At 40.3% G+C, this 72089-nt stretch overlaps 4 protein-coding genes across 4 annotated transcripts in view; all 4 read left to right on the top strand.

Annotated features, from left to right (window-relative positions):
* The first annotated feature begins 15062 nt into the window (after positions 1-15062).
* Positions 15063-17523, top strand: LOC131968305 (homeobox protein MSH-C-like). The gene is made up of 2 exons (XM_059329128.1): positions 15063-15682; positions 16224-17523. The coding sequence occupies exons 1-2, from the start codon at positions 15286-15288 to the stop codon at positions 16634-16636; spliced, it is 810 nt and encodes a 269-aa protein (XP_059185111.1). The 5' UTR covers positions 15063-15285; the 3' UTR covers positions 16637-17523.
* Positions 17524-18765: 1242 nt separating this feature from the next.
* atp5pd (ATP synthase peripheral stalk subunit d) lies at positions 18766-23782 on the top strand. Its single transcript, XM_059340062.1, has 6 exons — positions 18766-18867; positions 20286-20416; positions 22451-22547; positions 23027-23098; positions 23417-23479; positions 23600-23782. The coding sequence occupies exons 2-6, from the start codon at positions 20295-20297 to the stop codon at positions 23729-23731; spliced, it is 486 nt and encodes a 161-aa protein (XP_059196045.1). The 5' UTR covers positions 18766-18867; positions 20286-20294; the 3' UTR covers positions 23732-23782.
* Positions 23783-24924: 1142 nt separating this feature from the next.
* pnpla6 (patatin-like phospholipase domain containing 6) lies at positions 24925-67721 on the top strand. Its single transcript, XM_059336516.1, has 36 exons — positions 24925-24971; positions 31260-31348; positions 34421-34474; positions 34759-34846; positions 34954-35036; positions 35189-35280; positions 35387-35527; positions 35882-36041; positions 36889-36969; positions 37247-37375; positions 37547-37627; positions 37890-38025; positions 38178-38252; positions 39402-39502; positions 39713-39892; positions 41400-41477; positions 42177-42382; positions 42662-42793; positions 43302-43425; positions 44028-44141; positions 44221-44296; positions 44392-44541; positions 45217-45280; positions 45556-45724; positions 45810-45992; positions 46171-46289; positions 47079-47235; positions 48105-48221; positions 48391-48460; positions 57797-57913; positions 60243-60391; positions 60576-60728; positions 63972-64088; positions 64213-64300; positions 64615-64760; positions 65859-67721. Exons 2-36 carry the CDS (start codon positions 31301-31303, stop codon positions 65931-65933), a joined length of 4053 nt encoding a protein of 1350 aa, XP_059192499.1. The 5' UTR covers positions 24925-24971; positions 31260-31300; the 3' UTR covers positions 65934-67721.
* A 948-nt stretch (positions 67722-68669) lies between these two features.
* LOC131970383 (ependymin-like) overlaps positions 68670-72089 on the top strand; it is a 10380-nt gene continuing 6960 nt past the window's right edge. Inside the window, exons 1-2 of the mRNA XM_059331769.1 lie at positions 68670-68734; positions 68811-68869. Of these exons, the coding sequence (XP_059187752.1) occupies positions 68723-68734; positions 68811-68869 (71 nt within the window). The 5' untranslated portion in view covers positions 68670-68722. The remainder of the gene's footprint in view (positions 68735-68810; positions 68870-72089) is intronic.

Genomic DNA, 72089 nt, shown 5'->3' with positions numbered 1-72089 from the left:
TAGCAGAGCGATAAACCACAATGGCCGGCTCATCTGGTGAAAGTCTTTTGTGTGCATGCTGTCTGGGTCCAATAGATGCGGAAGAGCAGCGGAAGATACGGTTATTAATTTAAAGATCTGGATATTTTTATGCGCATAAGTCGAACGTTTTGGGCATCATGCCACTGAGCAGCTTTCATAGGGGATAAGCAGAGCCCGGCCTCCAACACTGGTTCCAGTTCTCTTTATACAACCGTGGTTTTGTCACACATTAGAGGCTACCTCCTTAAAAGCCAGTGGTGATGCTCTGATTGACATATCATTTTACTTTCCAATCACAGAGCCGGGGGAGCCAGCCTTCTTTGCTGTGAGTGCACTTAAAACTGCACAGAAAAAGATACAGCGTACGTGTGGAGGAAGTCTGTGGATGTAACCAAACATTGACTGAGACCATCATCATCATCTCTCAGTAAGTAATGTTAATGACTCCAAAGTTTTCTATCTGGAGATTAAAAACATGTTGCGAATGTAAAATACCAGCTTTCTAAGCTAACGTTTCCACTAGCTAGCTAACGTAGCTAACATAAGGAGTTTATATAGAAGCAACATTAATTATGCTCCAATAGATGGCAAATTAGGTTATGTGAGTGGACAAACAAGATACTAGCTTAATGTTTCTGTTACATTGCACTAGCCATGATTCTTCTTATATCCGACATTGTAAAATATATTTTGGTGTGAGACGGACTATAAAAATTGACCACTGAGCTCTTGTTCTCTGGCGTTCATCATCATCCATTTAAAATCCTACAAATAAAGACAGAACACCCCCTCCGAACAGACATGCATACACACACACACACACACACACACAAACACACACCTGTGCACATTTTATTTCCTTGTCAACATTTTGTTCAAAATATGCACATCTCCATCACAATCATCCATTTTGCCGGCAGTGTAAAACTTCAAAGATGAACCGTATCATTTAATCAGATTCCCTTAAGAGTGGCCTATCTGTGTGTCTGTCTGTGTGCCAGGGGCCTCAAATAAAACAGAGTTGGTTCTTCGGATCGCTATCATCCTCGCGGCTACGACTACATGCACAACCACTTATGATCACTTATAACAATTCTATAGACACGGTGGGCGTCAGCTGATCCACGCCGACAGGCACAAGCAGCGGCACCCCGGGAGGATGCCCCTTTAAAGCCCAATTATCCCATGGAGCCGGTGTCGTTTCAAAAGGCCAACAGTAGAAGATGTTGGCCCCTGATAAGGGACACATGTGTTCCATCACCCTTAATTGAAGCAGGGTTTCCTGAAAAAGAAACAAGCCCGGAGCAAAATGACAAAACAAACAGATTTAAGGACATAACAACTGTATTTGTAATAGGAACGTTTTTCATGGTGCATGGAAATTGCTTTTTGTGGGGCATATTTCTTTTAGAGAAAGTCATAGTTCAGCACAGCGTGGTGAATGTGTTCCTGCGTATTTCTTTTTTTTTTTACTGGACATCATTCTGTCTTGGAGAGCGCACCATGACGATAGGTTTCCAAACCTTCCCAAATTTGATTACAGGTCTTCAAAAACCTCAAACAATGCCGTGGCAAGCATGTCACTTACAGTCACAAGCCAAAGTCCTTCTCTGTTTTTTTCCCCTTCTCTTCTCTTCTCTTTCTTTTCATCTTTATGATCTGAAGTTAAGAATAAAGACATAAGTCATGTGTTTTAACAGGAAACACGCAGAACAAATTTACAGTAAAAAAAAAAAGGAGCTGAGCTGCATGGAGGAAAAAGATAAATCTTGATTTGTGTAATGTAAACAAAAAAAGCAGCATATAGTGGCTTTAATTTGGGGAAGAGTTAGTCAAATCCCTGTTCAGCAATTACATCATCTTTTTTGTTTGTATGTGCCTATAAAAGTTTGTTTTTAAAATGATTTTAAAGGAAGAAAATAAGAAAAAGAAGGCTGAGAAATTTGGGGTCAATGCTGATGCAGCAGAGCGTTGCTCCCAGGATCTGTAGGATGTATTTAGCATTTACAATTTCTCATTTACGGGGATATTATTACCTCTCTGGCACTGAGCCCCGTTTTTGGAATCCCTCCCTTTAATGTTAAATCATGTGGACATTAAAGTCTTTCCTTGACTTACAAGACATGACATCTCTGGAAACATACAACCCAGGTCAAAGATGGAGCTCGTTAAAGGATTGCACACGACCACAAATTCACAGAGAGAAAAGGGGATAAAGAGAAAAAAAATGTTTAGTTAACTCAGACTTCAGTCGTTGGGGGGAAGCTCGGCTTTGTAAGCGGCCGCTGGAGATGAGAGACAAAGACAGTTTTGTGCCGACTGCTCAATAAGGCTCCCCTGTCGTATTCAGTTTATCAAGAGAAAATTGTGTTTGTTATCGACAATGTCTTCTAACAAGCACCACAAGCGGGGAGGGGATATGACTGTAAGGAGATAAAACCTCAGAATAACGCACACTGTACTTTTCTCCCTCTGATGTTAAATCAAAAGCATGTTTTTTTAAAAAGGTCAGATATGATTAAAAGCTGGTGTGTGCAGCTTTTTGATCAAAAACTGTTTTCCCCTGTTTCCAGTGGCACCCAAGTGATGCAATATTGGAGCTTTTCTCATATTTTTATCGAACAAATCATCTTTTCTGTCTCAAGACTTCGGTATTCATACTCCAGCTTTAATCATCGCTAAACAAACTAATAGAAAACACGCTTAATGTGCATCATTCAGCCGATGATTCTCACCTACAGACTACAAAGAAATCTCAAATTGACTTGTTCAGTCTTCACAGCATCCACAGCCAACAGTCAGCCAGGCATAACTACAGCTAACTATTTGTCTCATTAACTGCAGTTTGTATCCCATTAAACCAAGCCAGGGGGACACTTAATGACCCCACAGACGAGCAAATTACAGAGTTTATATTGTGATCTTTAATTAGACTTTACTAGCAGTTTCAGATTTGGAAAAAAAAGTTATTTTAAAGTCTTATTTTTCCATAGAAATCAAATAGACGAGGCTACAGCTCCACGAGACGAGTTTAAACGCCCCATAACTGGTCAATAATCGCTTCATTTTGAGCACTTCTTTTTTTTCTCTTCCTTTCTCTCTGCTAAATTGCCCAACATCATGATGCAATTTGGGTTTTTTAATCACCGTTTTAGCAGTTACAGCGCGGCTGTCCGATTTCCTGCAACAAAAGTGTGTAGCGCCATTAGCGCGAGTAATTCCACACAGCAGGCCTCCAGTTGTGCATGTGATCGGGCGAGGAGTAAACAACAAGGTTCACGATGGAAAACCTGAGCTAATGTCTTCGATCGTCTCACCTTGTTGTGGTTGTTCTCTGGGGCAGTTACATTCTCTACACATTATCATCGGGGGGAGAGAAACCCGCAGATGGGGTATAGTCCCCTAGGCTGTGTCGTTCTGTGGAGTGTGTGTTTGTGCGAACTCACACTGGATTTCAGGTGTGTTTAAAGTCATATTGTCTCGTGTGTAACACTGAAATGAGCGACAGTCCCAAAAGATTTTCCTAAATGGGTCTGGAGGAGTGCTGGAAAGTTATTGCAAGGTCAGCGGTGAGTCATAGAGCGGATGGCAGACCACTGGGGAGTGTGGTGCAGCGCCGGGATACTTTGCTACTGTGTCATCGTTACATTAAGAGATGTCAAGGTCGGGGCTTTTTAAGTGTTTCCACAAAGGATCCCCTCTTCCCTCTGCGCTGGCCTGCACAAGCCATTTTGTGGACAACCACGCACCTATAGTAAAGTGTATTTTTACATATATGTACCCAGGGTCATATGCCTGACAACATGCAGGCTAACCTCACCGTTTTGGGCTCACGCCACCTTTCAGTCCAATGCAGAAGTCAAACAAGCAAAGCCACGCAGCAGGTCAGATATTGAAAATTGTGCACTTATAGAGTGAAAAGCAAAACAGAGAGAAATCTTGTCCTGTTTTAAACTTTGTCTTATATAAACGTAGCCAGGGCTGGGGTGATATCTGATAAAATAGATCAAAATTACATTATTGGCTTTTATAGCCCACTGAAAACATAGCCCAAAGGTATGCTATTTGGCAGAGAGCAGCTCGTAATATGTCTAAGAATTGTTACCATCTGGCTTGACTGCAGGGAATGCTTCTCTCTTAAAAACCTCAAAGTCAAAATGATACAAGTAAAACGCAGCATTCATAACCAGGTTGGCTTTTTATGGACGCCTGTCCACTTCGATTTGGCTCCACAGTGTCTTGAAGATAACTTGTGCTATTTAGAAGTAATCTTTTTTTCCTTCTAAAAGTGGGTTTCACCATTTCTCTCTGCAGCATCTGAATACAGTATTTTATTTGAATCCCAATGTTTCCAGTGTTAAAGGGAAGTTTTCCTTTGTGAAATATGTTATTTTTGTCCTATAAAGCAACCCAGAGGAAAAGGACAGTATCAGTTTGCCTGGTTGGTTTCATCAGCATCCCAAAAACACATACACTATGCAGTCCCCTCTGTCTGGACGAGAAAATGTTATCCCCTGACATTTTAACCCCTTTTTTCTGGGCTACACCCTTCTAATCGCACTCCTGTACACATTTTCAGCCCCCATTACCTTATTATGAGATTACAATGTCAATGTGCTCAGAATTGTGACAATTACAGTAAGTGGTGGAGTAATTTTCAGCATTAAATGGGCTCTTTGTGCGCTACGTTGCTGTATATTTCCGCGGCCTGTCATAGGTTGAAAGAGTGCATTCTGGCATTGAGTCAAATATACTCTCATATGTTCAATAAGCAGGTATACACATGAATGTGTGTATATAGGAGCATTATAGCCATGACATAAAAGCAGAGTTACATATTCATATTAGCAAACACGCTCAGAGTCACACTGACAAGCTGCCATGGAGCAGGAATCCCTGTGTGTGTGTGTGTGTGTGTCTGTGTGTGTGTGTGTGTGTGTGTGTGTGTGAGCACTGAGGCCTGTGGCATATGAAACATGAGTCCCTGTTTAGCAGTGTGAACCATGGGGGAGAGGGAAGGAGGGGGGGGGGGGGCTGTTTTCTCAATGCCTCCTTGACCTGTCACTATTGATGATGTGTGTGTGTGCGTGGATCCGTGTGTGTGTGTGCATGTGCATGTGAGTGTGTGAGAATCCGGCAGACATCTACAGGGGGACAGCCACCCCCTCGCCCTCCTCCCCCGCTGCCGATATCCTCTCATGCCACCACCCCCCCTCCCCCCCCTCCCTCCCCACCTCTCTGCCTCCTCTCCTCCCCTCTCCTGGCGCCCCGGTATGAGAGAGAAAGCTGTTGTTAATAAAAAGTTTTCAAAGAATGGGATGAAAAGGGAGGTGAAATTGAGCGGCCCTGGCCGTATTATTTCTTCTCCGTATGGGAGCTGGCCTCTCGCGGTCTCTCCGACGCTCTCGGACCGGGAGGGGGTCGCTGGCTCGGTGACCATTACTGCCCCGGGGCCAAAGCAAATGATTTGCCTCTCTGAGGCTTCAAAGGGGAGCAATTACACTTAAGTAACCAAATGAAAAGATAGCCCAGCTTGGCAGCAGTTTGGGGGAAACAGTGGAGGCCTTTGAGGGAAGAGGCACCACACCTCTGAAGTAATATGTAACAGCTCGCATCACAGAGAGAGAAAAAAAAGAGAAGAAGAAAATAAACAACAGAATATTCTGCCACTGAATTCAGAAGAAAAAAGGTGCTGAAGCCTGCCCAAACCAAAACAACAACATCATTTAGAGCGGTATACCAATCCAGCCGATAGCTTTTAAAGTAATTGTGGCCGTATAGAAACCACTGGCCACTTTGGCTAGCGTGTCACATAAACACACATTGTATGCAAGATTATATCGTGGCAAATTTGAGAGAAATTAGATATGAAAATGTTTTTTTGTTTTTTTTTATTGTTCTTCACATGTGCTCCACTATGTTTTTACTGCTTTGTTTTTGTTAGTTGATTTCTTGAGATAAGCCTCAGACAGAAACACTGATTGTTTATATGATGTTTGTGTTTGTTTCTTTGTGGATATTGTAATTACTGTGTATACACAAACTTTAAAAAGATATGTGAACGTCTTTTATCCCATCAAGGGCACACAAGTGTCACCATCAATGACTGATAGCTGATTCATTATCTTACACTTTCATGTATTGTATAGTTTTATGTACAGGATTATGTATTTAAAAATAGAAAACATGAGTCACTGTATTCTGTTAGAGTTTGTTTTGTTTTGTTTATTTGTCTGATTGTCAGCAGGATAACAGAAAAACTGATGGCCTGATTTTCATGGAACTTGGTGGAGGTTGTAGCACGCGCCAAGGAAGAATCCATTGGAGCAGATCCAAATAACACAGTGAATACATGAATTGTTTTCACTTTCATTGACCTCAAACGACTTTGAAGTATTCCAAAAGTAATCCAAAGTATTAAGAATATGTAAGTTAACTGTAGTAATCTAATAAAAAGCGTTTAAAATGACTTTTTAGGGCATTCAGTAATCTGAATAAAAATACTGAAATATGTTTTAAAAGTAACCCTCCAAATGCTGTTTATGTAGTGTAGAGCTGCAACAATTAGTCGACTAATTAAATTATTTGACTGACAAATTTTCAAATAATCAATTATTTGTCAAAATATTTTTTCATGCAAAAATGGCTAAAATATGAAGATTTCCAACCTTTTCTGAATAATATAATATTAAACTTAATATATTTTGGGACAGGGAACATTGAAAGACTTTTTCATGATATTGACATTTTATAAACCACACGATTAATCAATTATCCAAGCAAATAATCTGCAGAATAATCAATAATGAAAATAATCATTAGTTGCAGCCCTAATGTTGTATATTTCTTGTTCTTTGGTTGTGTTTTGTCTACCTGCCCAGGGACAACAGATGTAAATGAGCTACTAGCTAGAATTACTTATACAGGCTGTCCCTGCAAAAAAAACCCATACTAAATGTAGAAGATGATGCTAAAACAAGATATAAATCATCCCGGTGCTGATTTAAGCTGCATGTGTGACACAATGAATAACATTAATTGCAATCTTGAGAACCATGAATTGCTGTTCTGTGAGTGGCACACATAAAGTCAGCCTCTCCCCGCTGATAAAAGACTTGAAAAAGGCCCTATTGAGTGAAGTGGAGACTGGGAGTTTGGTAGGGGAGCTCACCTGTGGAGAGGAGTCTATAGCTGCATAGAAGGCCCAACAGCTGCCAGGGTTGTAAGTCTAGGCACCTAGCGGAGCCGCAGAATGGGAAATGCAAGGCACTCTTTCAATGCACTGCCACTTAGTAACAGAAGGCATGTGCCAAACTTGCAGAATGAGAATGAAAACTCCCCCTATTTAGTTCACTAAATATCAGCAGCGACTCTTTTTATCCCCTCCCCTCCTCTGCCCCCCTCCCCTCTCTTCTTTTCTCCCTCTCCTTTAGTCTATTATAATTCCTCCATAAAAGAACAATGGTTGACTGAAAGACCCCCAAACCACAGAGATATACCAACAATCGGCAGGGAGAAGGAAAAAGGGGGGACTCAGCTGAAGTGTGGAAGCCATCAATTACTGAGGGCCTAAAGTTAACATCCCAGCAGGATATGTGCATTAGAATGCAGATATGGGCAGGCTATGGGCAGCAGATGCCTAGCGGAGCGGTCAAAAGAGCACCCCGAGCTCATGAGAGGACATATGCAATGTGGGAGACTCTCGCCTCTCGACTCTGAATCTGCAGAAGAATAGAAAATTAAATTGAATGATGATTGTAGCAGCGGCTCAAAAGAGCCATTGTGTGGAACTAACTGGAATTATAGGTTTGAAATGTGACAAACAACTGACATCTCACATAATGGATGCCGATACACATGGCTGTGGTGCAGCCTCAATAAATCTCACACATGAGCAGCGAGATCGCAACAAGTGGCGCTGTATCGTCTCCGGTCGGGTCCACCGTGATTCCTCCACATGCACTGCCCTAACAGGATTTACCCCTCTCACCACATCTCTCTATTCTGGCCGCTCAGCAAGACTCAGCCCTCTGGGCTTCCTCGCGCTGCTAATTTACACTACAGCCTGCAGGCTACCTTCACAGTCAGAACAGTGCAATTGTATTTTCAGGCTCATTAAGCAATAGCACAAAAGAAGGGGAGCTCTTACCCCCCATCTACTTTCCCGTCCACGCTCTGTTCAGCAGCAAGAGAAAGGGGAGATAAAAAAGCGGGGTAAAGAAATTCTTCTGAATTATAGTTGTGAGGCTCTATCAGGTTGTTTGTGTTTACTATATGAGTTGGTTTGGGAGCTTGGGATGAGGAGGAGAAGGAGGAGGAGGAGGAGGAGAGGGCGCACAGTCGCTGCTCTCGGTCTTCTGAGAACCAATCCGGCTGCTCGGTAGCAGCCCTATTCAGGATCAACCCATGCTTGTTTATTTGAAAGAGACCCCGCTTTTTAAACTTCCCACCCTCTCCATTGTTCCACTTCTCATGGGGAGGACTTTGAAATTGTAATCTCAGGATATTCAAACACACACATTTGTTCTGACCTTTGGTGACTGCAATAACATTATCACTATCAGACAGGCATTGCCAATTTGGATCTACACTGCATTCAGCCACTTTGACTTAAAACGCTTTTGTCAACCTATAAAAGATTTATATGGCGAGTTAGATTAAGAAATAAGGGCTGAAACATGTGACAAACCTTTTTTTGTCATTAAAACTAAATTAAAGGAAGTAATGGTTATAATTTATATATGTGTTCTTGAAATGTAGCAGTGCAAAGCAACAAATACAGAGACATATCAATTTAATCTAAAAATATCAGAAACTACCAGTTAACATTTCCTCTAACCAATTTATTTAGAGAGTTTTTCACTATTATATAAAATTTAGCACAAGAAGAAGAAGAAGAAGATTTTTACATGTTTATTCACACACATTTTTACCTTGTTGAAAGACACATTTTCAATTATATAAAACAATGTGCTTTTATCAGTTTCTGTCATAATTGGGTGATCATTATTGCTTTCATTTCCTCTGCAGAGTTATAAAATGACACATCTGCAAATTATCAGTATAATATATCTGCCTTTTAGCTGCTTGACAACTCTTAATTCAGCTACAAATAGAAAATTATCATCCAGAGTTATTAAATTTAATGATCAAATGAAACAAAAAGAAAACAAATGGTTGCAGCAAATTACATATTTTCTCCTCACCCAGTTTAAATCCCAGCTAATACATTTTTATGACGTGGAAAAGAAGATATTTCATATAATATATGCTAAATTGCTGTAATTTATACAATAGTTGCTGGTTTTGGCCTCGCTGGGATTTGAAGCCAGCAGTAAAAGAGAAAATTGATGCTGCTGCCTTGGGTTTTTTTTTCCTCAAATCTACTGCATCACAGCTCTGGCTGCTAAGAGCGTATGAGATTGTGGTGACATTCTTCGGTTTGTGAATGAGACCACAGAGTAGCCACACAAAGTTCCTCGTCCCCAGTCCTCAACCTAACTCGCCCACTCGCATTGTCTCTAGACTTTCCTCAAGAATGTGGATTTCTATGGCCGACGGCAAGCCAGACAAAATTGCCAATTGCATTGTCACCTCTTGTGGTTTTTCTCCTTAACAGTCTCTATTGGCAGGAGAGTTCAGGAGAAACCCTCTCAGGGAAAACATCTGTTTTTGAAGATGCTACAGTGGGACAGAAGAAGTGTTCAAGATGTTGTTTAAAAGTGTAGCCATCAGTATGTGAGCAAAATTAATTTCAGCTTGAATTTAAAATGTAAATTCCACCGCCACAGTCGAAAGAAATAAACCCTGTTGTGTTTAGGTTTGAGTTAAAAACAGCAGCTATAACACCGCGGGACACTCCATCCCCTGATTGCTTTTTTACAGTCCAAACAACGAAGCCATGATGAAGGCAGTTTGCTTCCTTTGCTTCAGCACGGCAAGACTATTTCCCTCATTACCCTGCATTCAAACACAGGGCGCTCTGATGCCACAAGAGGAAGTGGCTTTGGCAGAAAATGTCAAACCAGTGTTTAAGTGCAGTTTTGAAGTGGGTCTGATGTGGATTGGATCAACTTGTTAAGTCAAATGAAAGGTCAAGATATTTTTCCACAGCGTTGAGCAACCCTAAGTACAGCTATTTAAACTGCTGTTAAATGGAGAGCGCCACGCTGGTCACCTCATGTGAGGAAGGCACACGAGTCGAGGTGTTGACCGAGGCAGGAAATTAAAACAATACATGGAAAGATAAATAGTTACCTCTTGCTTTCATGCAGAAATGAAGACTAAGCTTCCCCACAGACACGTTGCTTTCTTACAGAAAAGTGAGAGCCATGTGAGAGTGACGTGTGGAGAGGAGCGCTCTCACTTGTCCCCATCTACTCTGCACTGTCATGTCAGCAAAGTGTCCATCTCGTTGAGGCCTGTAGCTACAGGTCTTTGTGCCACTGTCGACACATCTCACAGGGATTGGGTTCCACAGCTCGCTCACTCCTCTAAATGATGTGTTTGTTTGTCGGAGGGCCTCGCCACAGCAGGGAATTCACACATTGTTGATGGAGGACAGACACCATCTCACCTAAACTCCCACGAAGTCTTAGTTCATCAGGTGGTGCACCTGAAGAGTAGTCTGGACAAAAGACAACAAATGTCTGATAGGAGAATAACTGGATTTATTAAAGTGGGGTTGTATGAGGTACTTATCCCTAGTCAATGTTTAAACTATAGTAGATGGTGGTCGGCACATCCCCAGTTTGAAGAAGCAGACAGGAGTGCAACACAAAAGCTACGCAATATCACTATTGTATACTATAGTTAGAATATTTTCATCACTTTACCTTACCGCCAACATGTATACGTTTTCGTGGACAGAACTAAAACCATTCTTTGCCACCAGACTTCCTTGACAAAAAGTGTAATTTTACCTCAAAGAACACAGAAGTTGCTGGTCTACTGCTGCCACGATCTGTACGTTTCTTTGTTTTATTGTGTGACTTTGGAGTTTTAAAGGGTTAGTTCGGATTGATCAAAGTCACACAAACTTATTAGATTGAGGCAGCGGTAGACCAGCAACTCTCAAATTATGCAAAATAAAAGTACTGTTTTTGTCAGTGGAGTCTGGTGGCTTTGACAAGAACACAGAACAGCGTCTGCGGGAACTTAAACAGGGCTGTCTGATAGTGAGGTAAAGTGGCAATGCATTGATTATGGACAAATACCTCATACAATGCCACTTTAATAAATCCAAACTACCTCTCTGAAAGCAGGTCAAATTGTTTTTCTCACATAGCATGTCGTGCCGCCACTTGGCCCTTGCACTTTATGAACTGGTTAAGTGGTTTCATCGAAGCGTTGAGTACTGAAAAAGTTTTCATTTCTGCTGGGGCTGACGGGAAAGTGTTTCCCATCGAGCTTGCACAGACCTTGAAGGACAGATCTGCTTTCAAACTCGCTAACACCTTTTGACACAGTTCACTCGCCTGCATGCTGTTACAGAAATGTCTTTTGGGGTAGGGGAGAGGGGGCCCAGAGCTAAATACACTGGACCAAACACCAGGGGAGGAGAGGTAACTTTACTTCTTGTGTAGATTTATCTCTGGGTGTACCTGTATCAGATGAATCTCTGTATGAGTCTGTGTGCATTGCGGGCTGACTCTCTCATCCCTTTCTTGCACGACACTACCGAGATGGGATAGAGGGAAGGGTACATGGTCGCTGGGATTTAAACCCAAACCAGCTGGGTGACGAGAGGCCCCGGACGGTGTGTGAGGAGACAGAGGGTCGGCTTTGTCAGATAGAAAATGAAGGAGAGGACTCAACATGAGGATTTATTTAAGTTGAATCATCAACCAAAATTGGATTGGATAAAGGATAAACTTGCACCTGAAGGCATTCACAAAATCGATCATCAGTGAAATCAGTGAAGAATTATGTCAATTAAACAATCTTTTTAAAACATTATTTAAAAGCAGCTCATTACCAGCCTGGTCACCAAATAGCGTAAGAATAACACATCAATTTACATAAGAAACTTTGCATGTTAGCACTGTGCATTTTTTTCAGTATAAAGAGCAACAAAGTCTGCATAGGGAGGAGGACGGGGTGGATGGACTGATGTTTGTGAAACCAAAAGTCAATGACTTATTAAAAACTTAACTTATGTAACTTGTCTTGTGTCGTAAATGTATTATTTTTTTACCGAAATCATGATCTTTTTCATAAACTTAACAAAGTAGTTTGGTTTGAATTTACAACAATAACCACATGTTTTAAAACTATGACTTTTCATTCCTATGTGATGAGTTGGGAACGAGAACGGGGCGTTAAATGACATGCAGGATGCGTAAATATGACACACAAAACTTCCATTACAGTAACATGCTATTTATTTGCCTCCCCATTAGATCATGTTGGGAAAAGACAACCAACTGCTTGTTGTTTCTGAATACATCTAATAGGTTATTTAGTATTAATTTTATCCACTTAAGCAGTTAAGCGTGAGGATGACTAATTAACTAATTTGGTGGAGTGGCAGAGGATAGAAGAGTGAAGTTATCAGCAGATCAATCCATCTTCTCATTTAATCACTTGTTACATTAGATAGTGTTGCTGAGTGTGGACACTTTTAATGTGGTATCAGTTTAGACTTGCTGATGGAGAATAATTTAATGATAGAAATTGTGAAGTTTCTGAGTTTATTTCTCTTACAAGATAATAATCTTTTTGAAGGGAAAAAAATATTATGTAAGTAAATTAACTATAATAACTTTATACAACTTCTTCTCTAGACCTTGCAGACAAATATTGTGCTTCTTAGTCAACAACATGCATGTTAGTCACTATTGGCTTTCAGAAGTGGAAAGTAACATTAAGGAAAGTAAAAATATGAGGAGCATGTACCTTACTTGAGTCTTTTCTTTCAGATCATCTTCTACTTCTACTCCTTCTGAGACATGTTGTACTTTTTACTCCACTACATTCGTCCTACAGCTTTAGTTACTGTGCAGATTAATATTTTTGCACACAATTATAACAGCTTATAAAATCTGATGTTTTATTATAAATTAAAATACCAATTGACAGACAAACTATTTTATTATTGTTTAATTGTTTTTCATGCAAAAAAATGCCATGGTTCCAGATTAATGATAATTAAAAATAATCTAATGATATGATAATAGTTTTATAAAAAACAGGGGGACATGTTTGAGCACTGAGTACTTTCTCCTGATTATACTCACATATTTTTACGCATCGTAAGTAACGGTAAAGTCCGTGCATAACTTTTACTTGTCACATAATATTTTTAGAGTGTGGTATTATTACTTTTATACTGCTGCTAGCCTTCCAGATTAATAAAATAAGCCTCTAAAATATTATCTGTAATAGCTTTAATTGTCCAATAGTATGTAAAAAAAACCCTGGAATTTACTCCACATCAAACAACTAGTTAAAGTTAAAATTCTGTAAACATGTTCATGCAACTGTAATAATGTTTGATAATAGTAATGTTTTGCTTCAGTGCTTTTCAAGTGACATTTTGAATGCAGGACTTTTTCTTGTCATAGATTTTACCCAGTGGTGTTGACACTCTATACAAAGTGAAGTCAGCTTTCAGGCACATTTACTCAAGTTAATCGCCAGCAACTGTCAGTAAAGTGACCTGTAACCATCACAGCAGATGTTTCTCTGAAAATACTTCTGAAAAGTGTTTCATCAGTTACTTTAAAGAAATACACATGCAATTAACTTGGTTTAGTGTCTCTTTAGTCTAAACAAAACACATTTTCCACCTAAAGCAAAGTCCAAGATACTGTTATGATCGGTGGTGGAAAGTAACTAAGTAAATTTACTTAAGTACAGTTGTTAAGTACAATTTTGATATTTGATATATCTTTAGGTATTTATTTGAAAGCTTTAATTACTCTGCAGATTCAGATTATTTATACAAAATATAAATCAGATAATAAATTATTATAGGTTATATTATTGTAGGTTAACCTACCCAGCTCAATATAAAGTAAATACAATTATTTCTATGTTTAGCAGCTGCACCATTAATGCATTAATAATGTTAATTCAATAATATAATTGGTATGCATAATGATTTTTTTTTTATCTTTGGTACTCCAGTACACTTTGATGCACTTTTACTAATTTTTGAATGCATGACTTACTTGTAACAGAGTATTTCTGCTTTTCCCACAAGCAGATCAGAACCCCTAGTGATGATCATGACGCAGATGCTGCTGTAAACACCATCACTTTAACAAAACATGTCAGAATGAATGAACTCCTCCTCATCAGCTTGAGACTAGACGTGAAACAGTTAACTGTCAGCGCTGCTTCCTGCAGCTCCATGCAGTGGACTATGAAATATTTGGAGGACAATTGGTTAAGTGGAGTTAACCGTTTGCCTTTTTCTCCCCGAGGTATCTTCCTTTTTGATCCTGCCGAGCCTGGCGCCTCGCACAACACAACTTGTCTGGCTTATTAAATAGTATGACCTGGAGAAAGAAAACGCCTGTTGCTTCTCAACCGAGGCCATTGTGAAGCGAGAAGAGCTCGTGACAGGCCTTAAATTGCTGTAATGCTGTGTGACCAACAGTCATACCTAATCAATTTCTATCCTGGCTGCGCACCTTTTATTTCATTGTTTTATTATAATTCTTTTTTCCCCGGTCTTTTAATAACTTTACGTTTGTTTATTTGCAAATGCATTTGATGTGCTATTTTAATCAGCTGATTTAAGATTTTTCTTTTTACATTTATTTTATTTTATTTTTTTTTCTTCTTTGATGAAAGTCTCACTTTGATATTAACATGTGACTCTTTAGCTGCTGCTCTGCACTACAGTAGGAGAATAATTCAGCCAATGGAGTGGCCGGCTAATGGATGTAAATGGTCAGAGAGTCCTCCCCACTGGTTAATTGCGTTAAAATTGGTCTTAGCTACTTTGTGAGGGCCATCAATAGCCGGGCACCGCATGGGGTCTGTATGATTAACTTCTCCTTCCTTTCAAAGGCCTCTTGATGTTCCCTGTGAAGGCAGCGGGCCAATCAAACCCGCACTCGCGGACGTCACGGGGCCAACGTGACGCGCTGATTGGTGGGAGCGGGGAGGGGGGACAGCCCTTGTCCTTTTATAGACGACCCCGTACAGCGCGTAAAAGCTACTGGGCACCGCTGACAGCGCGGAGGTAGACGCATATTGGACACTGTACACTTCTGGCGACTCCATTCCTCTGACCGGGCCACACGGAGGTGCATGGCCCCATTCCCTCGCGTCATGATGAATCCTGTGCAGGGGTCTCCGTCCCAGGACGCCAAACAGCTTCATCAGAAAGAGGAGACGGATACTGAGAGCGAGGAGCCTAAAGACATGACCACGGAGAAAGGATACAAAACACAGCGGAGCAGCCTCCCGTTTAGCGTCGAGTCGTTGATTTCTAAGAAGACCACCTGTCGGACTTCTTACTCCCCCACAGATTTAGCTGTGGCCGGACAGGGCGTGCAGTTCTCTCCCAGGACTCTTTACGCGGAGAGCAAGGTTTCCGCGGAGAGCTCGCAGGGTGTTTCCAGTAGTTCCAGCGAGGACAGCCCGCAGTTTAGTGACAAAGATCAGAGCACTTGGTTCCAGACGTCCTCCTTTTCTACTCCGCCTCGTAAGTCCGTCCCTCTGCTCTTCTCACATACTTTTTCCACGTGTAGTCTTCTTCTGCTGATGATAATCAACACTGGAGAGAATAATATTTGTCAACAGATGCACAAAATGATAATTCCTGCATGTCAGAGTCATATTAATATCAGTCATAGCTCTACAAGCTGTGCGTAAATGTCTTTCTTGCATGTCGCCTTTTGTTTTGTCTTTCAAACTGCAGATAAATTATGGAAAAGTTTTGTTCCAACAAGCATATGAAGCCATATTTGGTCAGATTTTAACTTTTTTTTTTTTGTCAAAAATATTCTTGATATATTAGATGATTGTGCAAGCTCGCATCAAAGTGTAATTAAACTTTACTGTTTATTATTTTGCACGATGATGCATATTGACACAGAGGCTTAACTTTGACATATTAAAACGTATTTATTGATGTGTTTATTTGCTTTATCATGTGATGGATTTTATCTTGAAGACTCACAAGTCCACCTGTTGTGATAATCCATGTATTCTAACCTCAGCTATTGTAATTTTTTCTCCATCAGGGAGCTCCAGTCCAACTCAGTGTACTTTAAGGAAACACAAAAACAACAGGAAACCTCGCACGCCCTTCACTACCTCCCAGCTGCTGGCGCTGGAGCGCAAGTTCCGCCAGAAGCAGTACCTCTCCATCGCCGAGAGAGCCGAGTTCTCCAACTCTCTCAACCTGACGGAGACTCAGGTCAAAATCTGGTTTCAGAACAGGAGGGCCAAGGCCAAGAGACTGCAGGAGGCCGAGCTGGAAAAGTTTAAACTGGCCTCCAAGCCCATCCTGCCCGCCTTCGCGCTGCCGCTGCCTCTCGGTGCGCACATGGGCTCTCCAACGTGGGGCCCGTCAAACGCCTTCCCGAGGCCCAGTCTGCCGGTCCCGGGACTCTTCAGCGGACCCGTCACTTATGGGATGTACTATTTGTCTTAGTAGTACTCTGTCTGTATGTGTGGTTTTAAAATAGAGAGAAAAAAAATCTTCTATCATGGTTGCAATACACTTATGAACGAGGATGGTGCGTTTTCTACATCTCGGACATTTTTATTTGGAGTTTAGAGACATTTTCTAACCTCCAGAATAAAAAAACAATTAATTTGGGGACACATTTTGGTTTATAAATGTATGCGTAATTGGACTGAGTGAGTCCACTTGCTTTCCTCATTTTAAGAATGTTCTGTGGATTGTGGATTTACAGGCCTAAATTACTGCGAGGCAACACTCCAAAAGTTAAATGTCAGCTTTATAAACGACATGCCTTAAATATCTCGTTCCAGCCCATCCACCGTGCTCCGCAGTAGTTTGTGACAGTGGACATTTAAAATACACGATGATCTACCAAACGAGGTTTAAAAGCAACAGAAAAGTACTTAAACGGTGTCAGTGCCTTAAGACCAGTGTATCACTTGAAGTATTTCTCCTCATTCAACTGTTTCTGGGGGAAAAAATTGCCCTTTTTTCCAGATTTGCTGTTTGAATGTTTGTGTTTTCTTACAGCAGACACGATTTCTACATTTTATAAACATGGAGCGAAATTATATTTTAGAAAAACACGTGTATTAGATATTTTTTTACTCTCACAACGTGGCCTTTATGGGAGTGATGATAGATTTTCTCTGAGGGATTTTTTTTTTGCTGTAAATGTAAATAAAATGTGTAGTGTTCATAAAGCCCTGCAGCCTCGACTGAAGAGCAGCAGGAAAATGTGGTATTTATTGAATATCTTTGTATCTGTACTGTGTACATACATCACTCTATCTAAATGCTCAGTTACTTGTAAAAACTGATTTTAGTAAATAAACATTATTCAAGACCTGAAAGTGGCTGACTCGTTTTACAACCTTTGCCCCTGTGTTATTTTATTTTATTTTATTTTATTTATAACTTGGAGCAGAGTTTGATGAATCAGTGTTTATATGTAGCCTAGTTTTACGCCAGTAAATTTTGATTTGATTAAAGGTAGCACATGAGATAATTGTTTTGTATATTAATGTAATTTTGAATGGAAGCAATGGAAGCATGCCAAACCCCACACAGTGTTGCCAAAAACCTCATCCCCCCACATAATTGTTATTATTATCTCATTTGAAAATGGCCCAATAATTGTGTGATTTTTTCCATTTTCGTGCCGTTTAGGCTACTTTGCACAACTTTAGTTTAAAACACCGTAAAGCACAATAATCCGTCTGTCAGGGAGATTTCAATGTGAGCATATAGAGGAATCAGTAAAAGCCCTGTTCTGTTAAAGCAAATTATTTGTAATGTTTTAACACAACACCGTGTCTTCTTTATTACATCAAAAAATAATTTTAGTTTTCAACAAAGAATTTGCAAACGTAAATACATAATCTTATTTCCTCGCCAGTTCCTAAAATAATGCACAGATGCGTTTAACCTTTCTAATAAAAATAAAATAAAATAAGGTAGCTTCATGGAAATGAAGAGAGAAAGGAGAAAACCAGTGCAGTACATGCCGTTGTTGCGCACCTCAAAAAGATGATATTTAGGCTACATATGTTGTTACCATGACCATAATAATTTTAGAAATATTTCGAAATAGCAAAAAACACCAGCCCGATACAACTGGTTTTTTTTAATGTATTTATTACCCAGTTGATGTTAAACGTGTTGGATTTTATTAATGTAGCCTATTATTTGACTGTTCACTTTTAACATAGACCTATTGATTCCTATAGATGTAGCCTACCGCACTATCTCTTTACCAGTAGGCTAACTGTTAGGGTCGTTCTCGCAAGCTTCTATAAACCAACAGAGGTTGTTTTTCAAAGAAGAAAAAAAAAATTCTAATGTTGATGCTCTTTTGCTCTCGTCATCCTACTTCTCCAACAAAAAGTGATCGGGTGTGACCATTTTAGACTAAATTTGGTAATTTCAACGCCAACTTACAATTAAATTGTGGAGCATATTTAAAATTTCGCCGTTAAAGCGCTTCTGTGTAAATAAACAGCTGATCATAAAGCCTAGTTGCAGATCAAGTTTCGTGTTTGAGCTTTCCACGAACACATGACGGCAGTAGAGCTGTCTGCAGACACGCTGCCGTCCAGCAGAGGGCGGTGGCGCCTCCCTGCTGCTCTCCGAGCTCATGAAGAAGAAGCACTTCCACTGTTCTGATTCACTGTCACTACACTTTGTACAGCAGCGAGGTGAGTACATTAGCGAAGCGGTTTGCAGAGTTTAAACGAAAATCTTTGTAATTAAATGTTTCTGCAGCACACACATGTTTCGTTGTGCACGATATTCAACCGCATATATAACGTTAACTCCGCGATTTGTGAAAGACGTGGCGGTACAGAGAGGCTTGTCTGACCTTGGCTAGCAAGCTAACAGAGCTAGCTGTGGCTAGCTAGCCTGGCCCGGTCTAATTGGAACAAAATGCCAAGGGCCTGGTGTCATTGATGGTGTCTGGTCAAGAAAAATGTTTTTGCTACCATAACCTTTTCATTAAAGCATTGATATGCTTTACGATTTAGCATCTGTACTGGGACTATCGTTGTTGCCACCGTTACTTTCGAGGACATTAATGTCTTCATGGGTTCTTGTCTGCTCGGTTTAGTGTTTTGTGGTGAGACGCATGTCCCGGGGTCATTCGTGAACTTGCCACACTGATGTAGCAACGTTTATTGCATTGCAACAAAACAGCGTAATGTACAATGGATTTGAGGAGAACAAGCTGTTCTGTTAAGGTGGCTGCATGTTTTTGTTCCAACCAGTCAAGAGCACACCTGATTTAACCAATCACCTGGCAAAGACGGAGATCAGTTCATTCAATTTGTGGATCATACTTAGTTAAAAGGAAAACCTGAAGACACTTGGACCTTTTTATGGAATAATTTGGACATGCCTGGCCTGCAACTAGGCTGTCCTCATCAAGGACATTTATCATGTTGTGTGTGTGTATATTATAAGATTTGTGTCAGGAGCATGTAAACATCCACCCATGAATATCACCACATAGTATAAATAGCACTTAATTAATACAAAGGCACTTCTGCCATTATTGCACCTGCCACACATGCATTACATTTCTTTGTAACAAAAAAAAAACTGGAGTCACATGCACACAATTAACAGCTAATTCGGTCCATTTAGCTTGAACTGGTTTAGCCAAATCCACATCCCTGCAATAAATCCTGCCTTCATTAAGGTTAAAATTCAGCTTTTGTTGAAACTGATTTAAAGAGGCATTGCTTTAACATGTGTGTCTTTTTGGAAACAATATTTGTGCTTTTTGGTGTTGCATTAAACTTTAAATTTTCTAATATTTAGTCCACTTTCACTGACCTCACAAGTGAGGTAAAATATTGGTATAAAATGTATCAGCAACTGCAGCATCCAAAATCATTATTTCTTAACGCATCTAAAACAAAAAACAACCTTTAACATAAACCTTAATGGATGTAAGATTTATTGCAAACTAGCAAGTGAGTGTGTATATATAACTGAGAAAACATTTGTATGCCCATACACCTTCCCCCTCACCAGACATGTATTGCCTCCATTGTTTTTATGTCTTTTGTTGAGGTTTGTTTGTACTAAAAAAAGATTTACTTCTACGTTTCAGACAGGCAATATGGCAGGCCGACGTGTAGCCCTGAAAGCCATTGACTGGCTGGCGTTTGCTGAGAGGGTTCCTCCCAACCAGAAGGCCATGTTCAACTCACTGAAGACTCGCAGTGATGCCATCGCTGCCAAGTGAGTTTACACAGCAGACAGCAGTCTTGCTATGTCACCTTCAGTTTACAGCATTGTGTACTTTATATAAATCAGCAATGCTTGGTGGTGTGTTTTCTTTTGAAAAGTAAAAAAAAAACTCTAACTGAGGAAAGTTTCAATCAAATATGATCACAGCTGACTCCAGCTGTGATGATATTTCATGCTGATGATTGATGAAGGTCATCAATCATGCTGAAGATGATTACATGTAAATACATAAAATTTAAAGTCTACAAAAAATACATTAACTAAGAAAATACTGCTACCCAGTATGAGATGTTTGAGGAGAATAAATCTTTCACAAGGAATTCACAAACTGTTTTCCTTTTTGCCATATAGTATATCATGAGTTCAATAAATCCTGAAGTGGCCCAAAAGATGCATATGCGACCAAAATACATTTTCTAGGTCGCACTGGTGCACCTGACGCTGCCTGGGTAAAAACGTACATTTATTTCGCAAGCGCATCTTTTCTCTGTGTTCTTCTGTAACCAAGCTTACACACTCATGGGGTGTCTCTCAAAGCTTATTTGCATCCCCGCTTCCTTCACTTATGTCGTTGACTTGCGTCTTAGTCCCCCCCACCGGGGATGCATGGAGAGGCGCAGGGCAGCGAGGAGAGAGGAAATGTTTTAAGAGACATGAGTTGCCCTCCCTCCAAAGTGTCACGTGAAGTGACGTCCATTTCTGGATCAGCTGTCGGTCGGCTTTAACAGCTGTAGACATGCACTAATTGTTTTCTCTGTTTAACAAACAGCTGCACATGAATATCGAGCTGCATTCTGTATTAATACTGTGAACTGTGTCCTGCTCAGGGGCACGGGAATGCCTTTATATTATATATATATATATATATTTTTTTTTTTTAATTTGCGTCTGTATATAGACGATCCTGGTGATAAATTCATTATTTAATATCTCAGAACATGATTGTGACTGCTGAACACTAGCCTATTAGCTAAGATGGTTAAGGTAAAATGTAAATGATGTCGTCATAATAAACATACACTCAGCAATGATCAGCCTCACGTGGAACTGATGAAAATGACAAACGATGTAAATGTTTGTTGCTCACAGACACTCTCATACTCTACTGTTTTTTTTTTTTTACTTGAATTATATCCATAATAAATCTGAATGGTGAAAATAATTGATCATGAAAGGAAAACAAGCTTCTACAACTATTTCTCTTAATTTATTTTAAATGTAGAAAGATGGTTGACCTTTTGTTTTTATTGTGCTTTGTGTTTTAGTTTGAAAGGTTCAATTTGAGCTCAGTGAAGCACTTTAATCACTATATATATATATATATATATATATATATATATATATATATATATATTAGTGAGAGCAGCAATAAAAAGGTGACCTTAAAGACAATGCAATGAAAAATTTGGGTGCATCTAAATTTTGTGCTGGTGCACCTCAAAAAAAAAAGTTAGCCGCACCAGTGCAACCAATGCAAAAACTCTGGAGCCCTGTTTAAGCATATTTTGTTAAAGGTTGAATAATAATCAAGTCTTTATCAACTCTGCATGATTTTTCTGGGAGGATGGACAACCATGATTTGTATGTCCCCAAATTCACTCTTGACTATGGGCAAGTCCCACAGGAAAGTGCAGATTGATAGAAAGGTCAAATCAAGGGGTCTAAAAACCAGCATCAGAGCTCTTATACACGAATTGATAGTTGGACAGCCCTGAACTGTCCCACACATTTACCTCAAAGTCTGGAGCAAAAACAATTAAATAGACAGGTCATTTTATTTTCTTTCATGTACCTTATCCAATCCTTGTTATCAGTAAATGCCTCCTGAATGAACTGTCATCTTTTTTACAATATTTTTTTGCTCTATCTTGCTATCAAGTTGCTCCATTTGTATAAACTGACATTTGTTCATTCTAGTTAACTTTTTGTACGGATTAGATTCTGTTATGTCCTTTGGGTTTGCTCACTGTACCTACATTTACATCTTTTAAACTTGACAAAAAACTTAAACTCTCTTCATACCAGGTTTGTTTCCCTGCCCGAGGCTCCTGCAGCCATAGACTGGAGTTACTACAGGAGCACAGTGGCCAGAGCCGGGATGGTCGATGAGTTTGAGAAGAAGGTGAACTTCAATCTACTGGTTTATTCAGTGGTTCATAAGCATTATCCATTGTCTTTGTGAAATGTGGATTAAACTACCACATCTCATGGCAACTTTCACTTCAGTTGCAGTTGCCTTGTTTTTATGGCTGTGTCCAGCTGTGCTGAGACCTTTTCTAGATAACATAAAAACTCATTCCAGTGTCCAAATTATTGGTAAATTAAAAGGAGCAAAAATTCCTTGCGCTCATCTATCAATGCCACAGATTCTCAGTCAAATTTAGCTTTTGGGATGTCTTGAAATGATACCATCTTTGAGCGTAACAGTTGTAGTAAATAGTTGTTGCAGGCAAACTGCAAATTAAATTCCCTTTTAGTCTCTCTGTAAACATGATCAGTTTAGCTGATGGTTGTGCAGCCAAGTCACAATTTCATTAGTTTGTTTAGCATTTGTTGTTTTGCGTTACTGTGGTAGATGATAAGTGTTTCTCCTACACACAGTTCAAAGCCGTGCAGATCCCTGAGCCTGTGGACACACAGACAGCTGCCATCAATGCACTGGAGGCTGAATCTGTAAGTGATTACACTTAAAAAACATGAATTGCTTGAATATCGGCTTCACTGCACATTGGTAAAATTGGTTGAATTTGAAAAGTGATCTAGTTAAGTGAAAATAGGCAATTATTTGTCATTTAACTACAGAAATACTTTTAATATGAATGAGTTCTTCAACAATCATGTAATTTACCCAACACTTATACAGACATTGAAAATACAGCAGACACAGAAACCACAAATGGAATTTGTTTAAATGAATAGAAACGGCAATATGTTTTACAGCTTGTTTTTTGCATTGTCAGATGTAATAGTATTTTTTTTTTTCTGTAACAGAATAAAAATGCAACAGCCTACGTTGAAGAATCTAAGGCCCGCATCGCTCAGTATGAGAAGGAGGTGAGACAGTAGTTGCATTTGTTGTTTAAACACCTCATGGACTTTCTCAAAAAACCTTTATCTCTTCCCGGGTTTTTTCTACATCTCTCTCACTTACCCTTCTTTCTTGTTCTGTCTCAGCTGGACAAGTTTAAAAACATGATCCCCTTCGACCAGATGACCATCGAGGACCTCAACGACACCTTCCCCGAGACCAAGTTGGACACGGTCAAATACCCCCTCTGGCCCTACAAGCCCATTGCAGACTTGTAAACCTATTACTGGACAGTCACCTCACAATAAAGTTTATGTATTTTAAAGGAACCTTTTGATGATTTCATGACTTCATTATTTGATGCATACATTATTTCCAGATGGTCCCATGTGTTGTTTTGAACTATAAACAACATATAGTAGAGTTTGTGAAATTGTAGACCACAAGGGGGCGATGTTGCATTAGTTTTACTTTGAAAGGTGAGCTTCCCTGGATGAAAAGCTATTTACTAACAACATTTGACATACAATCTAATGTAATCATGTATTTGCTGTTCTCTTGGATTGATATGAGTAACCACTGCATGATAAAAGATATGTGTTAGCAAAGCAACTGCTTCTGTGGACATTAAATCATTGATGTCAGATTTTTTCTCGATTTCATTAGCAACAGTTTTGATATACAGAGGTCTGGCAAATAATATAATTGATGTAATCACTTATTCATTGTAATCATTGATTAAGCTTTAGTTTTATATTAGCATACAGTGTATTTGTACGGCCAAATACTTAATGTAAGAGGCCTATTAAAACGCTGGAAAATCCGTCTGTATGTATAGATTAGGGATGGGCAGCTTAAATGCTGGAGGGGGCCACAGTTTTTCATCGACACTTCCACATGGCCACATAGGACGGTGCACTTAACCAGATATGATGAAACTTCAATTTTAAATATGTTTACAATGCAGTAACTTAACATATTTCATGCTCAAATGCATGTATGTATAAATGGGAATACAAAAGGTTTGAAGCAAATAAAAATAACCACTTACTGTGATTTATTTATTTTTTCAGTGCAAGAACAGCAGACCAACATTAATTGCAAGAAGTAATTTTGTGCATTTTTACACATCGTTTTTAAGATTTCATGCTCAAATGCATGTAGTTTTACTGAGGGCCACTTCAAGTGAGGGTGCGGGCCGTATGCGGCCCACGGGCCTCCAGTTGCCCATCCCTGGTATAGGTCAATATAATATGTCACTCATCCTTATATTATCCAATCCTGATTCGACTGGTTGTGTTCCTCAATAATCATTGGTCACTGGCTATTTATTTACATTTGTGGGTGGGATATAGAGCATTTCCCCCAGCTTTGCGTTCTGATTGGTCCGTCTTTACAGCGTCTCAATTGCTGATTGGCCAACGTTCCGGTGGAAGTAAACAGGAGGGGCTTTGATCGGAGATTTCCGTTGTATGTTATTGACAGTCAGTGACGATTGACGGGAGTCCATCAGCTCAGGTAAATGCTTCTTTTCTAACCTGTCTGTAATTTACAGACATGGTTTCAGTATGATGAGGTTTTAGGCGCACTGTCGTGTGATTTACTGAGACCTTTCCTTTAGCGTGTGTGAGTATAGTCCATAGTGAAAGCAATCCATAGTGTGTCTAACGGTGGAGCTCGGTGTGATTTATCCTGCGGAGGTCAAAAACCAAAACGCATCCCATACCATTCGCCTCTCAACAATAATGAGAGTTTGGAGTTATTTTACTTTGCTGGAATGATGACCAGAGTAAACTGCCATCAGTAGCACTGAAAGCTAGCTAACGTTACCGTTATCCGGTGACAACGTTAGCCACAGGGATAACGTTATGGACGGGATCGTCTGCCAGGTGCCCTCTGCCCTGAATGGTGGAAACATGTTTCATTTTACTATTTTCAACGTCACGAAAATAATAACCGAGGCTTAAAAATTATACCGCCTGAAACGACGAGTGTTTCACCAAGTGGAAATGCTACACATGTCCCTATACAAACAATAAGGCCTGTCTATATCTTTTAGCCACAATCCTCAATAGCAGGGATGGACAACTGGAGGCCCGGGGGCCGCAGATGGCCCGCCGCCTCACTTGAAGTGGCCCTCGGTACAACTACATGCATTTGAGCATGAAATCTTAAAAGTGCAGGGTAAAAATGCACAAAATTACTTATTGCAATAAATGTTAGTCTGCTGTTCTTGCACTGATAAAAAAGAAATCGCAGTAAGTGGTTATTTTTTATTAGCTTTTTTATTCCTATTTATACTGTTATACATGCATTTAAGGATGAAATATAGTTTCATTATAGAAACTTCTGAGACCTGAGACTGTTAGCTAGCTCAGCTAACGTTACACCACTGCGTCAAAACACCGGCTACTGCTGTGCATCTGCTACTTGTTCTACTAGCTGGAGGTTTATTGAGAGAAAACAGCACTTTTTAGTATTTTGTTAAGTGTTCCCCGCCTTCTCGACGTGTTTACAACACAACTGAATAATCCTGCCAGAGGGATTTACGGGAGGTCAGTAAGGCAACACCTCAGTGGGTTCAAATTATGCAAAACTATTTTGGCTGGAGGGAAATATGAGCTGATGTCGACCCCTGGGTTCACCTTGGTCAGTGCTTATGTTGTATTTATTTCTTTATAATCCCCCATGTGCTCAAACTTTGTTTTCCGGCTTGTCTTCTGGTGTCAAAGGTGACAGACCTTTAAGTGTCTGAACAAGTTGGTGTAGCTTTAGTTGACACTAGCACATTGAATCAAAGACGTGTTTCTCTGTGGTTCTATTCTTCCACTGATAAATCATTAAAATATGGATGCATTGAAGTCACTTTTAATGTTTTTACCTTGTGTCTAACGTTTTACAGCGCCTACTGGGCAATATATCGATATTATATTGATATCATGATTCATGATCTGAGACTAGATATTGTCTTGGTTGTTAAGGCTGCATTATAGCAATGAGATATCATTTTCTGAATTTACCAGACTCTTCTAGCTGCTCACAAAGTAATTATATTTTAGATTACTGGTGATTTTATATTAAAATTCACATTGTGTAAATATTTTGTGAAACCTCCAATAGTCAACCTTACATTATCATGGCAATATCATTATCCGTGTATTTGGTCAAAAGTATTGTGATATTTCCAGCCATACATTTTCTAAATGTGGGTTCAATCACATCGTCCTACAGGCGTGTTGTTGTTATTGTGAATCTCATGGCCCAGAGGGTGTATTGTGTGAGGTGAAAACAGACATGGTTGTGTTAGTGGTCGGCCCAGGTCTGCCCCTGGACAGTGGAGTCAACACTAGCTTCATTGTTAGTAGAGAACAATGAGAATAGGCCTGCATGGAGGGAGGCACTGCTAGGAGGCTTAATGTCTCATCTCTAGAGGATAGACGGCCTGTGCTTCTCTACCAGTGTTATTACCACACAAGATGCTGTGTAGAGGCAAAGAGAGACAAAGTGTAATGTGTAGCAACAAGTTTTGGCCAACTTTTCTTTCCGCAATGATGAAATTGTTACGGGGCTGCTGCACAAGAGACAAGTAGGAACATGTTAGTTTTACAATACCAGAGAAAACAGTTACATCTCCAAATCAACAAGCTATTTTCAATTGTGAAGTGTTGCTTTTTTTCAGAATTGAAGATTTTCAAATTATGGCTTGGCAACTGCCCAAGTACAATGAATGAGAAATCCAACTGTAGCCAACTGACATTTGGTGCTGTTTTCCCACTCTGAAGGATTGACAGATATGTAGCGAGTCTGATGAATGTATCAGACACACATTTCCATTAATTTACCTCATTTTTTATTTGCATGCAGAATCACTTATACGGAAAAATCATTCACAATTTCTATTAAAAATCAAAACCTTATCTATGAATACATACAAATATCAGATGATTATGTTTCATTATAGAACTTTACTATACAAATATTTTTATGTCATAGATAGGTGCTGACCACAGAATAGTCAACATTAATGCTGGCGATTGTCATTTGAGAGATTATGGTCTGTCTGTGTCCCTGCAGTGTGTTTTTTTTGTTACTCACAGGATTACTTCATGTAACGTGACACCACATCCTCGCCCCTTCACTGATTGAATTTCATCAATGCAGCAGTTCAGCCACCCTCTCCCTGCCACTAATGTTATAGATTAGGCAGGAAATACATCAGACAAAAGACGCAGCTGATGCCAGTCTGTGTTGTTGAATTGTATGTAGGCTGGTTCATCTTGGGACATTGCTGCTATTTGCAGAAATGTTCTTAAAACTTAAGCATTCATTATGAAAATAAAACAGTCGTCATTATTAACCAAACCTCAGATTAGAGATTTGAGATAAGTCAATTTACAGAAAATGTTTTTGATAACTATGGTAAATGGTAAATGGACTGCGCTTTAGACTGCAGAATGTGCTCATTCACCCATTCTTGCACACATTCATACTGTTGGCCGTGGATAACTCTTTTGATAATTAATGTTCAGCCATTTTTATGCAAAAATACAGAAATAAAACAACAAGTATAGTACAGGATGAGAAGATTTCCTGCTCTCTTTGGCTTGTCTTTGGATTTTTGACTTTAATCAACAAAAATATACATTTGAAAAAATATTTCATTGTGATTAATTTGACTGATATTCCAATGGCAATGTGGTTTATTATTGAAGGCATTGATGAACTTGTGAAGTTTTGCATCATTATTCTCATTCAATTGAAAATTATATTAAAATGATCAGGGTGTGATTTTTCGCTGCTGTAAGGATCTCTACCAAACAATGTTTTCTTAAGTCTGTGGAACATCTCTGCAGCACAACAATATAATTAATTCAGTATGGTATATCTTGACACATATTTTACCTTAAACAAATCTTGTGCCTCCTGTGATATTCATCTTGCACTACTGCATATGATCAGATGCATCACAATGCCTTGTCAGACTAAATGGAGATCATTCTTGTTTTTTCTTTTTTATCTTCATCAACGAATATTAGCACACATTTAAACACAAGAACCTACTCTGACCGTACACTAAGATTCAAACATTACATTAACACTCAGGACTCAGAACAAGAGGCCTGTTCTTCTTCTATGGCTATGCTAATGTCTTTTCTCTAATAGTCTTGAAGTTTTGGCTATTAGCCATGAGACACTTGCCTGTTCATGCTAGTGATGTAGCCTACTTTGTATGCCCTCAGCAAACCTGAAATGTGTTGATAGCCAGCCTGTTTTCCCTCCAGCCTCACTTTTCTGCTGGAGTCGACAGAGCAGCAGTGGGAAATCGGTGGACCTCGACAAGCTAAGCTAGCATAGCTGTTTATTTGTCCACAGACAGTGAATGAAGCTTGTTGTCCCAGCTACTGCACATACGCCTGTGTCAGCTGAATCAGTCTGTATTGGCTGATATGGGCAGAGAGGTGGTATGTAGTTGGCCTGGATGAACTTTGGGAATTATTGGTTCACCGCAGCAGCTCACGGATCAGAGGATCTATTTTTTAAATTATTTTGTAAATGTATATGTATTAATATACATGTATTATATATTATGTATTAGATGTATAATGAAAATTAATTATTTTATTTTCTAGAGAATCCACTGTTTAAAGTCCAAGTTTCTTTTAAAAGTTGAATAAATATCCAGCAAAATCCAAAATCAATGAGTCATTATGTTGAATAATCTTGATTTCAAAATTGACCCAAATAATAATTAAGCAGTCCTCTCTAAATCCCCACAAGCAGTGGTACCAATTTATTGGGACAGTAAGAAGATCATGCTGTCAGGAGGTGAATTGAGAAGGATAGATGGATAAAAAGGGGGTAGGGGCTACCATCTGGATGGGTTTTTATCTGTTATCTCCATTTTGTGTGTGTGTGAGTGTGTGTGTGTGTGAGAGAGAGAGAGAGCCTAGTCCAGTGCAATCATTTGATTATTCTCTGCTTCTTGTACCAAGTTAAAGCAAGATTAAGGTTGATTGTTATAACCAGACAGTTAAGAGTACAAACAGTGACGTTCAAACCCTCTGCTCCTAAGCAAGGATATATCAGCTTCATATTCCTTTACTTGTTAAACCACAATTTTCTGGTGTCTCTTGGAATAGCTCTGGGCAATTTAGTGTTTGTTTATGTGCATGCTTGTCCATAGTTACAATAACACTTTCTCTTAATAGGAGTACAAACTGTGCTGAGGTAATTATGTAGACAGGAACTTAAATAGTCTGCAGCCTTAACAAAACACTGCTGAGTCCTGAAGTTTGAATGGAGGATTTTACTCATTTTTAACCTGAAGCGAATTATTGATCACTTGAAACCCTCGGGTTCCCCTACTGATGTTTTCCCTCCCAGCTTTTTTAAAGACTTCTCGGACACCATTGGACTGCATATTCAAAAGACGCAACAGCAGTCTTGGTTCAGGTGTTGTAGCTCTTTTTAAGCAGGCAGTGGTGCAGCTTTTGATCAAACAAATAAATCTAGATACCTCTGTTTTATCCAATTTTATTTCAAAATATTTGAGAAAGCTGTACTAGATGTGCATGGCCTTCTTGAGGTTTTTCAGTCCGGATTTAAAGCACTAAAAACTACTTGTAAGAGATTTTAATGATCTTCTTTTAGCTACTGACTCTGAAGATTCTGCCATCCGCATGCTTTTAGACCTGACAGCTGCCTTTGGCGCAATAGACCATGATATCCTCATCGTTTGCCTGGAGCATTCTGTGGGCATCAGTGGTAGTGCTCTCTTGTGGTTTAGATCCTACCTGTCTGATAGAAGTTTGGTGACTCCTTCCTCCCATGCACCTCTCACATGTGGAGTCCCTCAAGGTTCCATTCTTGGGCCTATTGTTTTTTTCTCTCTATCTGGTCCCATTAGGTGCTATTACTCTCTAGACCCACTGTTGAAGTGTCTGGATGACATCAAAGCTTGGATGGCTTTGAACTTTTTTTTTAATTTTAAAGAGAGTAAAGCCAAAGTCATCATTTTTCGCACCAGTGGTGCCTCTCATTCTCCACTAGACCATGGCTCCTTTGATCCTTATGTCAAACCAACAGTAACCCATCTGGAAGTACAAAATAGACAGTGATTTTAAAATGGATAAACAGATAAACGCTTCTTCCAGCTGAAGCAACTGTCTTTCTGTTAATGTCTTTGAGATAGTTTCACATGCTTTTCTCACAACTTGCCTAGACTACCTCAATGTACTTAATGTTGGTGTTAGCCAGGCCTCATTGTCTTGTCTGAAGCTGGTCCAAAATGCTGCTGCTCGCCTCCCAACACGAACTCGTAAGCGAGAGCACATTACTCCTGTCCTGGCCTCCCTGTCAATTTTAGGATTAATTTTAAGATTTCATTGTTTGCTTATAAAGCATTGAATGGGTTGTCTCCATCCTACCTCTCCGACCTTTTATACCCATATGTCCCATCACTGTCACTGAGGCCTGCAGATCAGTTACTTCTGGTTACACCTAACGCTAGGCTGAAGCACAGGGGAGACCGGGTCTTTGCCATTGTAGCCCTAAACTCTGGAACCAGCTTTGTTTCTCTTTCTATGTCACTAATGTAAAGCACTTTGGTCAACTCTGTTGTTTTAAAATGTGCTCTATAAATAAAGTTGGATTGGATGATTGTGGATGTCGAGTTTCTACTGGTAAGGTAGCATCTGTCCATCTGGCATCTACAATTCACTTGTACTTTTGCGATTGTGGCATGTCAAAATGTCTTCCATGAAAAAAAGGCCTGTTTACTTTATTGATGTCTGTCTTTGTTTCCAGTGGCCATTGATGGACCATCCCTATGAAGAAACAGGGTTACAATGGGACAAAGTACCTCGGAACAAGAGGTCCAAGAAAACAACCCCGAGGTTGGTGTGCTCATTGGATTTATTTGCATAATGATTTTTACACATGGAGTAAAACAATAAAACCTTGGAAAGAACAAATAAATGCACTGTGTGTCATCGGAAATTGACAAGGGGGCAAACAGATATGGGTGAATCTGTATTGCCAAATTTCATTCTTTAAAGTGGAGGAGACAGGCCTGCTGCAGACACACAGAAAGACTGTCACTAATAATAAACAGATGCTCTGTGAACGTCCATAGTTGTTTCATACAAAATAGGGTATGTCATCCCACATCTCAGCACAAAACGCAAGTACCTTGTATTGACTAATGAGAAAATGCACTTAATTTACATGTTTTGTGGCAATTACACTAATTTTACTAATTGCAGCCAACTAGCAGCACAGGACACAATAAAGGCTCATAACAACAAACTGCCTTTCTTGGCATCCAACTCAACATGACCTTTCCCAACACTGGTCTGATGAATGTGGCTACTAAACTCAGCAGTTTTTCCCCAGCTAAACTTGAGAGTTCAAACAGCCACAATCACAGGTCATAATATTCCCACAATGAAGCAGCCCTCACCAAGTCATTTGGGATTTTGAGCTTCCCTTTAAAATAAAGTTTTTGATGTTGCTGACTGTTATCTTACTAATCTAATACAATACACAAGCTATGCCCCATGCCTTTATCTTTTTGTCCCATCATATATTTACTTGTTGATCCTTCTATTTTTGGAAAATAATTGAATCAAACCCAGAACTTAGCCCAAAGCTGTACATGACAAAACCCTTTTGATCTCGACCAAGTACATTGTCCAGACCCGTTAGGCTCGTTCTGAACTTTATATTGGAAAGTTATTCCCTGAATAAGAATAGGGAAGAACCTGAATAAATATAATGAATTAAGGGTAGAAATGCACAAATTTAAGATCAAAACATACAGCGCCACAGCAAATCACATCACGTGCGTCAAGTGCTGCTCCTTTTGCTACAGGTTGTAGAAGACCACACAGATTAATACTTTTACAAATATATTAAGTAAAAGATGACATACGACAATGTCCTCTAGGGGTGTGCCATATTGTATCGTTCAAGATTATACCAGTATATTTTTTTTATGAGTAAAACAATGATATTGGCAACAATCCTACTTCTTGACATAGTGGCGTAAGGGTTTCCCATTAATTACCTAGACTGTGGCGGCCCGCTATAGTCTCATGTGCTGCGCTAACGTCACATTTCAAGCTACTGAAATTATATCTACACTATTCATAATATAAAGTTATTTTGTATTGTGTTGCTCAGCAGAGTGTCTGTCACAAGCCCGATTTCTAACCTCTAGGCCACGGACTGCCCACTTTACAGTACATTTTAGATTTATGATTGATTTTTATTATGTTGAACTAAAAAAAACATATTTTCTATATATTTTTCAGTATTTTGTAATATTGTTAGCGCAAAAATACCCTGAAATATTGTGATAATCTTTAAGGGGCATATGGCCCACCCCTAATGTCCTCATATGTAAAACACCATGTAAGAGAACACTGCTAATCTTTTAGTTACAGACTTGCAGTTTGTCAGTTTATTGGAGCAATCTATCACCTTTAGACTCTAAATTTGAACACATGTGTACACTTTCCACACTTTGAAACTCTATTTCGCCTCCAGCTAAAGTATATTTCTGTGCGCACTTCCTGCCTATGCACTCACCCATCTGTCAGCCCTACCGTCAATATCCCCTGTGTCCAGCTTAGGCCTTTTACTGCCAAATAACCCTTAGCTTCTCACACACTGATCAATAACCACTGATAACAGACATGCGGTTTCATTGGCTGTCAGCCAGAACACTAAAAACATATTACTCTTGCTCTTACAAAACTGTAACTGATGGCTTACTTGCCAAACACACGCACACGCACACACAAACACACACACACACACACACACACACACACACACACACAGGAAAGCAAACAATCTTATCTAGGCCACACAGGATCTCCACCCCCTGCATCGACAGTTTTGTTTTGATGCGTAAAGACATTCAATGATCGATGGACTTTAGTGATAGCAGTCTCCTTAATCAAAAGGAAAAACTTCTCTGCTTACTATGAGCACTGTTTGTTTAGCTGGTTGTTTTCAGAAGGCAATGCACATGATAAGAAATAAGCTATTTCTTAGTTGTTTTGCTTTTCTGTCTTGGTTTCTTTTTTAATGCTTTGTTGCTGTCTGTCTCTCTGCCTCGCCCATGTCCAGTTCCATCAGTTTTCATTATGTTCACACCACCTGTTTTTTTTAAGCCTATTCAAGGCAGACTGGACTGCCCAAACCACTGAAGTAAGATAGGAGTTAGGGGAAATCTGGGCCTGATATCTGCCACGGATTATCTTGTGGAGTAATCTGCTGACTGTGGCTTTTCCAGTGGACTCCAGACCACTCGGAGCCTGATAGGATTTCTTTTCCTGGAGTCTTTATTTAGTTTGTATCGATATTAGAACGCTAGTTGGATTTATTGTAGCAAAACAAACAAGCTCATCATGGCTACAGAACATGCACACTCCCTCCAGTAACAGATTTGTTTAGATTAATCATTCTCTCATCTGGGCTGCACTCTACCACCCGGCCATGGTATGCTCTTTACAGTGTACCAGTTTGCGGCCTGTAAACCCAGCAGACTCACATCTGGTATCCTCAGTCTATACATATAGCATAGAAACTGTGAGTGGTGCTCACTGTTTTAAACAGATTGAAAAGTGGTTGTAGAGGTTTAGGAAACATTGGACACAAGCACATTTAAGGACACAAATGTGAAGAAGGTCAGATAAGATGTTAAATGTTCATTCCCTTCTCCTTTTGGCTACTGTACACTGATAGTCAGACATTCCTGCCTCCGGGTTAAATCCCTTATTCCCACATTCCATTACACTTCAGTGGAATTGAAACCTTCAGGCACACACAGTGTTTCAGTCTCAATATACTGTAGAAGCTTGCAGCCGCTGGGTGTCCTACAAAGGAACTCGCACACTGCCTGTTGAGGTTTTGTATGTTTGGATTTGTAAATTTTCTGTGTTTCTCTGTGAAATTAGGACGGGCTTGACAACATCAAGACATTTGTGGAGGAGGAACTACAGACGAGCATGGTGGGTGCAGGAAATCTCATTGCTGCCGTACATTTTTGCCACGAGAAGAGAGAGTCAGAAAATAAGAAAATAAGTCAGCTTAATAATATTTAGAAGTTCAAAGTTTAAACAGATAGAAGAAATGATACTTTTAAGGTTGAAAGGCATGTTTTCTTCAGGAAAAAAATGCCAAAATAACACCAAAAGACATGTCTGAGTTCTGCCAACTGTTAGTAAATATAATTTTAGTGCAACATTTGACCTTACCCATCAACTCTCCTCGTCTTTTCGTCTTTTCTCTTCAGATGGTGGGGATGGTGATCGGTGCGGGCATCGCCATAGTCCTCATCGCCATCCTCATCTTCTTCATCTTGCGGAGGATCCAGCTACGAAGTGAGCGATTATTCAGAACCCTATCTCACTGCACACTGAAAACACGCAATGATAATCATCAGAAATGTGAACTTGTATTTCAATGGTAATTTTCTTTTAATTCACAGATATAGAAGCTCAGGAAGCACCAAAATACCGCTTCCGCAAGAGGGACAAAGTCATGTTCTACGGACGAAAGATCATGCGTAAAGTGAGTGAGCGATAATATTAAAACAGTCAGTATGCAAATCAGTGCTGTAGTTATCATGGGCTGGCTTTGGCCAGCAGCGAGTCACATGTCATTCCTCTCAGTTTTAGTCTACTACAACAACAATATCTTGGAAATACTTTTTAAATCATCAGGTCTCGCAGTCTACCTCTTCCCTGGTGGGTACATCCTCTTCCTCTCGTCCGCGCCTAAAGAAGAAGCAGAAGATGCTCAACATTGCCAAAAAGTATGTCAGTAAAGTCACAATAAAACTTCTATTAGTCATGACTGTTCGTGATTTACACACTTTTTTCACCACTTCATCTCATCCCACTGTCTTCTCTGCTGTGTAGAATCCTGCGCTTTAAGAAGGAGGTGCCCATCCTGCAGGCCAAGGAGCCCCCTCCCTCAGTGCTGGAGGCTGACCTCACTGAGTTTGATGTGGCCAACTCCCACCTCCCCTCTGAGGTGCTGTACATGCTCAAAAACGTCCGGTAGGTTTGCCTTCTGTGTCACATCTGAAATTGTTTTATATTGTACTGATGTAAAACTAAAGGCCCAAACATGCCTGTGCACAACAGAGTTGATTTGCATGATTGGTAAACAACTCCTGTGAGACATGCTGCTTGTATAGCTCCCCCAGACATGCCTTTAATATGTATGGTTCTGTTATGCAGCGGTCGCCTAGTAACCTGTGCTTATAAAACTTGTTAATAGCATTCCACACAACTTAACACAAATTCTGAAAAAGCCCAGCATTTATGGATATAAATTGAGTGTCACATCTGAACACACCTGTTTGCATGTGTTTACAAACCTCCTAACTTGTCCTTTGTCCTCCACTACAGTGTGCTGGGTCACTTTGAGAAGCCCCTCTTCCTGGAGCTGTGTAAACACATGGTGTTTGTGCAGTTCCAACAAGGGGAGTACGTCTTCAGGCCGGGTCAGCCAGACAGCAGCATCTACGTGGTTCAGGATGGAAAATTAGAATTGTGCCTTACTGGAATGGTATGCAAGCTTGTGTGTGCAGGCATGCCCTGTTTACCCTGATTATAATCTGTGTATTTCATGCATATACTTGTTTATTATGGGGGATTAGATAAACATGGTGTCTCATGTTAAAAAAATTGCTCTGCTGAGAAAATGACAGCATAAAAAACTGGCATGAAAATTATATATTAACATAATTTTCCACAGTCACAGCCAGGGTTATGTCAGTGATTAGAAGCAAAATTGATCTGATGCATTGCATCAATTCTGCATCTGTATGACCAGTGGAAACCAGGAAAATAGCATGCATATGCTCCATAGGACAACATAAGAAAATGGCTCAATCTGGTGGAAAAAATTGAAAAAATACAGCCAGTGCTCTGGATTAGAAACCTGCTATAATAGTGTATATCATTTTATGATGTGATGGCCTTTAGGGCCTTTTGTCTTTTGTTCAGGAGCTGAGATTCATCATCTTAAATTATTAAAAATCAAACCCTTCCCAAAATGTATGCCATATGCATTAACAAAGCCAATATGTTCCTTGTGATACACAAGGGATCAAATCCACTAAGGTACTTAACCAGGGGTGTTCTGCCTTTAACAACACATTAACATTTGACTCAGATAATCTCATTAGGTAACAAGGTGGATGTGGCTGTTAGCAACGTAATGACAAATAAATATCCAGCAGCCAGTTTCCATGGCATTTAACAAGTCTTAGGTTGGATATTTGTCCTGATAGAGATTTCACTTTGAGCTTGATCTATATCTGTATGTCTGTAAAAATGAGTGTCCCTGCCAAAGTTCTTAATATATCTTAATGAACGCCAGCTGCTTCATGTGTCTTCTTTCTGTCTTCTAGGATGGCAAAGAAAGTGTGGTGAAGGAAGTGTACCCGGGAGACAGTGTCCACAGCCTCCTCAGCATCCTGGATGTCATCACAGTACGGCTCACCCACTTCTTGCTACACACACACACAAATTTGCACAAACAAGTTTGCTACGTCACACCTGTACCCCACCCACTTCCTTCTACAATCACCAGCTGATTCACCTAACCTTCTCCACTGGCAAACATGTGACTCACACATTGAACTATGGTTGTATGATGAAATTGAAAAATGAAATTACTGCCAGAACTGTCCAGGCAAAGCAACCAACCAATCAGATTTTTACAATGTGTACATTTTCTGAAGTATTCTGTGGACTTTGTGTGTCCAGGGCCACCAGAGGCCTTACCGAACTGTGTTGGCACGGGCTGCAGAGGTTTCCACTGTTCTCCGTTTACCTGTAGAGGCCTTCCTCTCTATATTTGAGAAGTACCCTGAGAGTCTGGTGCGGGTAGTACAGGTGAGTTGTGCATGTAATTCTCTCTCGCTCTCTCCCCATCTCTTCTATTTGCCTCTACTGTTGGCTAGAAACATATGCACTCATAAAACTGAAGTGGTTTTAAAGTGGTTTAAAATCATCTGTTAGTTTGCATTCGTGAGAAATGACTCACTTCCTGTTTGATCTGTTTAGATTATTATGGTTCGTCTCCAAAGAGTAACAGTCCTTGCCCTGCACAACTATCTGGGGCTCACCAATGAGCTCTTCAGCCATGTGAGTTTATTGAGACCCACACACACACACACACACACACACACACACATACATTATACCCCAGACAATCCCATGCAAACATCTGTTGGTGATGTGGTTTGGCATTTATCAGGAATTCTGCATCATTAGTTCAGTACACATGCTGTTGTTATTATGATTTAAGTCGCCAAATGCTAATCTTGAGTCTCTGTTTCCACTCTCCCCAATCAAACGCACACACACACACACACATCATATTTCATACCATTCACATGTCCTATAGGAAATGCAGCCCTCCCGTCTGCCACCACCGTCCCCCCACCCAACCCGCACCAGTCCCATTCGGCACGGTAAACGTTTTGGCAGCCTGACGGTGTCTGAGGAGCATCGGGAAGCTGCCATCAAGGGTGAAGCCACAGGTATAGAAATAAACTAGACTGTACAGTAATAGGAAGTTGTTCTGAGAGGTTGAAAAAAATCTTGATTATATAATGCATTTATGGGTCTACATTAAAGCTTGCATGTTTGTTTTCTTATTTATTGTGCCATCCGTTGTTTCCTGTATGTACAGGAGGGGAACAAGGGAGAGATGGAGCAACAGTGCCAACTCTTAGCAGGACCATCTCCATGCCTGTGGACATTGCAGGTGAGGAAATTCTCTCCTTTTCAGAGAGATAATGTTTTCTTAATGCTCTTCAGTTTTAACTTCAGGCTGTTCTAATTTGTGAAAGTACTTGGAAAGAAACATTCCTGATACCAGCCCACTCCGCTTTTCTGATGTCATACCTATCTCCACATGTCTTTTGTCTGGGGGCATGTTCACACCAGTCATACTAGTTATAAAGGTGAAGAAAAGCTATCTTATGCTCCTGCAGGTAGCGACACGTTAACACAGAGACGTTTTGGCATGAAGACACAGATATTGAAGTCTCACTGTCCACTTTTTATCACTTTTTTTTCTCATGGCTTTATGACAATAAAGGCAGACAGATCTGTCATAATAAATCTGTCTGAAGTCCCAGAGATTGAAATTTGGTAGTTTATTTAATCTTCTGACTTTCTAAATGTTGTGTGCCTGCACTTGGGTACAACTCAAAGTATTGAAATGCAACAATGTCAGCTTTCCTACTTTTGATTATACTTATAAAAAGTGAACACATGAAGTGACCACGTGAATTTTTATATTTGATTTGATATATTTATATTTTGCCATGTTTCCACTTCATGGAGCAGTGCGGCTCTGCTCACCTCAAATTGTTTTTTTTTTGTTTTTTCTATGAGCAAAGTTGTGGATGGTACCTGGTACCTGATGCTTTTTTCAGTTCTGCCTCTGGTCGAGGTTTAAAGCAAGCTAAGCTGCTGCTAGAAGCTGGGGTTAAAACACTGCAGACCACTGATTGATCAGCCCGTAAAACTACGCCATGCTATTGACAAAGTGCAGACGTTACTCTGTTGTTTGGTTTGCTGATAAAATGATTCAGAAAGTGTTGCATTGAAGATGATCATGCCAGTTTCATATAACAGCCATATGTTGATCAGCTGAGAATGCCGCAGGTACTATCTGCAGGGGAAAATGAAAATGAGAAAAATACCTGGCACAAACAGTGAGTGGAATAGAGCAGAGCTGTACCCTGCAGTGGAAACATGGCATTAGACTCATCCTCTACATATTGCATTAAAATGGACACTTGTATATAGATTCGAGAGATTGATGACCATTTTCATCTTCACGATTTTCTACTAACAAAAGCAGAATGTTGAATATTGATGGAACATCTACTTTTTGTCTGTGCAGGCATACAAAAAAGTCTGAGATCGGACTTTGACATGGCGTATGAAAGAGGACGGATCTCTGTCTCTGCAGAGGATGGAAACACTCCTCCTACATTCACTCGGGTCAGTGCACTGCAGACTCTTAAGACACAAAAAGAGATAAGGTTAACTGAGCTCCTGACATAAAATTGTGCAGTTGCATCAGCAAGACAAAGGTGTTTCAGAAGTCCACTACAAGGCAGAATAATAAAAAGTAATTCTGTGTATTATTAAGTTCCGAAAATATGTATCAATGTCTCTGTAAGGCTACTGAAATGTTGTGTTTTTTTACAGTCTGTATCCCAGGACCAGCGGGAGAGGAGGGTGACAGTAGATGAGGTTCCCTCAGGGATCTATCTGTATCCAGAGGAAGAGCCGGGAGTGGACAATATTTTCACACCTATATCCTGTCGAAGCAATGCTGCTCTGTTTGAGGAAGCTCAGAAAGAAATCCTCAAATTAATGAAGATTGAGGTTTGTTTATTTGTTTATTTTTTGCTTATTGATAGTGTGTTGCTATGTTATTGTGTTGTGGTATCACATGGCACTTAGGGAGTATGCCACAGACACTATTGAAAAGAGAAGAATCAAAATCAAAATCTTGTCAAATATTTTTCTTATACTATTTTACACAACCTGATCTGTATATATTTTTAGCACCAGAATCAAACCCACAAAGATTATAAATGAAAGCAAATCATCACCACGCATGACTCTGACTAGACTCTTTCCAAAATCACACACAGACCACTTACTATAATTTCCTGGTTTCTTTTTTTTTTTTTTATCAATAACATCAGTGCAAAAAGAACAAAACACATTAATCACACTGGCTGCACAACCCAGAGCACAATAATTAAAATACCAAATGACTTCAAGTTAATTTAAGACAATACTAGATGCTTTCTATAATATGTCAAATATATTTAAATGTGTTCCTAAATTATCACATTAGTTTTTTTAGTTATTTTTTTTAGCTGAAGCAGTCAATCTGTGTATTTAAAGCAGGATCTGAACTAGGGCAACTTTTATCAAAAGTTGCAATATGGACAAATGCAATATCTAAATCACAGGAGGTGCACAATCTGTTTAAAGCAAAAAGTAGAGAATTCTACAGAACTAAGGAAAAATCTCTGTTTGTTACAGATCCTCGCAAAAAAATCACAGCAAGATCATTTTAATATATTTTTTAAATAAAATGAGAATAATGATGCAAAAGTGATAATTCCCACCAATATCAAGATTTATATCAGGCTCATGGCAATTATGTCAACTACTGGCAATCATATAGTTTTTCCATATCGTGCAGCTCAATCTAAACATGCAGTCAGTGCAACGCCCTCATAATAATTTACTGTAGAATCAAATTCTCATGGATTAACAAATCATAATAGGCTTGTTACATTTTTTTCCATGAATGAGCACATTGTTACAAATCATTCTGGAGCATCTGCTGTCAGATTATGATGTGGAAAAGGGGGTCAGTCAGCCAGCAGGCCCACTCTGGAGGAGCTGGGCTCAGTCTACAGATGAGGGGGAGGGAGTGCTGATGGATCAAGCCACAGTCTAAGACATGAGCTGTGTGTTTGGTAATTTATAAGAAAAAAACTGGTAATAGATTAGGCACGCTGAATACCTTAAAAATCTGTTGAACTCTAGGCTAGGAACTGTAACACAATTAAATGCCCAACCCCTCTGTGCTAAATCATTGCAAATTTAATTTTAATGCAGTTTTCAGCCCAAGAATAAATCTGGTAGGAAGTTGTGTTCTCCTATTTGATGCAACATGTGCTAAATCCTCTCTGTGTGTCTCTGAGTTATACTGCTACAGCTATATTTCAAAACATATCAATGTATCATGATATGGATGATTTTCATCCAAAGGTGAACAAAGTAGAATGGAGACATTTTGTCCACTCCCTCTTTTATTTCTACTTGACCTGACTTTTGCCTTTTTTGTTGTTTTTCTGTTTTAATCCAGGATCCCTCCTTGTTAAATGGGAAAGTGACTCTGCACCATGCAAAAGCGGGAGCCGTCTTAGCCAGACAGGGAGATCAGGTACTTAACACAGACTGATCCGTCTTCCTTTGTAAAGCTTTTGTTTTTCTGTATTTTAAGGGTGATATAGAATGTATAGGATGTTATAGAACCATAGGAAAAAAACTGCAGATACTGCATTTCCCATCACATTCTGCAAGAGTGGAGTGCAGTATCTGCAGTTTTTATTTCTTATCTTTCTATGACATTTATTTTTGTGGGTTTTTATTTATATTTTATATATATTCTTTAAGCTTTCTTCTGTATTTAAAGAAAAATAAACCTTATTTTTCTGGGACCAGCCAACATTACTGTCTTGTAAGGAGGATCTCTTACTAAACCATGTTATGATATCTTTTTGTGAAGCACTGAAGTTAGGCTGAAACCCAGATTCCAAAAAAGTTGGGATATTGTCTAAAATGTAAATAAAACAGAATGTGATAACTCACTAAACCTTGGTGACATATGTTGTTTTTTTTAAGTCATATCTTATTGACATTAAATGTATTACTCTGTTTGCTACTTTCAGTTTTGCCTTGGTAGGACAGTATAGTAGCAGTAGTAGTAGCAGCATGTATAGTAATTAAATATAGTATACTTCTATAGTATAGTAGTCACTGCATCAACAGTTAAAATGTGTCGGAAAATAAAGAAATGTTGTCATTATCCTCCTCTTATTTTGTTTCTGTTCCCTTTCTCTTTCTCATTTCCCTCCTCCAGGACGTGAGTCTGCACTTTGTCCTGTCTGGCTGTCTCCATGTCTACCAGCGGATGATTGACAAGCAGGAGGCCGTCTGCTTGTTTGTGACCCACCCGGGGGAGATGGTGGGTCAGCTCGCTGTGCTCACTGGAGAGCCCCTCATCTTTACCATCAAGGCCGTCCGAGACTGTACTTACCTCAAGATCTCTAAGTCGGATTTCTACGAGTGAGTCGATCGGCTTTAATGCAGACTAAAAAGAATGTCTAATATTATTTATGTTCTCTCATTAATAAAACAACAATGTCCCATTGTATGTCCTACATTACAATTGCACATTTATCTGATGTCTATGAAGCTTCACATGCAAATTGAAGCCATACTGACTGATTGTTCTTCTATTATTGCTGGAACCGTTTAGTTGAGCTATAAATCATCTGCTCACAAACAATGTGAATGCTGTAGAGACAGTGTTGCTCATGTCTGTACTGTGTGCTCCCCCTGCAGGATCATGAGGGAGCAGCCCAGTGTGGTGCTGAGTGCAGCTCACACAGTGGCCATCCGCATGTCGCCTTTTGTCAGGCAGATGGACTTTGCTATCGACTGGATGGCTGTGGAAGCTGGCCGAGCCCTCTACAGGTATAAACACTTCGCTTCCTTTAGCAAATTTACTTGGCAACTTCTCTGTTTTACCCCTCTGAACCACATGCAATTTCAGAATGTGTTTTGCTTCTGTCACATCTTTGAAATCAGCACAATCATGGCTAAAAGTAGATGAAACTGAAAAAAGTTTTGGTTGCAGTATAACACAGTTATGTTGCCATAAATCATAAACAAAGAGAAAAAACCCAAGATGATTTAATGTGTTACACAGAATTTGTTAGTGCAAACAGTACATTTTTGGAAACTATTTTATGAGACAGGTAAAATAAAGTGATTGATGAAATGTCACTATTTTTATTTTAGATTTGGTTACTTTGAAGGACAGAACCGTTCATCAAACATGATTTGTTCAAGGAAAACATGCCTTTCAAACCCACCGATGGGTTGGGGGTTGAAATGGTTGTTCATTTGCCCAGTGTGTTCATGTACTGTTTATTTTTAATGGCTACTGTAATATCTGTGTTTTTATTCTTCACATCTACAGACAGGACGACCAGTCAGACTGCACCTACATTGTTCTGAATGGACGTCTACGTTCAGTCATCCGCAAGGCAAATGGCAAGAAAGAACTAGTTGGGGAGTATGGCAGAGGAGACCTCATTGGAGTGGTGAGAACGAGTCTTATTCTCATTCTGCCTGCATGTAAAAGAAACCTCAGCTATCAAAATGAAATTTTGAGCTGTAAATTATAGAAAGATAAGATAAAACGGGTAATCATTTTGATGCCTCAATGCCTGCTGCCATCGCAAGCAGAGCCGTGCTTTAGATTACAAAATTGTTTGTAATGCTATAAGAGTGGATTCTACCACATCAGGACGATTTAATAACATTTGTTTTCTGGGAGCGTCCCCAGTGGCACACCTGGTAGAGCGCATACCACAGAAGTCCCCGCAAGCATGCGGCCTGGGTTCGAATCCGGCTTGGAGCCCTTTCCCGCATGTCTCCCCCTTTCCCTCTGCATATCTCTACTATCAATAGACCTATAAAATGCCCCAAAATATCTTTAGAATAACATGTATTTTCTGCACTAGATCAGTGGTTGAAACAGACTGTACTGTATATGTTCCAATAATCCTGCACCATTTTGACTGAAATTGCTAACCCAATCATGTTTGATATTGATCAATCATTTTATTATTATTATTGTTATTATTATTATTACCCTCTTGCCATAATCAATTCTCAAACATCTCATGGACTCATATTTTAGGTGGAGGCTTTGACCAGACAGCCAAGAGCCACTACTGTCCACGCTGTGAGAGACACCGAGCTGGTCAAACTGCCCGAGGGAACACTCAACAACATCAAAAGACGATATCCACAGGTCAGTGTCTTCACATTGGTCTAGTTGTGCTTTTGTGTTTTTTTGGTTGACATGGTGCTGATGCCTGACGTGTGTTTAGGTGGTGACCAGGTTGATCCACTTGTTAGGCCAGAAGATTCTGGGGAACCTGCAGCAGGGTCGTGGGCCCTTCTCAGGTGAGGTGATGATAAGAAGCATTTGATGTGCACACAAACATTTCTACTTTACTGTACAGTATACGTCATTGATACGCTGTGGTTGTGGCTCCCAGGGTCGACCCTGAATCTACCCAGTATGACAGCCAGTGCTGATGTCACCAACCCTGCCAGCAACCTCTCCACTGTGGCTGTCCTGCCCATATGTGATGAGGTGCCAATCAATGCATTTAACCTGGAGCTCAGCCATGCCCTCAGTGCCATCGGTAAGCACAAACATTTTTTATTTTTCCACAGTTAACAGCCCTTTTTTAATTTGGGAATGCTGGATTTCTGTTTAATTCCTGTACATTAGCTGCATTTCCACCAAGATGTTCCTGATATTTTTTTGTCCGGGGACTGCTTTTCCAGGAATTTTGAAGTTCCTTCAGCATGTTGTTGTTGTTTAAATTTCAATTGCAGCCTAAAGACATGCAAAGGTTAGGCAAGTTAGTCTGCCAGGATATGAAAAAGCGACATGACATCGGAAGAGGGCTGCTGGTGGTTGCAGAGGTAAACACACTGCAGCCTGCAGTTCAAATTAACATGTTGGAAAAAAGGAAGATGAGAAATGTTCTCCCTTCCCCCTAAAATGGTTCTAAATCAACACCAGAATACTTCCCTGTTTTATGAATGAAGCCGTGCAGTGACGGTCAACCCTGCAAACCCCACTCTGAAAAAAGTACTACCCCCTGACAGAGTCTTTTTGGGGAGTAAAATGTGCCCAGAACTTGATGTAGAGCCTATTTCTTGTAGTTGAAACACACTGCAGTTACTCAAGAGGTTTCTAGTCTGTGGGGGAAAGTTCCTGCAGTCGAAAACACTCAAGTGGTCTTTACTGTCTTTTTACTAATTCATTTTACACTACCTGTGTTGTTTCTGTCTCTGTTTGACACTTGCAGGGCCCACTCTGCTATTAACCAGCGAAATAATCAGAGAGCGACTGGGCGCCTCTGCTTTGGACAGGTCAGTGGGTTCTCAGCCTCATCAGGCATCATCACAAAAGCTTTCCATCTGCAGCCTTTCTTAATTTTTTTCTCACACACTCACACTATAGTGGTCTCTATCATTTCCAATCACTATATTTATACAGTTTGCTCTTCCAGGCATCATAGTCTTTTTTTTGTTACATTTTACCAATCACTTTCCTCCATTCCTCTTGATCACAGTGGGTGTCTTAATTTTTGGTGAATTAAAACTATTCGATAAGCTGATCACTGCTTTTCTCCTGTATCCATCAGTATCCATGAGTACCGTCTCTCCGGCTGGCTGGCCCAGCAGGAAGACATCAATCGCATCGTCCTGTACCAGACAGACAACAGCATGACCCCGTGGACTCAGCGATGCATCCGCCAGGCTGACTGTATCCTCATTGTTGGCCTGGGGGACCAGGAGCCCGCCCTGGGAGAGGTGTGTGTGAGTGTGGTAAATACAAATACGTACATTTATTCTTTATGTCTCTTTTCTAACTCCCGTTTCTTCTCTCCCTCTCCAGTTGGAGCAGATGCTGGAGAACACAGCAGTTCGGGCTCTGAAGCAGCTGGTCCTTCTGCACCGAGAGGACGGGCCGGGCCCCTCCAGGACGGTGGAGTGGCTCAACATGCGTAGCTGGTGCTCCGGGCATCTGCACCTCAAGTGTCCCCGCAGGGTCTTCTCCAGACGCAGCCCCAGCAAACTAGTATGAAGAATAACTTGACTGTCATTTCGTTTTTTTCTGAAATTGTTATTCTTAAATATACTGTTATTTACTTTATTATGGTATGCTATACTAGCTGGAATCAGGAGTTAGAATTTCACTAAGAGTGCAGTCATGAAATTATGTTCTTTTTTCATGTGTATTTTCTATGTTTGTGCAGAGGGAGGTATATGAGAAGGTTTTTGAGAAAACAGCAGACAGGCACAGTGATTTCTCTCGGCTGGCCCGAGTCCTGACTGGAAACAGCATTGCCCTGGTGCTGGGAGGAGGTGGAGCCAGGTGAGCAGGGCTGAGCCCCAACTATCTAAACAGACACGTGGAGAGCAGGTTGTGCCTAACAGGTCTTGGGCTGCAGTCCAATAATCTTTTTTTTTTACAAAGGAAAGTTCCTATCTGGGTGAAATGAGCTGGAAATGTCAAAGTGGCAGTCATGACAATGGTAGAATTCTCTAAATGCTCAGGAAAGTTGCTTCAATACATCCTTTCTTATGTACTCATCAGCATAGTATACATCGTTTATGCAAGGAAAAGAGATAATGCTCTCACACAATCCCATGCTGCAGCAACACTTAAAGCGACGCACAGTTCGGCCTGTATTCTGTTTTTTATTTAAATTCCAACACCTTCCAACTCGATATCTTTCCGAGGTTGTACACATTTATAAACCCTGCATTAGATAACAGGGTGCAAAGTAACTAGAATGCTTTCTGTAGTCCATTATGGCAGTTGCTTCGTCACTAACTTTGTCTGTTGCATAATTACGTTGTCTAGTGTAAGTGCGGTCACATTTTCTTAGCATTGCAGTCTTGGTGTTTTGTTAAACCTTACATTAATCTTATTTAATTTGTCAGCTGCCATGAACTGAAGGATATTGTCATATCAAAATATACCTGCTTTATCCCCCATCCTATTAAACCAGATTCTGATGATTAAAATTAACTATCTTAAACCAAAGGAACCTCTCAAGTCAATTCCTACCAGTCATGACAATGTATTTTGCAACATATACAGTGTACTAAGTCATTCAGTGTACCTGTCTGTCGAACATGTTTGTTTTCCCTCATGCAGAGGCTGCTCTCATGTGGGTGTGATCAAAGCTATGGAGGAAGCGGGGATTCCTATTGACATAGTGGGTGGGACCTCAATCGGCTCATTTATTGGTGCATTGTACGCTGAGGAGAGGAGTGCTGTCAGAACCAAACAGAGAGCCAGAGAGTGGTCCAAGGTACAGTTCACAACTCAATCCATTATTCAGCCATCAACCATCAGCTTTGGTTTTTCAAATTGAACCAAATGACAACATAATGCTGCCCCATTGTGTGATTTATTCAGCATTTCAGTGGGAAAAGAGGCATGACGTGTAACACATCAGTGTCCTGTATGTGTGTCCTCTTTCCCCTTTTTCCATGTCAACCAGAGGCAGAATACCAGTGCTATATTCCTGCCTTCAACAGGCTGTTTTTAAATTAAATTAAATATGGACCAAAAGTAATATCCGGATATATTTAGGCTGATTATCGATATATGACAAATATCCCAATATTTTTATCGCAAAGTGAGAGCAAATGTTAAGTCAAAGCCAAATATGACATGACAGTAGTTTTATTGAAACTTTTTCTTTAGGGGAACATAAATACTTTATAACAACAGTAGTACCTTTTTTTTCTTCTTTTTTTTTTTAAATCAAAGCTCCATAAAGTGCACATTTAAATAAAAAAATATCTTAAATAAAAATAGCCTATGGAATAAAATAGGCCAATCTTTTTCTGAAATAAATATATTTATATGAGAAAAGAATAACGAACATTACAAAATAACTAAATATGACAAACCCTTGTAAGGGCAGCATTTATATATAAAGTAAGAAAAAAAATTGAACTATATCGATATATGCGATATGGTCTAATTCCATATCACATTTAAAATATATCGATATTTCGCCCAGCCCTTCCAGTCAGCTTTCAATTCAGTGTCTTTCGATTTTTTAAAATGTCTCATAACAGATGAGAAGCAGAAACCTTCACATTCTCAAACAAGACTAGATGATTGACATTACACTTTCACTTGATTTCTCTGTATAATGTTATTAAACAGGCGATGAACTCCGTCTTCAAAACTGTGCTGGACCTGACCTATCCCATCACCTCCATGTTTTCCGGTTCTGCCTTCAACACCAGCATCTATAAAGTGTTCCAGGACAAACAAGCTGAGGTGAGTGGATTACGGTTCAAAGGCATTTTTTAAGTTCACAGAGAATTTATTAACCGCTGCTGTAAGATCTGCCACAACTCAAGGGGGTCATGTTTTTGAAGCAGTCGCTAGGAAAAAATAATCAGAATAATATGGATTTATGAAACTGAAATACTTTGTGTGCCCCCAGGACCTGTGGCTGCCATACTTTAACGTCACCACTGACATCACAGCCTCGGCCATGCGTGTTCACCAAGATGGTAAGTGACAGCTGGGCTGACTGCAGGGCGGCTGCCACTCTATATCATATTACTATTGTGAATGGGGTTTTTTAAGCTTCAGATACATTAGGACAGTACTTTTCTACATTACAGTACACACACATATATAGATATCGGAAATAAAGGGCATGAGTGACTGCTTAAGTAAACATTTAACACAGCTAAATCAATAATACTGCTCTGAATGACAGAGAACTAATGTGTGACTTTGCTATTATCATCAATTCGAAAGTAAAAAAGCTGGGAATAATGAAGAAAAATGGCACATTAACTAAATATAGTGAATATGTTTGCATGCTGTTACACTCAATTGATTTTAGAAGTGACTTTAGGCAGTGTAGAACTTTTATGTGTTTTATAGAACAAGTCTATGGATATTGTATTAGCTGGCTTATGCATCATTAGAGTGACAGGACTGCATGTCCTCAGTTTAATGCTGGTATTCTCCAAACTAATTTGAGGCTGGTGTGTATTTAAACTGCTGCTGAATCCGGCACTTTGAGCAAACATCAAAGTAGTTACTGCCACACTCAGCTGCCAGCTGGAGGACCTTGCGAGTCTCGCTGGAAGTAGACAAGTTTAAGTTCCTCACATCAAAACCATAGACTGTATAATGAATGGACGGCGTGTCTCCACTTCCTCCCACTGCACAAAATGAGGCCAAAACATCCTGGACCCAGGAGCTGCCATCTTAGGCTGGTGGCATCCTTTGGAGCCATAATCTCTGTAGTAGTGATCAGGCCACTGGTGGAAGAAGTATTCAGATCCTTTACTTAAGTAAAAGTACTAATACTACACTACAGAATTACTCCACTACAAGTAAAAGTCCTGCATTCAAAACTTACTGAAGTAAAAGTACAAAAGTATCAGCATCAAAATGTACTTAAAGTATCAAAAGTAAAAGTACTTGTTATGCAGAATGGAACCACTCAGATTGCACTATATATTCTAAATATGTTATTAGATTATTTGTGTTGATGCTTATATGTAAGCAGCGTTTTAATTTAGAAAAGATAGGGCTCATTCTAACTACTTAATATACTCTTATGTGGTTGAATTTTTAAAGAAAGTCTAATCAGTTTAGATTGATCATGTTTTTTATGTTAAATCTCCACCTGAAAAGTAATTATAGCTGTCAGCTAAATGTAGTGGAGTAAAAAGTACAATATTTGCCTCAAAATGTAGTGGAGTAGAAGTATAAAGTTACATAAAATGGAAATGCTCATTTAAAGTACAAGTATCTCAAAATTGTACTTAAGTACAGTACTTGAGTAAATGTACTGTATCAGACGATATATGTATGTTATAGTGTGTGTTGAAATGACCCAAATAAGTTAGAGTGTCCTGTCTGCATACATTGCAGCCATGGAACCAAATGCGCTGCTTCATCTTAGTCACAAACTGGCTATTTTTGCCTCCATTAACATGCCAGTTTCAATCTTGTTTGGAGTATGCCACAGCTGCAGGCTTAGACAGAGGTTTCATGAAATATGTCCAAAAGACGATATTGTTTGGATGTTTCTATGCTTGTGTCTATATTTACTGAAATAATGGCTAATGTGTTCTGTTGACTTGCGTAAAAAGAAATGCACCATCACTAACATTAGTTGAAGTAGGTCTAGCCTTAAAGAAACCCCCCTTCAACCCTGCAAATCCAGTGAGTTATTTAACTTGCCATGTAACTTTTTGACATCGTCACAGTCATGTAATTTAGACACTGAATGTTTTGAATTATTATAATTCAGGATGGTTACTGGATTTGAGGGGTTTGCTTATGTTTGCATCTTGGCATGTGTATGAATTAACTGCTGGAGCAAAGCCTTTTCCTCTCTCTGTCTCATTGTTCCCATCATCTGCCTCTCTCACTTTACTGCACTAGTTTCTTCCCTTTTCATTCTTTATTTACTTTTTTCATTCCTTTCTCTTTCCTTCTCTGTCTTTTTTCTTTCTGACTTTTTCTTAATCTTAATTTTCTTCGGTCTCTTTTCCTTCCTTCTTAACTTCCTTCTTTTCATACACTAAATTGATAAAGCTGTAGATTTTTTCATGTTCATCACATTTGTGTCTTAAACTCCCAGACTATGCCCTATACTGTATATATCCCTTACATGAGGTCTCTCTCTGCACATAGAGAGACATTACAGTGCTGCCCATAGATAAAATAACCCGTGTAGTCGCTGACCCCAGAGCGCTGACTCCTCTCCCATGTCCGTGTCAACATGTAGGATCCAGAACACTCCACCCTGCTTTTCCCTCAGTGCGCCTTAATCACATCCCATATTATTGCTTCTCTCACTCATCATCATTCTGTGCTTTCTGTAGTCTTCCCGGTGTGCTTTGTCAAACATTGCTAGCGTGGTGCTATTCTAAATGTGTCACTTTGGCCCCAGTGACGTTATATAAAAAGAGTAACTGAGCTGTGTTTTAATGGGTGTAAGGTACACAGTGAGAAAAAAATACCAGGACTGAAATCTGAGAAAACAGCAATCGCAAATCTTTCTTGTAACACTTTGTCCAGTTTCATTTGCAGTTTTCTCTTCAGTCTACACGTTTTAATTAATCTAATAATTTAACGCCAAACAGCACTTCTTGAAATGACGGACTCTACCGCTCACTTTCTCTCTGTTATCTTTCTCTCTATCTTGCCTCTCTTGTGGCCTTTTCTGTCTCTTTGCCACTGTGCTTGTCGGACCAGTCATCTAACAACGCTAATACTATTTTTTTATATGCTTAATGAACACATCCAATAAACATTGCATCAATGTTTTTAGGTTGTAAAGCTAATTTACATACATCTGGTGTTATTCATCCAACGTATTTGTTGTCATTTGTATCTCAGGCTGGTTTTATTTATACTTAGCCCAAATTGTAATGTTTGTGGTAAATGTTATTGTGTTATATCGTGTCATCATTCTGAACAAAGTCTATCATACTTCCTTAATCAGCCTTCGAATAGTTTATATTTAATCAGCTTTTTTAAATTGGCCTCGTACTAGACGAATAATTTTGTTGACATTGTATTCCCCTTCCTCTCTGTCTTGCTCCTCGCAGCCTCTTGCACTCTTCTTCTCTATGTTGCGGGCTCTCTCCATCTCTCCCTCCTCTTCCCTCTCTTTTTCAGCATTCTTCTCTCTCTCTCTCTGAACTATCTCTCTGTCTTTCTTGCTCTCTTTTATCCATCTGTGACGTGGAGTCCGGCCCATATTTGATGTGTTCCTCCTTCTCCATCTCCATTTCCCGACAGGTTGCGTCTGGCGATATGTTAGAGCCAGCGCCTCCTACACCCCCTATTTACCTCCCCTGTGCGACCCCAAGGATGGCCACTTGCTTGTGGATGGTTGCTATGTTAACAATGTCCCAGGTCAGATTTTAAACACCCGCTCACCAAAACCTCCTCCTTCATCCTTAAGTCGACAATCGACCACTCGGCTACCCTCCTCCTCTTTCTCGTCCTCTCCCTCCCGAGTTCTCACTCGTTACTAACCCCACCCTGACCAGGTGGACATTGGGAGCCCATGGTTTGGAAGGAAAGACTAAGTCCATCATATAGTGCTTCATTTTTCACTGGATGATAGTACATATCCGTAACTCCAATTGGCTTTTTGATTCACACACAGAGCACACCTTCTCCTATTGGCTTGGGGCCATCTCTGAATATAACTGCAGTCTTTCACGTTTTTGGTAGATGTGAGGTTTTGCCAACGCATGTCTGGACATTTATGAGTCATAGAGAAATGCATGATGGTCTGACCTTTTCTGGCCGTTCACCTTGTCTATGTAACTTTAAAGTTCTGGATGTGGCTTTTAAACACTGATGTCTTTGTTAGGGATGTCACGATACCAGAAATTTAGAAGATTAGAACCAATACCAGTAAAATTCCATAATACTCGATACCTAATTGATACCAGGGTAAAAAACAAAACAATAAATCCCATGTACTTTAACACACACTTCTAAACACTAAATCAGTTTTCTCCTCTTGTCTGAAATGTGCAATATAAACTTAACCATACTGGTTTTTGTTAAATTTATAATTTATCTCTGAAGTGGCCGACCTGTGGGCCCACCACCCGCAGACTCAGGCATAAGGGTCGGGTGCACAGAGAGTCGGGCGGCAGGCAAAGGCGGGGACCTGGGCGTGCTGACCCCCGGCTCCAGCGGCTAGCTCTGGGGACGTGGAACGTCACCTCGCTGGCGGGGAAGGAGCCCGAGCTTGTGCGGGAGGTGGAGCGTTACCAACTAGAAATAGTTGGGCTCACCTCCACGCATAGCTTGGGCTCTGGAACCAAACTCCTGGAGAGAGGCTGGACTCTCTCCTTTTCCGGAGTTGCCCAGGGTGAGAGGCGCCGGGCAGGTGTGGGGATACTCACAAGCCCCCGGCTGAGCGCCGCTGTGTTGGAGTTCTCCCCGAGGAACGAGAGGGTCGCCTCCTTGCGACTGCAAGTCGCAGGGAGAAGGTCTCTGACTGTTGTTTGTGCTTATGCACCAAACAGCAGTTCGGAGTACCCGGCCTTCTTGGAGTCTCTGGGTGGTGTCCTGGTAGGGGTACCATCTGGGGACTCTATTGTTCTTCTGGGAGACTTCAACGCTCACGTGGGTAACGATGATGGTACCTGGAGGGGGGTGATTGGGAGGAACGGCCTGCCCGATCTAAACCCGAGTGGTGTCCTGTTATTGGACTTCTGTGCTAGTCACGGATTGTCCATAACGAACACCATGTTCGAACATAGAGTTGTTCATAAGTGTACCTGGTGCCAGAGCACTCTAGGCCAAAGATCGATGATCGATTTTATTATCGTATCGTCTGATCTGCGGCCGCATGTTTTGGACACTCGGGTGAAGAGAGGAGCAGAGCTGTCAACTGATCACCACCTGGTGGTGAGTTGGATCAGGTGGCGGGGGAGGATGCTAGACAGACCTGGCAAACCCAAACGCGTAGTGAGGGTGAACTGGGAACGTCTGGCAGAGGCCCCTGTCTGCAGGGTCTTCAACTCACGCCTCTGGAAGAATTTCTCCAACATCCCGGGTGAGGCTGAGGACATGGAGTCCGAATGGGCCATGTTCAAAGCCTCAATTGTTGACGCGGCTGGTAGGAGCTGTGGCCTGAAGGCCGTCGGTGCCTGTCGTGGCGGCAACCCAAGAACCCGCTGGTGGACACCAGCGGTGAGGGAAGCCGTCAAGCTGAAGAAGGAGGCCTTTCGGTCTTGGCTGGCCGAGGGGTCTCTGGAATCAGCAGACAGGTACCGTTCGGCCAGAAGGGCTGCAGCTGCGGCAGTCGCTGAAGCAAAAACTCGGGTATGGGAGGAATTCGGGGAGGCCATGGAGGAGGACTTCCGGTCGGCCTCAAAGAGGTTCTGGAAAACCGTCATGCGACTCAGGAAGGGAAAGCAGGGCTTGGCCCAAGCTGTGTTCAGCGGGGGAGGAGACCTGCTGACCCGACCTGGGGATGTCCTTAGACGGTGGAAAGAACACTTTGAGGAACTCCTTAATCCAGCCAAAACGTCCTCCGTAGAGGAGGCAGAGTCTGAAGACTCAGGGGAAGACTCATCAATATCCCTGGCGGAGGTCGCCGAAGTAGTTAAAAAGCTGCCCGGCGGCAAGGTGCCAGGGTTGGATGAGATTCGCCCTGAGATGCTGAAGGCTCTGGACATTGTTGGGTTGTCATGGTTGACACGCCTCTTCAGTGTCGCGTGGAGGTCTGGGACAGTGCCTGTGGATTGGCAGACCGGGGTGGTGGTTCCCATTTTCAAAAAGGGGGACCGGAGGTTGTGTTCCAATTACCGTGGAATTACACTTCTCAGCCTCCCCGGGAAAGTCTACTCCAGGGTGCTGGAAAGGAGGCTCGGGCCGATTGTCGAACCGCAGATTCAGGAGGAACAATGCGGCTTTCGTCCTGGCCGTGGAACAGCGGACCAGCTCTTTACCCTTGCGAGACTTCTGGAGGGGGCATGGGAGTTTGCCCATCCAGTCTACATGTGTTTTGTGGATTTGGAGAAGGCTTATGACCGTGTCCCTCGAGGAGTCTTGTGGGGGGTACTGCGGGAGTATGGGGTACCGGGCTCGTTGCTACGAGCTATCCGGTCCCTATATAACCAAAGTGAGAGCAGTGTCCGCATACTCGGCACAACATCAAACACGTTCCCGGTGGGTGTTGGCCTCCGCCAGGGTTGCCCCTTGTCTCCGATTCTGTTCGTGGTCTTCATGGACAGGATCTCAAGGCGCAGCCGGGGGGAGGAAGGGATCCGGTTTGGTGACCTCAGAATTGCATCTCTGCTTTTTGCAGATGATGTGGTTCTGTTGGCTTCATCAAGCCGAGACCTCCAGCACTCAATGGGGCGGTTTGCAGCCGAGTGTGAAGCGGTTGGGATGAGAGTCAGCACCTCCAAGTCTGAGGCCATGGTTCTCTGCCAGAAAACGGTGGACTGCCCCCTCTGGGTGGGGAGAGAGGTACTGCCTCAAGCGAAGGAGTTCAAGTATCTCGGGGTCTTGTTCACGAGTGAGGGTAGAATGGAACGTGAGATGGACAGGTGGTTTGGTGCGGCGTCAGCAGTGATGCGGGCGTTGTACCGGACCGTTGTGGTGAAGAAGGAGCTGAGCCTGAAGGCAAAGCTCTCGATTTACCGGTCCATCTACGTTCCAACCCTCACCTATGGTCATGAGCTTTGGGTAGTGACCGAAAGAATGAGATCGCAGGTACAAGCGGCTGAAATGAGCTTCCTCCGTAGGGTGGCTGGGCTCAGCCTTAGAGATAGGGTGAGGAGCTCAGACATCCGGAGGGAGCTCGGAGTAGAGCCGCTGCTCCTTTGCGTCGAAAGGAGCCAGTTGAGGTGGTTTGGGCATCTGGTAAGGATGCCTCCCGGGCGCCTCCCGTTAGAGGTGTTCCGGGCACGTCCAACTGGTAGGAGGCCCCGGGGAAGACCCAGAACACGGTGGAGGGATTATATCTCTCGCCTGGCCTGGGAACGCCTCGGGGTCCCCCAGGAGGAGCTGGACGTTGTAGCTGGGGAGAGGGGCGCCTGGAATGCCCTGCTTAGCCTGCTGCCCCCGCGACCCGGCCCCGGATAAGCGGACGAGAATGGATGGATGGATGGATGGAAGTTCTTCTATACACGATTCACACTGTTTTCTTTACTTTTTCACTAGTCAAGGCAGAGCTGTCCCTGTAGCTGCACTTATAATAATAACAATAAAAAAATTGTATTAATACCCAGCTACTCAAAGACACTTTACAACAGTCAAATGACGTCTTGACATTTTTTAAGTACTTTTTCAGGTTTTTATAAGTAATTTCCATACGCGAGCACTCACAAATAAGTACCTGCAACAACAAAAAAAAACCTTAGTTTCTTCTCCCCCTCACAATAAAACCCAAGACATAAGCTGCATCACAGTGCTAACCAGAGGGAACTTGCATTCACTCTGAGAATTACACTAAGAGGCAACTCAATTAAATAGCTTACAATATAAGAGTTGAATTTGTGCTATATTTATTCACAATTATTTATGTTATGTTATTTCAGTCAAATAAAATAGCCGCCAGTAATTATAGCCAATGTTGCCATGCTAACTTGCTAACTTAGCATTAGATACATTGAATACCCATACAGCTACTGTAGCTAACATTATGTAGCAAATTCAATCGTGGGGTAACAAAGCCCAGTTATTCGTGGTCCAAACGATCATCCTAAAAATAACTTTATTAGCATGTTAAACGTTATCATAACATTATAATGCTTGGTGGCTGACAAGAGCCACTTGATATAGTAGCACATTGCCGTAAGATATTGACAGTTACAAAGCAAAAAAACAATGCGCCGATCAGGTCTGCAAGAATCCCATTGCCCGTACCAGCAGTACTGTAGGAAAACAAGTAATGTCACATTTTCAGAATTTTGGCATTGACTTGGTACCAAAGCATCAGATCTCGTGACATCCCTAGTCTTTATGCACCGCTGTACTTGCTTATTTTGATTTTTTTTTTTTTTTTTACAAAAATGCAGTTACTAACTTCCAGGTAGCTGAGCTTGGCCGATTTAAATCAAACTTAAGTGGTTTGGATTTAGCTGATATCCAGTGTGAGCTCAGGTCTAGAGACCAGAGAGTGCTGATTAAAGGAAAGCTGATAGTGTTGAAGGTGACACTTACCGGAGATAGTAAATGGCTGCACCATGTCAACATCGCATCTGTCTGTTGTTGTGGGTCATTGTGCGTTTCGGTGAACCTAAATGTGTCTGTCGTTTGGACTGGACTGCAGCTTGTTCCCTTGGTGCTTGTGAAAGTGCTTCTGTTTCATTTCAATCACCTCTACCTACAGGAACATGTCCTCCTACACAGCACCTTTCCTCCTCTCCCCTGGCTTTGCTTGCTTCTATGTGCATGCCAGTGTTAAACACTGTGAGCCTATCGATATATGTCTTAGAAATATATATTGATGGCATGTATTACTCTTTTATTTTTTTTATATATATATATATATATATTCTTTTATCGTTATTCAGGAATATGTGTTCTGGATCCTGCTGTTGCCCATTGTAGTTCTTCTATAAGTGGAATAAAGCCCTTAAGTTACAATAAAATGGAAAGCTGTAGGTGGTAGTAGTTCCCCTGAAGTCATATTTCAGTAAAATGATTCTTCCTCAGCATTCACATATACTCCACGCACAGATGCACCCCTCGCTTTTCTCTGCGGTGCTCCTTATCCTTCCAACCCATGCAGCACCCGTCCTGCTCCTGCCCCCTGCTGGCAATAAGCTTCACTGCAGGACTGGGCAGGCTGGGTGCTTCCCTGCCATGTTCACGGTGAAGGATCTCCAAACACTGTCACAACACCTGCTGCTGCTCCTTCTCTGACATGTAGACAGTTGAAGAAGGGCCATTACAATATTTCCTACGTCTTCTCCTCAGGTTATCATGATCATTTTCATCTTAAATATTCAACATATTTGTAGTTTGCTTTTGACAGATGAAAATTCTTTTGATTATATACTGTCAAGCGCTCTTGTTGGGACACTGTTTGGAGATCCAACCAGCCTTGGTGCTCTGTGATGGTTGCCATTTACTTTTTTACCTTAGCACAAGTCACACAGGGTCTCTGTGCAAGGTAATGAGGTTTGAAGTGGTGTGCAACAGAGTATAAAGGTGGGCAGAACCACAGTCCAAGCCTTTGCAGGGATCGGCTACCTTCCTTTGTCCGGCCTCCCTCTGATGTTGGGATTGCGTTCTGTGTCGACACTAACCTGAAACGTATAGCAAACATTATTGAGATGTTATCCACCTCCCCTTCCTCCTCCCTCCTTCCCTCCCTGGTGTGTCAGGCTCTCTGTGGCGCTATGTGCGGGCGAGCATGACCCTCTCGGGGTACCTGCCCCCCCTCTGCGACCCCAAAGATGGCAACTTGCTAATGGACGGTGGCTACATCAACAACCTGCCAGGCAAGTAGAGGTGGTAACCCCCCCCCCCTCCCACCTCCCAACACACAATCCTCCATGTCCACCAAACTCCTGTCCTTCCAGAGGAGGGGGAAGGTGGAGTGAGGGACGGGGATGATTATTATAAGGGGGTTGTAATCAAGTTATTTTAGGCTGGGTAAGTATATAGGCTGCCTTAATGCTAATGAAGGGAAATCAGGTGGTATTGAAAAGTTGTGCTGCGTTGTCTGAATATTAGTTTACATCAACCACATTTTTTATCCTCTGAACCCTACAAACCACCAATGGCTTTGAATGTCACGTTGTTGTTTTGTAATTGTGAAAATTACACCATTTTTCATAGCCATAAACTTTAAAAAAAACAAAAAACAAACATAAATTATTGTCAGATTTTCCAAATTTGCAATTGTACTTCATGTGTGACAAACACTTTGTGAGGAAAAAGTTACCAAGCTTAAAATAGTGATATTTAATCAAAATCACTGTTTGACTATTGACACGTCTCATTTAAAAATTTGCCAAAACTAAATAATTTGCACCAGTTCCTTAACATCCTTCGCCCCTCAACACAACTCGATAGTCACAAAAATTTAGTGACACTTGAATAACTAAATTGCTGGCTGAACAGAGAAACTGTAAAAATACAAATAGTCTAATATGTTTTGCATATGGGGCCTTATTTATTATTAATATTTGTAACACTTTTAGGCATTTGAAACATGTTGTGTATATGTAGCCATGATTATGCTGTTTTTGATGCAGTGAAAAACAAGGCCAATGTGAACAAAATGTGACAGTGGCAAAAAACATCCTGAAAGTGCTTGGGCTTCAGAGGCTTAAAAACTGGGTGAGCTCAGTGAGGAATCAATCTTTATCAGACCTCAAATATTCTGTATTAGATTGGGAAAAGGTAATCATTTTCAGTTTACTTGAGAGTGGATTGTAGTGTAAGAATGACAAGTTTACACTTCAAGGCAATAACACATTTAATAGGGGAAATGTGGTATTTCTCAAACAGCCTGGTGTCAGGAAGGTATAGAGTCAAAAATGGCGGGAGGGATTACCACTAGTTTCCAATTTGAAAAAAATAATCAAATTCCTGACATTAAAACCATAATTTGATTTAGCTATTTATATGCTATAAGACACCAGTCTGCTTTGAGATGAATAACTGGTTTCTCTCATGTCAAAATGAGCTCTTTTCTGTTGAGCTGGGCAATAATTCAGTATTATCGTACTGTGGTGATATGAATATGTTATCATTCTGGTGGCCAAATTAAAGACTCCAATCTATTTAAAACTAACAGAATTAGTTTTACTATATGAGGAGTCTGGCCTCATATCAAGCATAAAAGTGGAACCCAATTCTGCTTTGAATTTGATTATTTTCTAATGTGTTAGCATACATTTGTCTATTGTGAAATTATTGATTATAGGAAAAAAAATCTTTATATTGTGCTCATGATTTAACCATATTGCCCAGCTCTACATCTGTTGTTCATTATACTGAGGCTTAATTTAAAAATAACCGGAGGAAGAAAGAGTGTTTAGAAAGAGGGGAGGAGCTGTGTTTGTCTGCGTACCATTTAATACATCCTCACTATCTCAAGGCATTACAGAAGTAATGCATAGACTGTTTTTAACTTTCATGATGGTGCACAGATGAAAACTCTCCAGAGTCTGTCTCTGTGTAGTTATGTTTACAAATGTTATCTGCACTGATAGAACGCGGCCATATTTCACAAAGCTCTGGACCCATCATGTCCCAAGGGATACTTATTCTTGAGGTTTGTGAAATATGGTGCTTTTTGGGTCCAAAGACTGATCCAGCTAAAGGTAGCCTTTCTGCCCTCAGCCTGAAGAGTTTGTGCTCCATCAGCTGCATTTATAGTTGTTCTTGGCACTCTGGATCAGTGCGTTGGACTTGTGGGATGTCTTCTTGTTTTTCTGTCTTTGAATAGGCTCAACACCACAAAAATGCTCACTGCCCCAGCGCTCTTTTTAACACTAGCCAGTCAATGAGAAAGGTCACAACCTCCGGCCCTGTGCTCATTCGCCAGGAAAGTATACTTTTAAATTGCTGTGTTTTCTGTCACCAATTGGCCATAAATTCTCAGGAGTGTCTGCAAAACTTAAAAAACAAAGAAGATATTTTTGTGGTGTAAGTCTGTTTGAATATTGTGGCTCCTAAGATGAAGGTTTGAGGAGACCGATATTATCCTGAAACAAGCTTAATAACACCGGCTCCGTTGTCTTACCATCTGTGCTGCTGGATTCTGTCGTGCTGTTTGTACGTCTGTGTGCATGTGTGTATGCGCTACACGTCCAACAGCGGACATTGCGAGGAACATGGGTGCCAGAACAGTCATTGCCATCGACGTGGGTAGCCAAGATGAGACCGACCTCTGTAACTATGGCGACTGCCTGTCTGGCTGGTGGTTGCTGTGGAAACGGATCAATCCCTGGGCAGAGAAAGTAAAGGTACGGTACGGGTCGGCAGGACAAGGCACTGGTAACTGTGTGTGACTCAGCATCTTTAAATACAGAGCACTTTTAGAGTTTTCAGTCAATATGTAAGAGGGAGGATTTTGCTGCTTGGTTTGCAGATAAAAAAATATTTCTGTTGGAGTTTGTGATGAAATCTTACACTACCGCCTTCCTGCAGGTCCCAGACATGGCAGAGATCCAGTCTCGGTTGGCCTACGTGTCTTGTGTGCGGCAGTTAGAGGTGGTGAAGAAGAGTGCCTACTGTGAGTACATCAGACCGCCCATCGACCGATTCAAGACCATGGACTTCGGCAAGTTTGACGAGATCTATGTGAGTTACTACGTAAATATCTAGTATTTGCAAACATTACAAAATGAATTCTGATGCCTTTAAATTAAATTACAGCAAGTCAAAGAGGGCACAGTTACTATTGCCTCCGTTTCTTCTAGTTGTACTGAACATGGCTACTGTTAACTATGACTGAATAAAAATAATAGGTGAAGCCACTGTGATGTCACCCATTGGTTTATGGACTACAGTTTTAAAGCTTTGAGTTTAGCATTTTGACTGTAGCCATCTTTGCAGCCAGAAGTGAACCATGTTTGGATGAGAGGGTGGAGCTATTTGATTTACAGTGGGTCAAAAATATAACCACTGTTTCCAATTTACACTGTCCTTACACTATTATATTATATGTCGTAGTCTATTGGCTTTCATGTACGGAGTGCATATTCAAAAAAGTTTTACTTTTTGAAAATGTGATAATGTAGCGTAAGTATCAATGTTCAACATCAGTTAATATTGATAACATAAGTATCCCTTCATAAATGGGTAAAATATATATTTTTAAATTAATAATATAATAATATTACAAATACAATGGGGACCAATGCAAATTTATGCAAGTGAAAAAACTTTAATTTACCCTTTATTTAGGGGAAAACTGCAGACTCGTTAATGTAACAACACGTTACCCTGAAAACACTGTTTAAGTGTATATCTGGGGGTTTTTTTAAAAGGAAAATCTTTGTACGTCTTTCAATTATTTATACTGTCTAATATTTTTTGTCAGTTATTTCAGAAAGTGAAACTTGTATATTATATAAATTCATTACACACAGAGTGAAATATTTCAAGCCTGTATTTCTTGTAATTTTGATATTATGGCTTACAGATAATGAAAACACAAAACTCAGTGTCTCAGAAAATTACAATATTACATAAGATCAATAAAGAAAAAGGATATTTTAAACACAAATTTCATGCTTCTAAAAAGTATGTTCATTTCTATACTCTCAATACTTGGTTGGGCTCCTTTTGCATGAATTACTGCATTAATATGGTGTGGCATGGAGGAGATCAGCCTACAGCACCATGTTGCTTTGATAGAAGCCTTCAGGTCATCTGTGTCTGGTGTCTCTCACCTTCATCTTGACAACAGCCCATAGACTCCTATGGGGTTCAGGTCAGCAGAGTTTGCTGGCCAGTCCAGCCCAGTAGCACCATGGTCATTAAACCAGCTTTTGGTACCTTTGCCAGTGTGGGCAGGTGCCAAGTCCTGCTGGAAAATGAAATCAGCATCTCCAAAGAGCTTGTGGAAGCATGAAGAGCTCTAAAATGTCCTGCTAGATGGCTGCTATGTTGACTGTGGACTTCAGAAAACACAGTGGACCAACACCAGCAGAGGACATGGCCACAATCACCATTGACTGTGAATCCAATATATTGAACTTTTTCACAATATTCTAAATTTCTGAGACACTGGGCCTCATTCATGAAAAGTTAGTAGATTTGTGCGTAGATTTGCACATAAAAGCCTACGCTACTAAAAACCTACTCCGGATTCATGAACGCCGCGGGAAACTCAGATCTGATCGTAAACACGTGTGTATGAACATGAATGCCAATCCATCGTAAGGTGGCAGCGCGCTCCCGATAATCAGCAATTAGCATGAACCCCGCCCATGAATTGCTAATGACCACCATATAAGGAGGTGTGTAGAGGCATCCTGTCAACCTGTCAGTCATGGCACAAAGAAAAAAAGAACGAGAAAGAAAAAAGAATTTTTCCGAAGCGGAGATTGAAGTTATTTTGGGAGAAGTGGAGTCCAAAAGAAAAATTTTATTTTCATCTGTTAGTAGTGGTGTGACAGGGACAGGCAAAGCGAAAGCGTGGAGGGAGGTGACGGACGCAGTAAATGTGGTTTCTGTAGTGCAAAGAACTACGTCCGAGGTTAAACGTAAATGGTTTGACATTAAACTTGACGCAAAGAAACGCATTAGCGCACACAAAAAAAGTACATCTGCCACAGGAGGAGGACGCTCAGAGTCCAAATACCCCGTTGGTGCGCTCTACAACGGCCCGAGTAGCCGCGTGCGCCTCATTGTATGCTCCTGTGGTGTCTGCGGGCTGGCCAGTGGGGTCATAAGCCACGGCGTCAGTGGGTAACCCCTATCCCCTATGGATATAGAAAGGTAAGTCCATATATAACACACACATGTGATTATGCAGGCTATATTCTTACCAATGAGCCAGCCGTCTCTCACAGCTCCATCCTCCAAACGCGTGCCAACTGCGCAATTACGCAGGATGAATGCGTCATGCGTCCCTCCGGGCCACCGTGCCACAACGTTTAACAACACACACTTTGCGTCACAGATCAGTTGCACATTCACGGAATGAAAGTTTTTCCGGTTAATGTAAGCAAATGCATCACCGGATGGAGCCTTGATGCGTACGTGTGTGCAGTCTATGGCACCGATAACACCTGGCATGTTTGCAACTGCGCTGAACCCCTGCATTACTTCTGTCTGCCGTTGTGCGCCGTATGGAAATTGGATATACTCTGGCATTAATTTAATGATACCTCTGAGAACTGCAGGCAGGATGCGTCAATTTACATAGATAATTCACAATTATGAGTTTAATCTGAATCTTAATCCCGCCAATTGCCAACTAATTTAACTAAATATGTTATATTTTTAATCGTTTGCCATGTTTATATCACATGTTTCAAAGGCATCTGCGTATTGTGTACATAACAGAACGCATTATGAATTAAAATTGTAATTTCCAACAGTGACGAGCATTATTTATATGCGTTCTTAAATTTACACAAGCACTACGTGTGGTCAGCAGCATGTGTAGATTTTGTTAGTAGCTACGAAAAGATCGGAGCTACTAAAATATTGATGAATGCGGAGATGCACGTAAATTTCCGTCTGCGAACGGTTTACACACAAATTCGTTCTGCTCACGTTTCATGAATGAGGCCCACTGAGTTTTGGGATTTCATCATCTCTATGCCAGAATCATCAAAATTACAAGAAAAACAAGCTTGAAATGTTTCACTCTATGCATAATGAATCTATATAATGTACAAGTTTCTCTTTCTGAAAATTATTGACAAAAAATATTGAACTTTTTCATGATATTCCAATTTTTTGAGATGGACCTGTATGTCACAAAGGATAAGTACAATTATTGCATTCTGTTTTGTTTACGTTTTAGACAACATCCTAACTTTTTTAAAATCAGGTCAGTACATTGTATTTCTGTTTAAACTACTTCAGGATGTGGGCTACCAGCATGGCAAGCTGCTGTTTACTGGCTGGGCCCGAGGTGACATCATCGAGAACATGCTGAAGGACCACCGTTCAGCTGACTACAACGACAGCAAGAGAACTGACGTGAGAACAGCACACACACACACACCACTAATGATGTAGTGCAATACTGCTGATGTATGACTGCATACATGTTCTCCATCAAAGTTATTACATCAGTGTATAACGATAATTCTCTGTCTTTTAGTCCTACACATACACAGGAGCTGACTTCACCGACCTTGCAGAGATTGTATCCAGGATAGAGCCAGTCCAAAGCTACGTAGCTGCGGAAGGTAAAAGATCACTTGCCAGTTCATTGTTATCTAGAAATAATTCCTTTTATAGTGGCTAAAAACATTTTAACTACTTACATACATCATATTTAAAGTCCTTGTTGCAGCAGTCTCCTTCCAAATTGTACAGTTCCTCTTCAAGATCATATCAGATTTAATAAGTGTAATAAATAACAGGTCATGGCTTTCACCTGGCCTGTTTTATTGGAATACAGTACGAGATGTCAACAATATTTTATGGGTGCTCTAAAGTGAGGGCATCCGTCAAACAATAAATTGTCTCTGTAATATCTCCTGTAAATCTTTCCATTCAGCAGAGGAGTCGGACTGTCTGACAGAGTACGAGGAAGACGGGATGGACACCGTGAGAGAGGAGGAGGGGGAGGAGGAGGAGGAAGAGGCAGAGGACCCTGAGGACCACTCCCCTGGAGAGTGGGGCCAGAACGGAGTCTTTCAGACTGTAAGCACACAGAAAAAGAAATAATTATCCATATTAAATACTGTTTCTTCTTTACTGTCATTAAAAAATGTAGTTGGTAAGATTCAGTTCCATTCATTCAGTCACAGTGGGCTACAGACTTGAGACTGAAGGAAGCCCATTTCTGCCAATCGATTACAAAAAAAGACCCTTTCAGTCATTTTAATGAGAAACTATCTCAAACTTAATACCTCCAAATAATGAGAAACTTTCTCGACTGAATTTAAAATTTTAAAGTCATTATTTTAAGATAAGTCAGTCATTATTCAAAGAATGTTTTTCATTAAAATTAATTACAGGCTCTCTCTTACTGGCCTCTTGTTTCCTTGGATAAGAATGATTCCCATGAGCTCAGTCCAGTTTACAGAATTTAAATTTTGAAAAAAGAGAGCACTGGTCTCAGGTCTTTAAAAAGTCAGAATGGACAGATATCTTGAGTTGAGGTATTGGAATCGAGAGAGAAAAAGTCAAATCGGTTTATCCCTACATAAAAAGAAAACAAGCACATGTACACTGGTATCACATTCCCAGTTCTTTTATTCAACATAGACATCACATTTTTGTGTTGAAACATTATCATGTTGATATGGAAAAAAATAAGAATTTAGAACACGAAAGAAGTGTTCGGTTGTTGTTGTTTTTTTACCAATAGATGAGCTACAACATTGATCTTTAATGTGGTAATAGAGGAAAATCAAAAGGATTTATCAATGTGAAATGATGTCTGTCTAGTATATTGTGTGCAGACTGCAGATGTACTTGCTAGCAGGTGGTTGAACCGCAGATTCGGCAGGGCAGTCATAGAAAATTCATTTCAAGGCGTTACGCTGACTCATGGGTAGAGCATATATCATTAAGGTGTAGTCTTCTTTGAGTTGCAGTATAACAGCAGATGTTGCGACCTAAAATACCAGGTTTTGTTTGTAGTAATATCCTACATATTCGTTAATTGGGATACATTTCATGAGCCTAATAATATAAGGTAACTATCTACCAGTAGAGCAGAGCTAGAGGAACCTTTTAATTTTTTTCCGCTGTACTGAACAGGTGAAAACGGCTCTCTCCTTTCTCTCTCCGCAGGATGAGGAGAAATCTGTAAGACAACGCAGGAAACTCACCAGTGACTCCAACACCTCTGAAGTCTCCGACTGCTGACAGAGGGCCACAGAGGAGTAGAGGGAGTTTAAACAAGACCAAGGGCCAGATTAAGGGTCCATAAACTGGCTAGAGACTTGGACGCCACACTCTGAAATACTGTTTTCGGTTTCTCTGCAGGAAATGGCAGTTTATGCTCTAAATTGTTGAATCTTCTTTGCATCAAGTGGCTTCCTCCTCGCTCACACATTTACTTCATGTTCACACTCTGACCTGAAAACGAAAATGTACGGTCTCGAATAAGAACTACCCCACCCGGCGGGTACTCTCATCACTTTCACACCAAACGACCCATTGCCAGAACCCCAGCCTGCCAACTCCCAAACCTGCAAAAACCGGGACTCCCCAGTAACCAACACCCAAAACAGGGACGTTAAATCTTCCAATTCCCCCACCTGTTTCTAATTTTCAAATGGCCAGAAGGACCCCGTCTGTGTCTCTGAATCTTTACGTGTGTCTCTAATGTCGGTACATCATCATTGCACTCCACTGTTGACGATTTAAAGTACAGTATTGCACGGTTCCATTTTAATTTCTTTGTGCGCTTGTTGGGTTGAGTTTGTATGTGTTGCCTGAGTGTTAGGATGAGTGTTTGCTGTGATTTGTTGAAAAGTAGCAGAACACTGAAAGCAAAAGTCAGAATAGATGGATGTCAAGGAAGGGGAAGCTGTAGCAGGAATTTTTAATGCTCATGTAGTCACTAAAGTAGATTTTATGTCGACTGAACAGAGCTGGACCAGTGTCAATAAGCAGAACAATAATGGGTTAATTAGGATATTTTAAGGAGAAAAAGGTGTTATTTAATTTAAGTAGAAGGTTTGGAAATGAAGCAAGGAGATAAAAATGTGTGCAGATGGAAGATATGGACCAGTGAGTTAAGTGTTTTATTTTTTTTGTTTTGATTTAATTTATTTTGAAAGGAAGCTTGATGTGCTGTAGGTAGACGGAAATGAAAAGAGGACAGAGAAAATTTGTAACGAAAATTAAGGATGAGTGAGATGAGTTCAGTGAGTGGATGTCTGCGTGTTTGAAATTCAGCCTCTTAGACGTTGTTTGAGATGTTGCCAGATAAAGATGCCTTTTTGACCAGTGTTGGATCCGCTCACAGTGACTGTGGAGAAGAGAGCGCATATTTGACTGACCCTACACAACACACCAGTGTGTGCCAACCTCTTCCTGCACAAGGTCACACATACAGTACTCAAAGTTCCAGCGAATGGTGGACAATATAGTGTGTATGACAAGCTATCTGTGACCGTGCAGCTCTGAGAGTCTTTAAAACGTAGCCAACATATTATTGTTGGATAACACGCAGAAACCCTGAGTACTCTTTAATGTCAAATAGGAAGAAAAATTCACCTCATGTAACTATTAACACTGAATTAACATGGACCTCTTGTAGATTGTAACAAGATTATATTATACTATACACAATGTTGATATTCATATATGTATATGAGGTGGAAATTTGTAAGTTGATGCTTTGCTGCAAAACAAGGGAACCTACAGCAGAACAAAAAAGGGTTTCTTTTAAAATGTATTCTGTTTTATTTATATGTGTTAACTACTGGCTTTTAAAAAATAATTTTCAGTTTTTTTTTTATTTGGGGGTGGGGGATGTCTTATTTTAATTAACTTTGCTTTAGCTGTTTTGCACTGAAATATTTGAACTATTCCTTGCTCAGAAGATGTTTGGTTTAATAATAGCCAACTTTGAGATGCCAAGGGAATCTGAAGAATAAATGATGATTTAATATGCATATTGGAAATAAATATAATATGCAGCAAGTCATGGCATTTGGGTTTTTTTCCTTCTTCCTTATACCTTTTAATGCAGTTATGTCACAAAGCTGACACAGCTTGAAACTTGCACACAATCCAAAAAATATGTTTGATGATAAGCAGACCTCACTATCTTACTGAACACAGTTCACACCAAAATCAATATTTGAGGCACGTGAAGCGCTGCACGTACAGAAAATCCACATGTTGACTCATTTTATTTTGTAAACTGAAGGCTGGGCTTGATGCAGATGTTAATGTGAAACCACAATTTCAATTTCACAAGGTGTTAGTGTTTAGTTAGTACTAAATCACATCAGAGAGTAGGTGATTTTTCCATATTATTCTAATTTGTAATGTGATATTTGTTGCTGCTTTGGGTATTTTTTTTGTTTTACCTCATTTTCCTGTGACAAAGTGTGTGTGTGTGTGTGTGTGTGTGTGTGTGTGTGTGTGTGTGTGTGTTTGCTCTTGCTGAAAGACAAGACGCATAAACAGGCGAGGTTCTCACTACATAGTTCTAACTGTAAACATCTGTATCAGGACAAATTTACATGAATTAAATAATAAGTTGGGTTTTATTATTATGAAGTTATTTTTTATTCACAGGAAACTCGCTGGGCAACATACTGTACACCAGTCAACATTTAACACGATGATATTTTCAATAGATTGTAATTTCTGTGTTTTAAAATATTAAAGACCACAACCGTGCTAGCGGTGTGTGGCGCAGTGGTGCGTTTATTCATTCATTCATTCATTCATTACCATTAACCGCTTATCCGCAATCGGGTCGCGGGGGGCTGGAGCCGATCCCAGCTGTCATTGGGCGAGAGGCGGGGTACACCCTGGACAGGACGCCAGACTATCGCAGGGCTAACACATAGAGACAGACAATCACAGTGGTGCGTTTAGGTTACCCTAATTGATAAAGACAACGTTTAACGAGTCCACCTGAAGGCAGCAAACTTTTTGATGCGTTTTTGTTGCAGCGCACGCAGCTCGTGATGAATGATAAGGTAATCTCCATCCACTAGTTTAGTTTCTACGTGCTCATATTGTTGAACTCAATAACTTAAAATTTACTGAGTTCAGTTCATGGTGAGCCGGCTCGAGACACACGAGAAGAGGACCGGAACGAAACCTGGCTTCAGGTAAGACCTGCAGCCTCCTGTGTTGACAGCATTTTATACAGTCTATGGTTGACAGCCAATGAATCGTGTGTGTGTGTGTGTGTGTGTGTGTGTGTGTGTGTGTGTGTGTGTGTGGTATGTTTGTAGCTGATACAGACTTAAGTCCCACATGTGCTGTGACACTTTTTAACCATCGTAGTTTAGCCTGTTGGCTTGGCAACACTTAACCCGTTATCCGTACTTGGTAACTTCAGCGGATATCCAAAATGGGGTCCCCATGTCTCTCTGTTTGGTCGTAGAACCTTTATTTATATACAGTCTATGGTAGAACCACATGGATTTCCTCCAGCAAATCAGCAAAGATCAGGCTACGTCACAGACAGTGGCACCATGACATTTGACCAATCAGTATATAATATATAACAATATAATATTAACTTTATTGACCTTGACCTCCAATGTTAAAATAGGGAAAGAATCTGCAAGAAAGGGGGTGGGGGTATTTCGAGCAAAAAGTTGCAAATTTACTAGATTAAAGTGGCAAATCTACAAGAAAAAAGTTGCAGATTTAAGAGATTTAAAGTGGCAAATCTGCGTGAAAAAAGTCACAAATTTACGAGAAAAAAGTGAGAAAAAGCTACTTTTTTTTCCTCGCAGATTCACCACTTTAAATCTCATAAATCTGCACATTTTTTTCTTGTAGATTTGCTTTGATCAAAATATTATCCCCCTCCCCTGGGTCCGCTTGTTTTTGTTACACATTCCACAGTCCACATTCAGGCAGTATCTAATATCCTTAAATATTCGCTAGGGTTGACATTTGGAATTTGCAAGTATTTCAATGAGTGCCCTATCAAGGGTTAATAATTAGCACCAAACACACCAAAGTACAGCTGTCATTGTTTTCTAACATATTTTTGTCCTGTTAATGGTGCTGCATGAAAATGTAAGGATTATGTCTGAACCAAATTTCATGGCAAACAATCCTATAGTTAAGAAATATGGCTGATAAAGAGAGTTATCAAAGTCAGTAGGATTCAACCTCTGACCACCACTAATGTCAGTACAGAGTTTCATGACATACCCTCCAATAACTGGTGAGACAATAGACTATATAATAATAATGCACGTCAGCGGTTAGTTTGCAGAGTACTGTTTTGAAGCATCAAATCTGTGTGTTGTCTGTGGCCATCTTTATTTTTTGTGTGCAGATTTTATTTTATTTTTTTGTTGTCTTTATTGACAATGAAGGAACATTACAATCATGAGGTCAGACAAAAAGGAATTTCAAGAAACAAATGTCACAAACCAAAAACTAATCAGTAAAAAAATAATAATAAAAAAAGAAAAAGAGATACATACATTGGTCACACAGAGAATACTAAATACATAAAGTCTGTGCATTCATTGATCATGATTAAAAAAAAATCATATAGTTATTAGAAATTAAAGTTGTACATTCATCAGGCTGTCATAATATTGAAGAAATAGTTCATTTTTTTGTCTTTTACAATTCTGAGAGACTTAAGAAGAGAGTTGAATTCAAGTAGAAACACCTCAAACTTTGGCTTAGCTTTGAGAAATCTGTGTTTGTGTATAAAGAACTTACAAGAGAGAATTAAGAAATTGGTTGCAAATTCAACAGATTTGTTACAATGAGTAAAATAACAAAGAACATATTTTTTGGTGAATAGGTATGAGACTCTAAGAAAGTTAGATAAATGATTTCTCAAGTCCATCCAAAAATCCTGGACAACATTACATTCACAAAATGCATGAGCAATAGATTCCTCCACATCACAGAAGACACATTTACTATCCATATCCATAAACTTAGATAGCATTGCATTGCAAGGGTAGATTTTGTGTAAAATTTTAAAGTGTGTTTCTTTAAACTATCAGCGCATGTGTAGATTAGATCAGGAGCTTGAGGGACATGATGTCATCAGCGAATGCTAGCACTCGTGAGCTCGCTTGGCTAGCAAGATGCATCCCCATTATTTAAAATATATAACATATAATAAATATATTAAAAATGAACAGCGAACTCCTGCAGTGTCTTTTAGTCCAACCAAACGCTGAGCAATTTTTGGAATTCAAAATACTGTAATTACTTTTCTGAACAGAAAACACATTGTGAAAGGGCCAAGGTTCTAAGATTAAAAACAACAAAAATATGGTGTGCTTGAAACTTGTCAATCACAAGTTTGCCACCTTAAAGCATGATTTATTGTCTACTTTACTGGCCGGGACATTTCATACTTAAAGAGAAACTCAAGTGCGGAACTCCTCATAGGGCCCTCCCAATGCAACACACGTCAAATTAATTTTCTGACCAATCACACAATAGTTGTTGGACGCCACACAAGAAAAAAGTTCTGCCCAGATGATGTGTCATGAACAGAGAAAGTTGTTCTCTCTCCTAGGGCTGAAAGAAAAGAATGACGTAATTTTTTCTTGCAGCCGTGGGAGAGAGAACAAATTTCTCTGTTCTTGCGGAATATGTATTAGCCATAAATGGGACAATAATTTACATAATGAATATCATACTGTAATGAAAAAGACTTGAAACAAGTGATTGAGACCATAAACTCTTGAGGAAACATGTTTACTGAGGTAATAAATTAAGTGAGAAGTTAGGTCGTTTTCCTATTGACCTTGATATAATCAGACTGTTTTGGAAGTGATGGTGTCACCAGTTTCCAGCTTGACAGACACAAAGACATTGTCACAGAGTCATGCTGGTAATAAACAGTTTCCCTCATTGGATCAATAAAGTAATCACATCAAACCAGTTCAGAGCATCTAATGTAAGACTAGCTACAGCTTATGTATACGTGTGTTGTTGATAAAATGCTTTATCTGAACTTGGTTTTCAGATAAAGACGAAGCACCTGACTACTCAACTTTTATGATCATTATCAGTGTTCACCAGTAGTTATATCCGATGTCTCACGTACCCTTTTCTTTTGGTCTAATATAAGGTTTTAACTTGGCTCAGAATAGCTCTAATTGTTTTACATTATGACATAAGCCCATATATTTAATGTTGAACTACAGATCCATTATGAATAATTTTGAGTTTTAAACTTTATGTCTGAATGAAAATGTATATTAAAGTTTATAGTGTTGGAAATTTAAGTCATACCCAAAACTAAAATGTAAGCTAAAAAAAAATCTAGTTTCAGTTTTTTACCAATGTACCTATTACAGATTTGGGTTTGGAGTGTTTATTGTTATT

Source organism: Centropristis striata, chromosome 1 (genome assembly GCF_030273125.1).
Source record: "Centropristis striata isolate RG_2023a ecotype Rhode Island chromosome 1, C.striata_1.0, whole genome shotgun sequence".
Taxonomy (NCBI): domain Eukaryota; kingdom Metazoa; phylum Chordata; class Actinopteri; order Perciformes; family Serranidae; genus Centropristis; species Centropristis striata.
This window is presented reverse-complemented; position numbering and strand designations above follow the sequence as displayed.

Excerpts from the sequence above, each read along its gene's own strand:
- LOC131968305 (XM_059329128.1), top strand. The coding sequence starts at position 15,286 with ATGGCCCCATTCCCTCGCGTCATGATGAATCCTGTGCAGGGGTCTCCG. Across the intron at positions 15,683-16,223 it reads CTCCTTTTCTACTCCGCCTC|GGAGCTCCAGTCCAACTCAG; the intron begins GTAAGTCCGTCC and ends TTTCTCCATCAG.
- atp5pd (XM_059340062.1), top strand. The coding sequence starts at position 20,295 with ATGGCAGGCCGACGTGTAGCCCTGAAAGCCATTGACTGGCTGGCGTTT. Across the intron at positions 22,548-23,026 it reads TCGATGAGTTTGAGAAGAAG|TTCAAAGCCGTGCAGATCCC; the intron begins GTGAACTTCAAT and ends TCCTACACACAG. Across the intron at positions 23,480-23,599 it reads TCGCTCAGTATGAGAAGGAG|CTGGACAAGTTTAAAAACAT; the intron begins GTGAGACAGTAG and ends GTTCTGTCTCAG.
- pnpla6 (XM_059336516.1), top strand. The coding sequence starts at position 31,301 with ATGGGACAAAGTACCTCGGAACAAGAGGTCCAAGAAAACAACCCCGAG. Across the intron at positions 36,970-37,246 it reads GCATCCTGGATGTCATCACA|GGCCACCAGAGGCCTTACCG; the intron begins GTACGGCTCACC and ends TTGTGTGTCCAG. Across the intron at positions 60,392-60,575 it reads CCTGGGCAGAGAAAGTAAAG|GTCCCAGACATGGCAGAGAT; the intron begins GTACGGTACGGG and ends GCCTTCCTGCAG.